Raw genomic sequence first — 71,655 nt, forward strand, 5'->3', positions numbered from 1 at the left:
GAATTGGATGTTCATATTCAGTTGTCATCTTACGAGTGCATTATACCATTTCAGGGCACTTTTAACGCCAGATGACTGACTTTAGCACCCTTCCAATGATCTACCTTTGATTCTACACCTTAACTCTGGTTCTCTTATTTGCATCATAGATGAAACACATCCCCAACACAAGTTTTCTGGAGTCCAAGCTGGTAGGGACATTATGGAGCCTTTTTGCTGCAGGTACAGAGACCAGCTCCACCACCCTAAACTGGGCCTTGCTCTTCATGGTGCTCCATCCTGATGTACAGTGTAAGTGTAACAATGTCTCTGCCACATTATCAGGGATGCTCTTGTGTTGATGCAAGATATGGAGGAGAAGTGCAAAGGTTTTTAAAGAGGAAGAAGGGACTTCCGGTGGCGCCATGTTGGACTAGACAATCTAAAAAGTTAGCTCTCAAAGAAACCAATTAAAACTAGCTCTTTTAAACATTAGTAACAACAGGAAGCGGGCCAATCGCAAGTTATATCGACAACGAAAGTTAACGATAAATAAAAATATGGAGACAAGGTTAAACAAAAAGGATAATGCGGATACTAAAGCTACGGACTCGGCAAAGAGAGCCACGCCAGATAAGGGAACCAGCTGTGGGGAACAAGACTCCGTAATATTGGCGGAGCTACGCAAGTTAAGACAAGAGCACACAGAAGCGGTAAATGACAACAAAAAAGCTCTGGTGAGACTAGAAACTAATTTAAAGGAGCTTTTGGAGAGAACCGCTTCACTGGAGCGACGAACAGTGAACATAGAAGAAAGGTTGGGGGAGACGGAAGACAGGGCAGCGCGGCTGGAAAGATCAGTCGCCTTTCTTCTTCAAAGAGAGGCGGCGTTAGCCGCAAAATGTGATGACTTGGAAGCAAGAGCGAGACGTAATAACATACGGATACATGGGATCCCGGAGGGCGCTGAGAAAGGCGACACCATAGGATTTGTGACTGATTTCATCCGAACAACATTACAAATCTCGGCGGCCGTCGATATCCGCATCGAAAGAGCGCACCGCTCGCTGACTACCAAACCGAAAGAGAGTGCGGCTCCCCCGCGAGCCATCATCGCCCGCTTCATTGACCACCAGGTGAAAGACCGCATCATACAACAAGCATGGAAACAAAAAATAACATATGAGGAACGGACCATTTACTTCAACCATGACTACACTACCGAGATACAGAAGAAGAGGAAACAAGTGCGGGATGTAATAAAAAAAGTTGAAGGAGAAAAACATAAAGGCACAGTCCCCATATCCTGCAAGACTGAAGGTGTTTCTGGGAACAGAGACGAAGACATTCAATACACTGATGGAGGCTGCCCCCATGCTGAAGGACATGGGGATCCATGTGGAGGAGGACGAGTGGGAGAAACTACAGAGAGTGAGGATGGAGGGCAGCTGGACTACGGGGACAGGACAGAAGGGAAAGAGGAGACAGCCACCCATCACAGAGGCGGACATACAAGCCCTCGGTCTGTGAACTCTGAGGTTCACAGTGGTAAGGACTAAAAAAAAAAAAAAAACAGCCTGGAACTAAGGGTAAAAAAATAATGACAATCCTGAAGTATATATAATGCGGACAATCTGAATTTATGTTTAATGTTCAAAGAATTGAAAAGGAGCTAGTTATGGGATTTAAGTAACACGTATACTGAATAATGTCAAAATTGGTTGAAGGAGCAAAGCTGGATCTCAATTTGAGCAAGGAGCAACTTAATTCTGAGAAGTTGCAGGTGCACATTGTGCTATTTCCCCAGAGAGATTGCCACACTCTCTGATGACGGGACTTTTGGGAGTCACATGTTATTTTTGTATAGTAGTTCAGAGGGAGATGTGTATTGTTTGTTTGTTTTTTCGCTGTGTATCGTTTTGCACAGTTGTTTTGATTTATAGGAGGAACCGAGTTTATGGCCTACATCTTAAAATGTCATGAATAAGTTGAACCTTGTTTCTTATAATGTGCACGGTCTAAATCACCCTATTAAGAGAAAGAAAATATTGAGTCAGTTGAAGAAACTACAATGTGCCATTGCACTAATCCAAGAAACTCACTTGAGTGAAAATGAACATAAAAAACTGAAAAGGGAATGGGTAAACCAAGTATTCCATGCTTCATATGGCAAGAAAAGGGGGGTGGCCATACTAATTAATAAATCCCTACCATTTTCTGTAGAGAAAGTGATTAAAGGTGATATGGGAAGATATATCATGGTGGTTGGCACAATAGGAGATACGAGTATTTCAATATTAAACATCTATGCCCCAAATGAAGAAAATGAAACATTCTTTAAAAACATAGCCAATATACTTACCAGTAACGGACGAGGGATGATAATTTTGGGAGGGGATTTTAATACCATACAGAATGGTAACTTAGACAGGTTGCCATCTGAGAGGGGACCAAAAACAAAAAAATCCAGAGTCCTAAATAATGTTATAAAAGAATTAGGTCTGGTTGATCCATGGAGACATAATAATCCTAAAGGAAGAGATTTTACCTTTTATTCTAACCCACATGGGAGTTATTCGAGAATAGACTTTTTTTGTGTGTCAAAACAACAGATACATACAGTCAGGGACTGCAGTATAGAATCCATAACTATAAGTGACCACGCCCCTGTCATACTATCCATTGAGCTGGGCAGGGAATCCTTCTTTAAGTACTGGAGACTTAATGTGTCAATCCTATCAGATGAAAAGGTTGTCAAAGAACTAAAACTAAACTTAAAGGAATATTTTCAAATAAATGACAATGGCGAGGTCTCACCATCGACATTATGGGAGGGAGGAAAAGCAGTCATGAGAGGGAAAATAATAGAGATAACTTCCAGATTGAAAAAAACCCAAATGGAAAGGCAAGGAAAGCTAGAAAGTAAAATCAGAGAGTTGGAGTTAGAACATAAAAGAACAAGAAACAACTCTATTCTCGTCGAATTAAAAAAAATGAGACAAGAGTTAGACGAACTTTTAACATATAAAGCAGAAGGAGCTCTTCGTTTTATAAATCAAAGATATTATGAGATGGGTAACAGAGCAAGCCGGTTACTGGCATTCCAACTGCGAAAAGCTCAAACAAATAGAATAGTTACAAAAATAAGACATCCCACTTCCAATTTTATTATGGCTAAGCCAAAAGAGATAGCAAAGGCCTTTGCAGAATATTATAAAAACTTATACAGTGACTCAGAATCTAATCTCACTGAGACCAAAACACAAGAATTTTTCAAAAAACTACATTTACCAGCATTAAAGGTAGAAGAAGCATCTGAAATGATAAAACCAATTTCGTCACAAGAAATAGCCGATACTATAAAAACCCTTAAAAGTAACAAATCCCCAGGTACAGATGGCTTCTCAGGGGAGTATTATAAATGTTTTGCAGAAGACATAACACCAGAATTATGTAAAGTTTTTAATTATGCGCTATCAACAGGAAACCGCCCAGATACTTGGTCAGAAGCCATAATTTCCGTATTACATAAGGAGGGCAAAGATCCGACTTCATGTGAGGGATATAGACCGGTCAGCTTGCTCTGTAATGATTTAAAAATATTAACAAGCATACTAGCACAGAGAATGCAACAACATATAACTAAATTAATCAAGCCAGATCAAACGGGGTTTATCCCGGGGAGACAGGGGGCTAACAATATCAGGAGAACACTAAATCTTATATCATGTGCTAAAAATAATCCCAGACCTACCATGCTGCTTAGCCTAGATGCACAAAAAGCGTTTGACCGTGTGAAATGGAACTTTTTATATCAAACATTGAAGGTTTTTGGGTTTCACTCAACGTTTATAGACTGGGTAAGAATTGTTTATAAAAATCCCAAATCACGGATCAGAATTAATGGCTGCTGCTCAGACTTCTTCTACCTCAAAAGAGGAGTCAGGCAAGGAGATTGCCTGAGCCCGCTACTGTTTGCTGCAAGTATTGAACCGTTAGCAGAGTCAATAAGACAAAATAAAAACATTAAAGGAATAAAAGATGAAGGGGGCATAGAACACAAGACGTCATTATTTGCGGACGATTTATTAACATACATAGTGGAGCCCTCCACGTCTATACCAGCTCTACTAGATAACCTAAAAGAATATGGTGAAATATCAGGATATTTGACAAATGAAGCCAAATCAATAGCAATGATGCTCTCAGGAGAGTGTCCAGTGGAACTTAAAGAAAAAGTCCATTTTAAATGGACCAAAAAAGGGTTTAGATACCTTGGTATAAGTATCACTTCGAATACAGCACAGCTATTTGAAGCTAATTATGGGAAACTGATATCTGAGATAAAGGATGATTTGGCTGGATGGGAGATTTTACCGTTGACTCTGGTGGGAAGAGTAGAAACAGTCAGAATGAATATATTGCCAAGACTGTTGTTTTTGTTCCAATCGTTGCCTATTATGATCTCGGGAGCTTTTCTAAAAAAACTGGATAAGATTATATCGAAATTCTTATGGCAAAGTAAAAAAGCAAGAATTAAATACAAGACGCTTCTTAGCAAAAAAGAAAAGGGAGGGTTGAACTTGCCTAATTTAAGAAATTATTATTGGGCAACGCAACTCAGAGCCTTAATCATGTGGACCACTAAAGAGAAAGATTCAATGTGGGTGGAGATGGAGCAAAACGCTTGTAAAAATTTGCCTTTAGAATCACTCCCATTTTTAAACGAGAAGGCCCTGAAGAGGCTCAGGATGGGCAACGAGTGGATTAGGGTAACAATGAAAATCTGGTCAGCAGTAAGAAAGAAGCTGAAGCTGTCAAATTCGGTAAGCAGGGCTACTAGAATAGCAAAAAACCCAGACTTTGTACCATCTACCATGGACTCAGGATTTGACAGATGGGCTGACAAAGGGCTAATATACATAGATCAAATGTTTCAGGGACAAACAATGAAAATATTCACACAACTTCAAAAAGAATTCACTTTACCTGCTCATGACTTTTACAAATTCTTACAGCTAAGAGATTACCTACAGAAACATCAGGAATGGGAGAACATCTGCAAGACTCCATCTAAATTAGAGGAAGTGTTGTGGGGGTTCTCGGAAGACAAGTCAAAAAAAGGGATTATATCAAAAATTTATGAAGCACTACAACATGAATCCAAAGAGAACAACTTACATATCAAAGAAAAATGGGAACTGGAAGCGAATATCATAATATCAGAAGAAGGGTGGGAGGAATCATTTAAAGAGGGACATAAACTAACTAAGAGCCCAACATGGAGGGAATTTGACTGGAAAGTTAAAATGCGTTACTTTTATACTCCATTCATTACATCGAAATATAGTAATACAACTGATTTATGTTGGAGGGAGTGTGGAGAAGTTGGGGACTCCACTCATATATTCTGGGATTGCCCAAAAATACAGGATTTCTGGAAGAATATTCAAAAGGAAATTAAACAGATTATGGGCATTAACTTCCCTCTGGAACCAGCACTTTACATTTTGGGTATAATTCCTGACAGTATGACAGATAAGAGTTCGAAACATTTACTGACAATCCTGCTGCTGATAGCAAAGAAGACGATAACAACTTCGTGGTTGAAACCACAGCCTCCAAGCATAATGCAATGGAGAGATAGGGTAAAAAATGTGTATATAATGGAAAAAATCACAGCAAGGTTACAGTTGACAACAGACATGTTTGATAAAAGATGGTCATTATTAATACAGGCAATGCCGGGACTCGAGTCTCTTCCGTTTTTGGGAACTTAAAGTAAGGGTATTTACATTCAATATGCATCTCCTATGTTTGTTTAGTTTGTGTTTGTATGTATGTAAAAAAAAAAAAAAATAATAAAAATAAAGTAAAAAAAAAAAAAAAGAGGAAGAAGGAGGGTATTAGGAAAGGTATCTGCAAGTAGCCTAGAGATAACAGGCCCTTCAGTCCACCGAGTCTCCACTGACCATCGATCACGTTTTCACACAAGTTACATGTCATCCCACTTTCGCATCCTATACACTTCGGACAATTTTACAGAAGCCAATCAAACCTGCACATCTTTGAAATGTGGGAGGAAACCGAAGCACCCAGAGAAAACCCACACGGTCACAGGGAGAAGATACAAACTCCGGAGAGACAGCACCCACAGTCAGGATCAAACCTGGATCGCTGGCGGTGTGAGGCAGCAGCTCTTCCATTGCGTTACTGTGCTGCCTCCAGTATTGCAGTTCATTTTGTGCCTAAATCACTGATTGCAATGATTCAATTATCAACACCAGGTCTTGAAACCTTAAGTCCATGAAAACCTATTATTTCAATTTGCATCCCAATGACATTTGTTTGATCTTATTCTGCATAAATTGGCTGCTGTAGGTCATAGGTTAAGATAGTCACTATAATACCAGAATTTATTGGATTGGAGGAGGGTTGTGGATGGAAGGAGGGGTGGGGGAGTGGGGGAAGAGGAAGTGGTGGAGGAGAGGCATCCCTATGGGGGAGAGGTGGTGAGGGGGAGAGGTGGGGAGGGGGGATAGGGTGGAGGGGAGTGGGGGAGGAGAGGGTGCTGCACCAATACAGGAGTGGTTTGGTCCCAACGGGTCCACTTGGTCTAGTTAACATCTAAATTTTAGTCAAATGCTAAAATACTTGATGGTCAGCCCAGTGCTGAAAGAGCACATTTTATGTTGACTTAAAGTGAGCAGAATGAGCATTTGCTTAACATTGATAAAGGCTGGGGGTTTCTGTGAGAGATTAGGCAGGGTAGGTTAAGGCAGGATAACATTGGGACTCTAGACTGTGGTGGTACTCATTTCCGTTCAGTCAGTGTGACTCTGCCAGTGCCTCTCCCGGGTCACTAACCACTCTTGCCCTCACCCCACAGGTCACCGTGTGTGTTTGGGGGAGCGGCTGGCAAAGACGGAGCTCTTCATCTTCTTCACATCCTTGCTCCAACACTTCGCCTTCTTTCTCCCGGAAAACGAGCCTCTCGGGAGTCTTCGTCTGTACCCTACTATATCGGAGTTCGTTACATGAAAGTGTGTTGCTGAACCTGTTGCCGATGCATTTGTATTCTCCGAATCAGGACGTATTCCAGTTGAAATTTTCATTCAACACTTTTGAAAGCTTGTACCTGCAAAATGACGATCCTTCTAATTACCGGAGCACTAAACAAGCTGTAAAATGTTTGGTCACTCGTTTGCATTAGGAGAGAAGTACACTTGGATCAGATCATTATGGTCACTGTTGGTGTTGGTTCAGTGGCCGGTGGGGGCCACAATGTTTATTTCAGATTAAATGTGGACTTTGCACATCCTCCAGGCAGTGTAGACAAGGCCAGGAACACATTCTTCACCTCTGTTTGAAATGAGATTAATTCTGGCTGGAGGTGCCATCTGACCACATCATCAATTGCACGACGGTTGCACATTCTTTATTTTATATTTTTATTTAAAAAATACAAGATTACAACCAGCCATTGTGCCATTAGGCTAACACACACCTGAATAACACGACGTGCAAATTAACATGACATTGAGAATAATTGGTCAAATTTAACGATTTAATTCTAGACACTGTGATAGGTTTGGTATCAGGGTGTGTTTGGGGTCAGGGTGACAGGGGAGGTGGAAGAAGGTTCTCAATTTAGGTGGGGAAGTGGGTCACATCAAGAGTGCACTGGAACCTAAAGTGGGCACTGTACACAGTGTCCCTAATGGCGATATCTGAGTTGGTGGTGCTGCACCAATCTGAGATGTCCCCACATCTTATCTGGTTTTAACACAGAGACGATAGGGGGGTGGACAGAGGGTAATTCCGTATTTAGCTTCCCTGAAGTTTGGCCGTGGCTCGTTTTCCGGGAGAAAGAAGGTGAAGTGTTGGAGCAAGGATGTGAAGAAGATGAAGAGTTCCGTCTTTGCCAGCTGCTCCCCCAAACACACACGGTGACCTGTGGGGTGAGGGCAAGAGTGGTTAGTGACCCGGGAGAGGCACTGGCAGAGTCACACTGACTGAACGGAAATGAGTACCATCACAGTCTAGAGTCCCAATGTTATCCTGCCTTAACCTACCCTGCCTAATCTCTCACAGAAGCACTGCACTCCCAACCTTTATCAATGTTAAGCAAATGCTCATTCTGCTCACTTTATGTCAACATAAAATGTGCTCTTTCAGCACTGGGCTGACCATCAAGTATTTTAGCATTTGACTAAAATTTAGATGTTAACTAGACCAAGTGGACCCGTTGGGACCAAACCACTCCTGTATTGGTGCAGCACCCTCTCCTCCCCCACTCCCCTCCACCCTATCTCCCCTCCAACCTATCCCCCCTCCACACCTCTGCCCCTCACCACCTTTCCCCCCCTAGGGATGCCTCTCCTCCACCACTTCCTCTTCCCCCACCCCTCCTTCCATCCACAACCCTCCTCCAATCCTCCCCCTCCCTTCCCCCCCCCCCCTCCACCCCCGGGAGCAACCCATGGTTGTCGTACCAACCCACCTCCCGGCCCGGGCGGCTGCCATTGGTGGAGTGGGGATGGGGGAGGGGAGGAGAGTCCTGTCCTGTCCCGTCCCGGTGCGGGGATATTCAGTGGTAGACGGCGGTGGCTCTCCCACTGTTGCTCACCTGCTGGACTTGGCGGCATGGGTAGGGGCTGAGCCGGCCGGGGAGAAAAGGGGAGACGGGTACGCCGAGGGCAGGCCCAGCACCAGGCCCAGGTGGCCAGGCCCTGATCAACGGGCCCCAACTGCGCAGGCGCGTACGTGTTTGTTCTGCGCATGCGCGGATGCGGTGGCCATCTTACGTGAGTACCAGATCAACGGAGCCCCGACTGCGCGTGCGCGTTTTTTTAAACCTTAAAATGTGAATAACTTAAAAAATATAACACCGATTTCAATGAAATTTCTTCCATAGGACCACGGGTCAACGGGAGCCTAGAATTGTTGGACTATCTTGTACCGTTTTGGCTGTAGTTCAGGAACAAGTGAACAAACGAGAGTATTAGTTTATAGATGAACTAAACTTTATAAATCCAGGAGGAAGCCCCCCCACTCCCATCACACAGTGCAGAAGATGGAGCTGGATATCCATGATCACAGTTACCTCTTTTAATACATTCAATAATCTATAAATTCTACATTACCTGCAGAGAATGGGATGAAAGCTTCCGGCTTCACAAACATCCTGTCCGAATTCAGGAAATGTCCCGGATTAAATTCACGTGGAGTCAACCAAACATCTTCATCATACAAGGCAGAGGTAATGTTTGGAAAGATTGTTGTCCCCTAAAAGTCATTGAAGGAGAGACAAATTAGTCAGCAACAGGACCTGAGAACAATTGGAGTTGTTGGTCTGTGCCTCTACTGCACAGAGGGAGTCGAACATTCAAGATTAGCTCTAGATCGTACCTTGGGAATGGTGTAACCCATGACCTCGGTGTCTCTGTATGTTTCATGAGGCAGTGAAATTGGAACAATATTCCCTAAGCGTTGGGTTTCGTGGATAACTGCGTTAGTGAATGGCATTTCCTCACGGTCTTCCAACTTCGGCTTCCTCCCATTCCCAATGACTCTGTCAATCTCCTCATGGACTTGGGCTGCAGGAACAAAGCAAGAACTCATTTTGAGTTTCAGTTCACCAAAGATACTGGTGTTTTCATTGTCACTCCCTCAAAATGTCCCCAAAAGCATTCCTGGTAAAATAAATTCTGGTATTATAGTGACTACCTCAACCTATGACCTACAGCAGCCAATTTATGCAGAATAAGATCAAACAAATGTCATTGGGATGCAAATTTAAATAATGGGTTTTCATGGACTTAAGGTTTCAAGACCTGGTGTTGATAATTGAATCATTGCAATCAGTGATTTCGGCACAAAATGAACTGCAATACTGGAGGCAGCACAGTAACGCAATGGAAGAGCTGCTGCCTCACACCGCCAGCGATCCAGGTTTGATCCTGACTGTGGGTGCTGTCTCTCCGGTGTTTGTATCTTCTCCCTGTGACCGTGTGCGTTTTCTCTGGGTGCTTCGGTTTCTTGCCACATTTCAAAGATGTGCAGCTTTGATTGGCTTCTGTAAAATTGTCCCAAAATTTAAAGGATGCGAAAGTGGGATGACATGTAACTTGTGTGAACAGGTGATCAATGGTCAGTGGAGACTCTGTGGACTGAAGGGCCTGTTATCTTTAAACTCTAGGCTATTTGCAGATACCTTCCGTAATACCCTTCTGCTTCCTCTTTTAATACTTTTGCACTGCTCCTCCATATCTTGCATCAACACAAGAGCATTCCTGATAATGTGGCAGAGAAATTGTTACACTTACACTGTACATCAGGTTGGAGCACCATGAAGAGCAAGGCCCAGTTTAGGGTGGTGGAGGTGGTCTCTGTACCTGCAGCAAAAAGGCTCAATAATGTTCCTACCATCTTGGACTCCAGAAAACTTGTGTTGGGGATGTGTTTCGTCTATGATGCAAATAAGAGAATCATTGTTAAGATTTTAAATCAAAGGTAGATCATCGGAAGGGTGCTAAAGTCAGTCATCTTGCGTTAAAAGTGCCCTGAAATGGTAAAATGCACTGGTGAGATGACAACTGAAGATGAACATCCAATTCTGGCCAGAACACTCAGGGAAGTGGTGAAGGTCCTGGGAAAAAAATCCTATGGGGCTTCAGCCACAAGATTAGACAGCTCACATCTTGAGGAAATTTGAGAGGAGACTTGAAGAAGGTCCTTGGGATCAGGATTAGTTAACACTGGGTACTGGGAGGGAAGAGAATCAGGCCACAGCAGAGAGAAATTGATGCATTATGGTCCAAATGCATGGAAATTGGACCAGAAGAGATTGTACAATGGTCAACGTGGACTGTTTCTCTGCTATAAACTCCATGATGAATCTCTGAAAGTGAACATGCAAATGGACAAAGTATTTCAGAAGGTAAAGACATAGCAAGAGGATTTGAGTACAACGAGAGATGTTTTGCTCCATTATATAGGGCCCAGGTGAGACTGCACCTGGGATATTGTTTCTGGCCTCACAATCTAAGGAAGTACAGGTAAACACTACCTAGTGTAGGGCACTGCAATTACCGTCCCTTCCCCACCATGGAGGCACCAACATGGGAAAGGATGGGAAACACGACCGCATAAAGCACTGTGCCTAGAATACCCCAGTAATCCTCACCTACCTTCTCCTGTTGTGTAAAGAAAGCATCAATGAAGTCCCTGGGATCATCTGGATCCCATGATTCTTTGTGCCTTGTGACTATTGTTTGTAAAAATTGAGTGAGTTTATTTTGATTTTCGAATATTTTCTGCTGTGGGCCCGGGAGGTGTCGAATAAAGGGCAAGGCATTCGTCATCTGAAACAAAGACAGGATTTGAAATTAAATACATTTTTCTCAATCCTTTGAGATTTCCTAAAATAATGAACAAAAAGTTAGTTTTCACTGTCATGCAGTGAGGGAGGATGTAACGGAACGTGTGGGTTTATTATAGTCAGTTCTGCCGCATGGGACAGGCCGTGCCCTGTGGTGTCCTCTCTGCCCGGCCGTCACTGGTGGCTGTGGGATGTCCCGGTGAGTCGCTGCCTTTCTTTAACCAAAAATAATTTAATCAATAATTTACAATAATATTTACAGTAATGAAATAAATCAAAACAAAACCCACGACAAATCTTTGGAATAAACTACTATACAACTATATCGCCATCCTTATTGAGGATACATTCCACCCCTCGCAGTGCCCAGCGGGCCCGGAAATCCCCCAGCGTGCCCGTGGACGGCATGTAGTCCCTTTCTAAAACCACTGGGGTGCGGACGTAACCCAGGACAAGGGGCAGGCAGCCGGCTCGGGCAGAGCCCTCTTCCGCCTGGCGCCGTGACTGCCTTGGACTGTCTCGTCCGGGTGGTAACAACGGATCAAATCGGTTTCTATACCCTGCTGGGAACGTTGAACAAGGGAAGTTGGGAGCAGTGTCCAGTATCAAGAGGTTTCACCAAAACTGTTCGAGACACCAGGGAGAATCGAGTGGCCGTTGGGTTGGATGTGCAGCGATGTCTCAATGTGGGACGGGTTGTCCGGTAGCAGGGCCGGTCCAGTCATGATCCATGGCAGAGCCTACGTTGGCAGCTGCCATTGCCAGTGACTGAGCCCCTGGCTCCAGCAGAGGTGCTACTGAACTAAGGTAACCGAGTCACCAAATATTGAGATAGTTGGTGCGCCATTAAAATCAAACACAACTTGAGACCCTGCATCAGGACTCGGTCAAAGAGCCCTCCTTCGCTCTCTATAGCTCAGACGTCCAGTTGTCCCACTCCAATTACTGGGGTGAATGTCTAATTGATCTGTTGTATTTCAGATCCCAATATCATGATATCATTGCTTGTCACAGGGTTGTCAGAATGACTACAATGCATTTCCGACCATCTTAACATTTTTGGACACGAGCAGATCACTGGATGGCAATCAGTCTTTAAGGTCTTATTAAGAGTCAGGCACTGGTCAGAACTCATTTGGAATATTGTGTGCAGTTTTGGGCCCCATATCTGAAGAAGGACCTGCTGGCTTCCATAGATTTCGACTTCCTTTCAAACATATTCCAAACTTCTGGACTCCCCCGACATATAAGATAATTATACATTAGAGGCAGGAAACATGTTCCCAATGTCGGGGGAGTCCAGAACAAGGGGCCACAGTTTAAGAATAAGGGGTAGGCCATTTAGAACGGAGATGAGGAAGAACTTTTTCAGTCAGAGAGTGGTGAAGGTGTGGAATTCTCTGCCTCAGAAGGCAGTGGAGGCCAGTTCGTTGGATGCTTTCAAGAGAGAGCTGGATAGAGCTCTTAAGGATAGCAGAGTGAGGGGGTATGGGGAGAAGGTAGGAACGGGGTACTGATTGAGAGTGATCAGCCATGATCGCATTGAATGGCGGTGCTGGCTCGAAGGGCTGAATGGCCTACTCCTGCACCTATTGTCTATTGTCTATAATATCAATCTCAACAGCTTCACGTAACTTGCATCCTCTGTTTATATCAGAACTGTCCAGTTCTGCCGCAAGTTACCTATCTACAATATTTACTCAGTTATTTTCTCTCTACTACCACCAGCTGGAATACATTTGAGACTGATCTATCGGCAGAGCACTACATTGCCCACAAGTGGTACATCGTCAAATGAACAACTTGCCTTACCTGGCCCCAAAATCCACCTTCCAATACAAAGCTTTCTTCAAGTATGTGCAAAAATCCAAGGAACCATTCGTCATGATACTCAAAACGATCTCCGAAGATAATCGAACAGATAATATTTGAGTTTGCATATGTTAACGGGATGCGAGGATCAAAAGGGCTACCTGAACGGATGTGTGGAGCAAAAGGGTGGTAATAAATTAGACTTTTTTCCAAAGTTAAGATCATACAAACACCAGCTCTCACCAGCCCTCTTTAATGTGTACATGAATGATTTATCTGAACAGCTTAGAGGCTGTAAAACTGGATGTATGATTGGTAACACCCTGGTAAACCATCTTATGTATGCCGATGATCTGGCGGTTTTTTCTCCTAGCAGTGCTGGGTTTCAGCAGATGTTGAATATATGCTCTGAGTATGGTGTCCAATTTGACGTGAAATACAATGCTAAAAAGAGCGTTGTCATGATTTGTAAAGTAAAAGGGGACAAAGATCTAGTCTTCCCATCATTTTACCTGTCAGGGCAGGTTCTATCTGTCTGCTGTAAAGCTAAGTATCTGGGACATGTCATCACAGATCAAATGTCTGATGATGAGGACATGTATAGACAGCGCCGCATGTTGTATGCACAAGCTAACATGTTGGTTAGGAAATTCCACTGGTGCTCAGGAAATGTCAAGATAAACCTGTTTAGAGCGTACTGTACTCCTCTTTACACTGCTCCTTTGTGGATAAAGTTTAATAAGTCAAGCATCCATAAACTTAAGGTTGCCTATAATGACTGCATGTGCATATTGCTTAGAAAGCCAAGGTGGTGCAGTGCAAGTGAACTGTTTTGTAGTGCAGGAGTCAATACGTTTCATGCCCTGTTGAGGAATCTCATGTTTAAATTTATATGCCGATTGAATGGTTCTCAGAATTCCATCATTGTGCTGCTGGTAAATCCTGGTTTCAGTGCCGTGAGATACCTGTCACCTATGTGGAAACATTGGGATTGTTGCCTTGTCTAATTTAATTTAATTTTATATGTATATACTGTGTACTGTATGTGTATTCTAATGGACCATGAGTCTGCTTAATAAAATTTAATAATAATAATAATAATAGAAATTGTGAAGAAATAGACTGCAGTGAATTGTGAAATTAACTGCAGGAAAGAAATCTAATGGGATGTTGACTTTCATTGCGAGAGGATTTGAGTTTAGGAGCAAGCAGGTCCCACTGCCTTGGTGAGGGCTCTGGTGAGACCACACCTGGTGTATTGTGTGTACTTACCAGGTCTCCTAATTTGAGGAAGGACATTTTTACTATTGAGGGAGTGCAGCATAGGTTCACCAGGTTAATTCCAGGGATGGCGGGACTGACATATGATGAAAGAATGGGTCGACTGGGCTTGTATTCACTGGAATTTAGAAGGATGAGAGAGGATCGTGTAGAAACATAACATTCTTAAGTGATTGGACAGGCTAGATGCAGGGGAAAATGGCTCCTGTGTTGGGGGAGTCCAGAACCAGGGGTCACAGTTTAAGAATAAAGGGTAGGCCATTTAGGACTGAGATGAGGAAAATCTTTTTCACCCAGAGTTGTGAATCTGTGGAATTTTCTCCCACAATATGCCAATTCACTGGATGTTTTCAAGAGAGCGTTAGATTTAGCTCTGAGGGCTAACAGAATCAAGGGATATGGGGGGAAAGCAGGAACGGGGTACTGATTTTGGATGATCAGGCATGGTCATATTGATGATGATAGCTCAAAGGGCCAAATGGCTTACTCCTGCACCTATTTTCTACGTTACTAAGTAGTGCAACAATAAAAATAAGGCAATGGCTTCCACAGGATTAACTCACCTTGTTCACCTTCAAATGCCTGGTTTAAAAATCCAGCCTCTTCCACAATTCAAGAGACTTCTTTCCAAGCCCAAAATTTTTCAGCGTCAAAAGTGCAAATTTTCTCTGCGCTTTCCACCAGTCACCATACTTTGCTAGAACAATACCTGCATGGAGGTAGCAGGAATATAGTTACATTCATAGACAGACACACAATGCTGGAGCATCTCAGTGGGTCAGGCAGCATCCCTACAGAACATGAGAATGTTGTTTCATTCATGTTGGTTTCAGCCCGTCCCTAGAATTGAGCCTGTGGAAATTGGAGTAATAATGCCTGCCCTCTTTGTGGTGGGGGTTAGTCACAGTATTCCTACAATCCTCTTTCTCATAGCATATAATTGTGTTAATATTCTGCTCCATGAGACAGGATTAAGCAATCTATAGGATTTTCAGTGACAAAAAGATTTGAGAAAATGTGGATAGGAATGTGGCACTGATCGACCTGTTGGGTCCCAAAGGGTGTGCATTGGCAATTCCACCTCAAAATCCCCCCTGGACCTGAGATGTAGCCCAGGCTGATCTGTAAGGTAGGGGAGATAATTGTTGGCCCCCTGACAAAGATTTTTAAATCTTTACAGTCCATACGAGAGGTGCCATATGACTGGGTGACAGCAAATGTGGTTTCTTTATTCCAAAGTATTAAGCCAAGTAATTACAGCCAGTGAGTCTCACAGCGGTGGTAGAGAAGTTATTGGGGGGAAAACTATGATGGACAAGATTAGTTTAGTTTAGTTTAGTTTATTGTCACGTCTCACAAGATACAGTGAAAAACTTTTGTTGCGTGCTAACCAGTCAGCGGAAAGACAATACATCGGCAATTGACTAATGTTGTAACCTATTATTGGGAGCTCTGGCTATAAGATGTCCCAGGACTTAGTTGACCTGGGAGATGGAGTCAGAACGACAATAGGGAAATTTAGGCCGGATCTCCAGGGGCTGCACCTCATCCATTCACCAGAATTTAGAAGAATGAGAGGGGATCTTATAGAAACATATAAATTTCTTAAGTGGTTGGACATGCTAGATGCAAGAAAAATGTTCCTAATGGTGGGGGAGTACAGAACCAGGGGTCACAATTTAAAAATAAGGGGTAGGCCATTTATGACTGAGATGAGGAAAAACCTTTTTTACCCAGAGAGTTGTGAATCGGTGGAATTATCTGCCACAGAAAGCAATGGATGTTTTCAAGAGTGAGTTAGATTTAGCTCTTAGGGCCAACGGAATCATGGGATATGGGGAAAAAGCGGGAACGGGGTACTGATTTTGGATGATATGATTTTCAGTGATCATATTGAATGACGGTGCTGGCTCGAAGGGCCTAATGGCCTACTCCTGCACCTATTTTACATGTTTCTATCCAGTGGACCTGCATTCCAAGTATCAGGCTTATCCAGGATTCCCCATCAGCATTCCCCATCCACCACCATGTAAGTAATGTTTCCCCTTCCCATGGAGGCTGCACCTGTCCTTTCAAGGTGCTCTGGCAGGCGTGTATCCCGGGGCACTCAGATGGCCAGGTTGAGAGGATGCATTCATCATGCCGACAGTTGAATCTGACAATTCCTGGTCCCTCTGAGCCTGGTGCCCAGCACTGTCTCTGGAGCGCACTTCACACTCACCTTCTCCAATCTGCTTAAAGATCTTTTCATATATTGGGAGAACTGGCCGGTCTGCAAAATCTTCAGATTTCTTCACCAGCGCCTCTTTCAGGGCCTTGTAGCCACTCAACACCACCACGTTTGTCCACCCAAAGTCTAAGCTCATCACATCGCCGTACTGCTTCCGCAGCTTAAAGTGGAGGAGACGGGAGAAAGCACGAGGCTGTCGTTGTAACTCGCTCACGGAGGCCAAATGCAACATTGAACAAAGACAGAACAGTCGCAAAGTTCTCACTAGTGCACTAGTTTATTCTGTGCCCATGCTGCCATTAGCGCTGGGATGCCGGGAGCAATGAGGTGAATTACTCGTGCTATTGTTTCCCCGGCTGTTATACTTACTTATCCAGTCACGGATGGACAGATGCCGAGCCGCCCCACAAAAGCCTGGCTACACAGCTGAAACACGGGGAGCATACAAGGGATAAACGCAAATGCAGGCCACAATGCGACCTCATTGCCGATAGATACCCTTCTGTATTAATCCTCGTTTCGACACTGATTTCATCTGGGGACTTCTCCACTCCCTCATCTGAGACAGAGTAACACACTTTTTGTGCAGAATCCAACGTGGTGGAATAACTCAGTGGGGCGGGCAGCATCTGTGGAGAGAGTGGACAGGTGATGTTTCGTGTCGGGACCCTTCTTCAGACTGATTGTAGTGGGGGGGGGGGGGGGGGGGGGGGAGGAAAGCTGGATAAGAGGTGAAAGGGTGTCAAAGCCAGGCAAGTGATAGGTGGATACAGGTGAATGGGGTTGATTTGCTGATGAATAGTAAGTGACAAAAGTTAGCAATGGAAAGGGTCTATTCCACTTTCTCACCAACCCACACACCCAAATCCCTCCATCTGCCTTTACTCCTCTTGACACTCTTTTGTTTCTTTCTCATATCTAGCTTTGTCATTTACTCCACCCATCAGACCCGCTGAGTTACTCCAGCACTTTGTGCTTTGCTCCAGTTTCCAACATCTACAGTTCCTTGTGTTTCCGTGTCATACAGTACAGGCTGGGTATTTCGCGTTCCCTTTAATTGTCTCCCGTCCCGAGCAGCGGACTAGATTAAATCTATGCACCACCCCAAGAATGCTGAAACTGCCAAAAGACAATTTCTTGAAATTAATCTGGAGTCAGGTAGAGGTTTATACCAGACCTAGATATTAAAGCTCGGTGAGTAACGGGATGTTACCATCCGTGCAGTAAGATGGTCCAGATTAAAATGAAGAGCTTCAGAAAGTGTAAATACAATTTCGTTTAGTTTAGAGACACAGCATGGAAACGTGCCCTCCTATTCATGCCGACCGTTCACACTAATTCTATGTGATTCCACTTTCTCTGAACCACACCCGATACACTAGGGGCAATTTACAGAGTCCAATTATCCTGCAAAACTGCAAGTCATCGGAGAGTGGGAGGAAACTGGAACACCCGGAGGAAACCAATGCCGTGGTTGGGAGTCTGCGCCACCTCAAACTTGTTATGTTTAACATGCAAGCGAATAATGCAACAACATGATTGTCACAGTTTCACAGCCCACCGTTCATTTATCAGGAGTTTTGCAATTGGATCATCTCCATGGCACTATCAAAGCTACTTTTGAGGAACTCTATCAATGCCCGAATTTACTGATTTAAGTTTACTTTTGTTGGCGATATTACAGGGCTTAAACACTGGTTAAACGGGGTAGCACACCATTTCACTGAACAGTTGTAATTTTCTTTAATTAATAGACAGTAGACCATAGGTGCAGGAGGAGGCCATTCGACCCTTCGAGCCAGCACCGCCATTCAATGTGATTATGGCTGATCATTCTCAATCAGTACCCCGTTCCTGCCTCCGCTGTCCTTAACAGCTCTATCTAGCTCTCTCTTGAATGCATTCAGAGAATTGGCCTCCACTGCCTTCTGAGGCAGAGAATTCCACAGATTGACAACTCTCGGACTGAAAAAGCTTTTCCTCATCTCTGTTCTAAATGACCTACCCCTTATTCTTAAACTGTGGCCCTTTGTTCTGGACCCCCCCACCACCACTCAGAATGTTCATGAAAGAAACCTCATGTACATTTTATAATCACCACAATTATCTCCTTATGCCATTTAACCTCAGTACAATGACAAAGTAATGTTAACAGCCAAGGTTTGGAATTCTAAGTGAAGCCTTTGTATTGCACAACAAATCCTGTTATCTTAAACCAAAAACACTAGAGGAACAAGATGGACCACTCCGTTGAAATCGTCTATACTGAAGTGTAGTTAGTACACAAAGGGGCGGAACGGCCGCCATTTTAGTAAGCAAACCTCGCAGTTGGCTGTGCCTCTCGCAGTGTAATCAGTGTTGTGGGGATCAGTATGTGTGATGAAAACAATAAAATGCAGAATATATCTCATCTATCAACTCACATTTTGTTGTTATTTTTACTTTTAAATGTTTCCCCATTGCTTAATTTCTCTGAATTTATTATTTCTAACTGTTTCTGCCCATTTCCCTCCCATCCTTCCTCCCCAGCCCCCTCTGTTGTGCAGTTTTCATTGTATTGTTCGAACACACACTCTGCAGAAATTTAACTTCATATATATATATATATATATATGTATATGAGACCTTTGGGTCTCGACCCGAAACGTCACCCATTCCCTCTCTCCAAGATGCGGCCTGACCTGCTGAGTTACTCCAGCATTTTGTCATACCTTCGATTTGTACCAGCATCTGCGGTTGTTTTCCTACACTGTATATACAGTTTAAGAATAAGGGGTAGGCTATTTAGGACTAAGATGAGGAAAAACCTTTCCACCCAGAGAGTTGTGAATCTGTGGAATTCTCTGCTTAAGAAGGCAGTGGGCGCCAATTCACTGGATGTTTTCAAGAGAGTGTTCGATGTCGCTCTTACGGTATCAAGGGATATGGGGAAAAAGCAGGAACGGAATACTGATTTTTTATGATCAGCGATGATCATATTGAACGGCGGTGCCGGCTCGAAGGGCAGAATGACCTATTCCTGCACCTATCTTTCTATGACGGGGGGGGGGGGGGGGGGGCAGTTGGAGAGCAGGAGCGGCTCGGGTTGTACTGTTGGACAACCATAATCCTAGCTCGGACACGGAACTCGCCTCTTGCTTTACCACCCACTTGTCTTCTTGTTATTCTGTTTTCCACTAATGATTTTTTTCCCGCAGTTTTCTTTCTTTTAGAATTGGTATATGTATCTTGTGTATGTTTTTTTTATTTTATGTTTGTCTGAGTCTATGTGTCTGTGAGGCTACTACACACTAGAGTTATCGTTGTACCTGTGATGCTGCTACACACGAGACTTATCGTTGTACCTGTGATGCTGCTACACACTAGACTTATCGTTGTACCTGTGATGCTGCTACACACTACACTTATCGTTGTACCTGTGATGCTGCTACACACTAGACTTATCGTTGTACCTGCGCCTCACCACAATGACAAAAACCCCGACCCGACTGGAAACAAACTGCGATACGCAGTCTCAATCTTAGTCGATTTAATGACCGGCCGCTGAACTTTCAGTCCTTTCCCCTCAGCGATCCAAACACTCAAAGTTTTTTTTAATATTCACTACATTTCGAAACATTTAGAAGCTATTAAATTGTTCAAGGTTTTTAAAAAAAACAGATGTTAGGAACCAAAACACTTAAACGTACATGAAAACACAGAAATATTTTTTAATTAAAAAAAAAAATTAACTCCAGATTATTTACGTGCCACACACAATTGTTCTCCTTTGAAATGTGAGGCAGTTCATGGTGTTTAAAATGATTTCACCGCTGCGGGTCACTATGTGGAGTTTAGCCACAGAGCAGAGGCTGGGAAGCGGTGTTAAACTGATACACGGGGGGAACTGCAGGTGCTGGAATCTCGAGTAAATAACAAAGTGCTGGAGTAACTCAGAGGTCAGACAACATCCGTGGAGGGGAGAGATGGGGACTTTCCTTCCAGTGTTGGTCAATGCCCAGCGCTGGATGTTGGGGCAGCGGTAGAATTGCTGCCTTGCAGCGCCAGAGACCCGGGTTCGATCCCGACGATGGGTGCCCTTCTGTTCATAGTTTATACATTCTCCCCGTGACCTGCGTGGGTTTTCTCTTCGGTTTCCTCCCACACTCCAAAGACGGACAGGTTTGTAAGCTTGGTATGTGTAAATTGTCCGTAGTGAGTGTAGGATAGTGTTAATGTGCAGGGATCGCTCCAGACCGAGTCGGCCACTTCCTCCCCTCCCTCTCTCCCTCTCTCCCTCTCTCCCTCTCTCCCTCTCTCCCTCCCTCCCCCCTCCCTCCCTCTCCCTCCCTCTCCCTCCCTCCCTCCCTCCCTCCCTCCCTCCCTCTCCCTCCCTCTCCCTCCCTCCCTCCCTCTCCCTCCCTCTCCCTCTCCCTCTCCCTCCCTCTCCCTCTCCCTCTCTCTCCACTCGCCGTCTTTACCTTTGCGAATGAGAGGTGCGGGTTGTTCAGATCCACTTGCAGCAGGTTGCCGAGGAAAGGCAGAGCCCGGGGCCCGGGAGGGTAGTTGCCACACTTCTTCCTCCTCTTCATCAAGTCAAAGACCAGGGCAAAGACGGTGCCGAACACGGCCAGCACCGGGAACACGCCAAACACCCTGAGCACCACCTCGGGGAGAGCCCACAACTCCATGTTCCCCGGAGACAACGAGCGGTAAACTAACTGTGCGCGGAGGGAGGCGAGGGGACTTCACTGGGAGACGCCCACTGACCCCTTAGCTCTCACGCACAACCATTCGTGGTCCTTACTCTTAACAATTCCTCCTTCGACTCCTCCCACTTCCAAGGCGTAACCATGGGCAGTCATATTGGCCCCAGCTATGTCTGCCTCTTTGGAGGGCACTTGAACAATCCCTGTTCCAGACGTACACTGGCCCCATCCCCGAACTCTATCTCCGTTACTTTGACAACTGCATCGGTGCTATCTCCTGCACCCATGCAGAACGCATGGACTTCATCAACTTCACTACTAATTTCCATCCTGCACTCAAATTCACTCTGACCATCTCCAAAGCCTCCCTTCTCTTTCTTGATCTCACCGTCTCCATCAGAGATCGACTATTGATTGATATCCATTTCTTAACCTACTGACTCCAACTATCTAGACTACACTTCTTCCCTCCCTGCCTCCAGCAAAGACTCTATCCCCTACTAGTTCATCCGTCTATGTCCTACCTGTGCTCAAAGTGAGGTGTCCCATACCAGGACATCTGAGATATCCTCATTTTCAGGGACCGGGGGTTTCCCTCTTCCATTATAGATGAGGCCCTCACATGGGTCACCTCGTTATTCTGCAGTTCCGTTCTTGCCCCCCTTCCCCCAATCGCAACAGGGACAGAGTCCCCCTAGTCCTCACCTTTCACCCCTTCAGCTGTCTCATACGTCACATAATCCTCCGACATTATCGCCATCTCCAACGGGATTAAACCACTAGCCACATCTTCCCATCTCAACCTCTTTCCGCTTTCCGCAGAGACCGTTCCCTCCACAAATCCCTGAGATGCTGCAGATCATTCCTAGACATTCAATGCTTTAAAAAAAATATTGAGATACAGCGCGGAAACAGGCCCTTCGTCCCACCGAGTCCACACCCACCAGCAATGCTCGCACATTAACACCATCCAACACACATTAGGAACAATTTACTTAAATCAAGCCAATTAACCTACAAACCTGTAGGTCTTTTGACTGTGGGGGGGAACTGAAGATCTCAGGCAAAACCGTTGTGGTCACGGGTAGAATATACAAACACTGCACAAGCTGCACCCATAGTTAGGGTCGAGCCTGGGTCTCTGCTGCTGCAACGCTGTGAGGCAGCAACTACCGCTTCACCACCCTGCCAGCCTTTTAAGTCCATTACGCGGCTGATGTTTGTGGTCAGTGTTCGAGCAGATATTAAATCAACCACAACTTGCTCCATCCCTACAGAGCCCGTGGTCTGGTTGCCTGGGTCTGGTGTCCCAAGGGCACGGGTGGGTCTGACCAGGGTCTGGTAATCTTTTGTAGTCACAGCAAGAAAATTGGCTCTTCTGCCCAAGTCGTCCATGGCGACTGTTGTTTACCTGAGCGAGTCCCATTACTTGCACCTGCCCCATATCCCTCTAAACTGTTCCTATCTACAAACCCATCCAAATGACTTTTAGACTTTAGTGATACATCGCAGAAACAGGCCCTTTGGACCATCGAGTCTGCGCTGACCAACAAACTGTGCACCATGTACTAATGTATACCATACACTAGCATTTCCCTACACACAATTTACAGTTGTACCAAAGCCAATTAACCTACAAACATGTGCGCCTTTGGAGTGTGGGAGGAAACCAGAGCATCTGGAGAAAGCCCAGGTCTCTGGTGCTGTAAAGCAGCAATTCTACCGCTGCGCCACCATGTCGCCCTAGTATTAGTGTAAGTGAGTGGATAGGGTGGAGTGGTGTGCTGAAGAGCCTATTTTTGTTTATATGTCTCAATGATCATCTCCAAAGCCTACATCACTAATTATATTTTATATTTTCATACGGCACAAATGGAGGGCTTTGGCCCATTGACTATGTGGAAGGCTCCAAATCAATCCCATTCCATTCCACCACATTATTCTGTAAACAACTCTCCCACTACCCCTTCTGCGTGGAATTTGCACGTTGGCCCTGTGACCGCGTGTTATATAAGCATTGCATTTTGGGGAATTGCCAAAAGCCAATTTTTCTCTAAGTCAGAAAAGTTATTTTGCTATCGTAACCAATATCGTATTGCTCTACATACATAGAAGCATAGAACAGTCCCTTCAGCCCACATTATCCATGCTGAACATGATGCCAAGATGAACGAAGCTGAGGGCCTTATAGAGGTTTATGAAAACATGAGGGTCACAGGTAATGAATGGTCTTTATCCCAGGGAAGGAAAGCCGAAAACTAAAAGGGTTTTCATTGGGGGGCGAGATTGAAAGGGGACCTAGAGGGCACGCTTTTCACACAGAGGGTGGTGGCCATGTGGAACAAGCTGCCAGAGGAAGCTGTGGAAGTGGATACACTTTCAATGTTTAAAATACACAGGGCGGCACAGTGGCACAGAGATTGCGCAGCGGTAGTGTTGCTGCTTTGTAACGCCAGAGACCCGTGTTGTCTGTATGGAGTTTGTACATTCTCCCCGTGGCCACGAGGGGTTTCCCCGGCTGCTCTGGTGGGCCAGGCAACATCTCTGGAGAACATGGATAGTTGCTGTTTCAGGTCGAGACTGAAGAAGGGTCTCGTCCCTTGGAGATCACGTGGTGGGCGTCAGGTGCAGTGCATTGAACTGGTAGAAGAGCAAGAATACCACTGCTTCATGTGGAAGCACTGTTTGGACTCTTGGCTGGCGGGGCAGGGGTGAGGTAGTGCAGACCACAAGCTATGGAGTGGGAGTCAGTGGAGAGTAAACCAGAGCATCACAGAGGTAAGTGTGCCTATGGAATGCTGAAAGCGGAGGGGAAAGGAAGGGAGGAATTGTGAGCGGATTGTGTTGAAATAAGATTAATGTGGAAAATGTCAGAAAAGTTGAAGAATTGTTCAAGGTGAAAGCTGGAAGCAGAAGCAAAACAGTCACATGTAGGGACATACGGATTAGCGGGGGGGTCTCGAACCCTCAGTTGGGCTAACGAGTCACGAGATGCGGGAGCGCGAGGTATAGTTGTGTCTGGCGCCCAGCTGGAGAGATGAGATTAGATTGTATTGGCTAGTTAAGTAGTGTGTGTCCAAAGTAAGCAGTTGCAGTTTGTTACGGTTACCTACGAATAGAGACCTTTGAACAATAACGCTCGTTTTGGACTCACTACATTGGTGACCCGAACGCGAAAAACACGCAGAATGTCGCAAGTGGGAGCGAGCGCGGGTGAGGTTCACCTACTGCCGTTCTGGGCCCATCAGCCGCACCTGTGGTTTGTACAGGCGGAGTCGCAGTTCCATATTAAAAAGGTGGATAGTGAACTGGAGAAGTTCCACCACCTCGTGAGCTGTCTGCAGGCGGAGGTGGCGGCGAGGGTCAGTCAATATCTGACCAGTCCACCCCAAACGGAGCAGTACGTGGGGCTCAAGAGGCTCCTACTGAAGAAATTCGGCTGGAGCCAGAACCAGCGGGCTCTGAGGCTGCTCCATCTACCAGCGCTGGGGCAGCGGCTGCCGTCCGAGTTGATGACGGAAATGCTGACCTTGGTGGGCGACCATCAGCCGTGCATGATGTTCGAGGCGGCATTTCGAGAGAAGCTACCCCAGGACGTCAGGCTGGTGTTGGCCGACGTCTCGTTTGACGACCCGGAAACGTTTGCCGAGAAAGCCGACGTGCTCGTCAGGGAGCGGCACACCCGGGACGACTCGGTCAATCGTGTCTCGAGGCCCAGCGGCAGTCGGGGGAGCGGCCGGGAGAGCGACGGCTCGGCCGCTATTTCACAGTCTGCCAGGCAAGAGGGGGCTGCAGAACATGTTTATTGGTCGCGGGCACAACCAGCACGGCAGAATAAAAGCGGCTGGTGTTTCTTCCATCGGCGGCGGGGCAGTGACGCCCGAAGTTGCAGAGCCCCGTGTACGTTTCCGGGAAATGCCTGGGCCAATCGAACGTAGAGGCAGTTTCGATTGGCCGTAATTGCCGCCTCTACGTGACGGACCAAGAGACCGGGATCGTGTTTCTGGTGGATACGGGAGCGGTTGTGAGTATTGTGCCTCCCTACGGCTGTGAAGTTCAAGCGGGGGGGGGGGAAGGGGCCGCCCCTTATTGCAGTGAACGGTAGCGCCATCCGCACTTACGGTAAGAGGACTATGTCCCTGTCCTTTGGGTCTAGGACCTACCGTTGGAATTTCATCGTGGCGGATGTGGGCCAGGCCATTTTGGGTGCAGACTTCCTATGGGCGTTTTCGTTGGTCGTAGACGTCCACGGTAGCGGCCTGCAGCCCTCGGCCGACGTAAGGCCCCGAAGTACGGGGCCTGCGGCCCCTCCAAGCGCCGCCCCACCCAGTTCAGCGATCCAGGCCATCACGGCCCCCGGTCAGTTCGATGCGGTCCTAGCGGAGTTCCCGCAGCTCCTCGTTCAGCGGTTCGATGCACCTTCCGAGAAGCATGGGGTGGTGCATTTCATTCCGACGGAGGGCCCGCCGGTTTTTGCCCGGGCACGGTGCCTCCCACCCGAAAAGCTGGCCATGGCTCGAGAGGAGTTCTTGAGCTTGGAGAGGCTGGGAATTGTGCGGCCTTCAAGTAGTCCGTGGGCCTCACCCTTGCACATGGTTTCCAAAGCATCTGGGGGGTGGAGACCATGTGGGGATTTCCGACGACTTAACGCGGCAACACGGCCGGACCGCTACCCGATTCCGCACATACAGGACTTCTCAGCTAGCCTGGAGGGGGCTACAATTTTTTCGAAGATCGATCTGGTGCGGGGGTATCATCAGATCCCGGTCCATCCACCGGACATCCCAAAGACGGCTACCATTACTCCGTTCGGATTGTTTGAGTGGTTGCGCATGCCTTTCGGCCTTAAAAACGCAGCTCAGGCATCTCAGCGTCTCATGGACCGGGTGGGTCGAGGTTTGCCGTTCGTGTTTATTTACCTCGATGACATTTTGATTGCCAGCCGTTCGGTCCAGGAGCACTTAGTCCACCTCCGCACTATATTCCAGAGGCTGCAGGACCACGGCCTGATTCTGCACCCGGACAAATGCCAATTCGGCCTGTCGGTGGTAGATTTTTTGGGTCACCGGGTTACATCTGCCGGAGCCACCCCTTTGCCAGCTAAGGTGGAGGCGGTCCGCTCTTTTCCACGTCCTACTACCATCAAGGGATTGCAGGAATTCGTGGGCATGGTGAACTTTTATCACCGGTTCGTGCCTGCAGCAGCTCGGGTCATGCGCCCCCTTTTTCTATGCCTCGCGGGTAACCCCGCCGAGTTGGTATGGTCCGCATCTGCAGAGACGGCTTTTGTCGCGGTCAAACAGGCCCTCGCCAACGCCACCATGCTGGTGCACCCGCGCTCCTCCGCCCCCACGGCGCTGATGGTGGACGCCTCAGACGTGGCGGTGGGTTGGTTTTGGAGCAGCAGGTCGAAGGTCAATGGCAGCCCCTGGCGTTTTTCAGCCGGCAGCTCTCGCGAGCCGAGCTCAAATATAGTGCGTTTGATAGGGAGCTCCTGGCCCTCTATTTAGCAGTCCGCCACTTCCGCTATTTTTTGGAAGGCCGTTCTTTCGTGGCCTACACGGATCACAAACCTCTGACATTCGCTTTTGGTAAGGTTTCTGATCCGTGGTCAGCTCGCCAGCAGCGGCACCTCACCCTAATTTCGGAGTTTACCACCGATGTCCGTCATATTGCGGGTAGGCTCAATACGGTTGCTGATGCCCTGTCCCGGCTGGCTATTCCCTCCGTTGCCGTGGTAGGCGGACAGGTGGATTTCCAGGAGCTAGCGGAGGCTCAGCGCTTGGAAAAAACGGCTGAGGTGTACGCCTCCACAGCCTCGGGACTGCGTTTGGAGCAGGTGACGTATGGCCCCACAGGTACCAAGTTGTGGTGTGACGTTTCCCTTCCACGCCCTCACCCGGTGGTGCCTGCCGCCCTGCGGCGTAAGGTATTTGAGGCCATTCACGGCCTGGCACATCCGTCCATCAGGGCGACTTCGGCCATGGTGGCCGCCCAGTTTGTCTGACACGGCCTGTGGAAGCAGGTGGCGGCCTGGGCACGGGCCTGTATTCCGTGCCAAACCTCCAAAGTTCATCGCCATGTCCAGCCCCCATACCAGAGATTCGAGGTTCCCCCAGTCCGTTTTTTCCACATCCACGTGGATTTGGTGGGTCCATTGCCTTATTCCAGGGGTTATACTCATCTCCTGACGGTGGTGGATCGGTTTACACGTTGGCCGGAGGCGCTCCTATTGTCGGACACCTCGGCGGCCTCCTGTGCACGGGCCCTGGCGTTGCATTGGGTGGCCCATTTCGGCGTACCGGCTATCATCACCACAGATCGGGGAGCCCAGTTCACCTCGTCCCACTGGGCTGCGCTGGCACAGTTGTATGGGTCTCGTTTACAGCAGACCACCGCCTACCATCCCCAATCCAACGGGATAGTTGAGCGCTTCCATCGGCAGCTGAAAGCTTCCCTCTGTGCCAGACTGACCGGCCACGATTGGGCTGACCAGCTGCCTTGGGTCCTCCTCGGCATTCGTACGGCCCCAAAGGCCGAGCTAGGCAAGTCCTCGGCCGAGCTCGTCTACGGTTCGCCCCTGCGGGTACCAGGTGACATCCTCCCTTCCGCCCCCGCCTTGCCGCCGCCCGTTACGCCCGTTGGGTTCCCTCCGGTCACGGGTGGGTTCTCTGGCTCCAGACCCGACCTCCTGGCACGGAAGCACGGTGGTCCACGTCCCGTTGGACTTGCGGGACTGTGATTTCGTGTTCCTGCGGAAAGATTCCCACCACCCCCCTCTTCAGCCGGTTTATCAGGGCCCGTTTCAGGTTCTTAAGAGAGGGGCTGTCACTTTTACTTTACAGGTGGGTAATCGCCAGGAGCTCGTTTCAGTATCCCGGCTCAAGCCGGCCCATTTGGACCAGGACCTCCCTGTGTCGGTGGCCCAGCCGCCGCGCAGGGGCTGGCCAATGGCCACCCCCCTGGTGCCGCCAGCGTCGCCTTGTTTGCCACCTCTCAGCCCCCCGCCGCCTATGGTTGGGCCCGGGCCCCCGTTCCCGATCAAGCGCTCTCCATCGCCTACGCCCTCTGCTTCCGTGGCCCCTCCATCGCCTCCGGCAGCGGCGGCCTCCCCACCTCCCGTCACTTTGGCGGTATTGGTTTCCCCCCTCCGTACGCGTTCCGGGAGGGAGGTCCGGGCACCCGCGAGGTATGGTTTCGAGGGTTCTGGGGGGGGTCATGTAGGGACATACGGATTAGCGGGGGGGTCTCGAACCCTCGGTTGGGCTAACGAGTCACGGGATGCGGGAGCGCGAGGTATAGTTGTGTCTGGCGCCAAACTCAAGAGATTAGATTAGATTATGTAAGCAGTTAAGTAGTGGTGTCCAAAGTAGGTGCGCAGTTTTGTTACGGTTTTGCTACGAATAAAGACCTTTGAATAATAACGCTCGTTTTGGACTCACTACAATGCTTTCTTTACACAACAGGAGAAGGTAGGTGAGGATTACTGGGGTATTCTAGGCACAGTGCTTTATGTGGTTGTGTTTCCCATCCTTTCCCATGTCGCTGCCTCCTTGGTGGGGAAGGGACGGTAATTGCAGTGCCCTACACTAGGTAGTGTTTACCTGTACCTCCTTAGGTTGTGAGGCCAGAAACAATATCCCAGTTGCAGTCTCACCTGGGCCCTATATAATGGAGCAAAACATCTCTCATTGTATTCAAATCCTCTTGCTATGTCTTTACCTTCTGAACTACTTTGTCTATTTGCATGTTCACTTTCAGAGATTCATCATGGAGATTATAGCCGAGAAACAGTCCACGTTGACCATTGTACAATCTCTTCTGGTCCAATTTCCATGCATTTGGTCCATTATGCATCCATTTCTCTCTGCTTTTGCCTGATTCTCTTCCCTCCCAGTACACAGTGTTAAGTAATCCTAATCCCAAGGACCTTCCTCAAGTCTCCTCTCAAATTTCCTCAAGATCTGAGTTGTCTAATCTTGTGGCTGAAGCCCCATAGGATTTTTTTCCCAGGACCTTCACATCTTCCCTGAGTGTTCTGGCCAGAATTGGATGTTCATATTCAGTTGTCATCTTACGAGTGCATTATACCATTTCAAGGCACTTTTAACGCCAGATGACTGACTTTAGCACCCTTCCAATGATCTACCTTTGATTCTACTCCTTAACTCTTCTCTTATTTGCATCATAGATGAAACACATCCCCAACACAAGTTTTCTGGAGTCCAAGCTGGTAGGGACATTATGGAGCCTTTTTGCTGCAGGTACAGAGACCAGCTCCACCACCCTAAACTGGGCCTTGCTCTTCATGGAGCTCCATCCTGATGTACAGTGTAAGTGTAACAATGTCTCTGCCACATTATCAGGGATGCTCTTGTGTTGATGCAAGATATGGAGGAGAAGTGCAAAGGTTTTTAAAGAGGAAGAAGGAGGGTATTAGGAAAGGTATCTGCAAGTAGCCTAGAGATAACAGGCCCTTCAGTCCACCGGGTCTCCACTGACCATCGATCACGTTTTCACACAAGTTACATGTCATCCCACTTTCGCATCCTATACACTTCGGACAATTTTACAGAAGCCAATCAAAGCTGCACATCTTTGAAATGTGGGAGGAAACCGAAGCACCCAGAGAAAACCCACACGGTCACAGGGAGAAGATACAAACTCCAGAGAGACAGCACCCACAGTCAGGATCAAACCTGGATCGCTGGCGGTGTGAGGCAGCAGCTCTTCCATTGCGCTACTGTGCTGCCTCCAGTATTGCAGTTCATTTTGTGCCTAAATCACTGATTGCAATGATTCAATTATCAACACCAGGTCTTGAAACCTTAAGTCCATGAAAACCTATTATTTCAATTTGCATCCCAATGACATTTGTTTGATCTTATTCTGCATAAATTGGCTGCTGTAGGTCATAGGTTAAGATAGTCACTATAATACCAGAATTTATTTTACCAGGAATGCTTTTGGGGACATTTTGAGGGAGTGACAATGAAAACACCAGTGTCTTTGGTGAACTGAAACTCAAAATGAGTTCTTGCTTTGTTCCTGCAGCCCAGGTCCATGAGGAGATTGACAGAGTCATTGGGAATGGGAGGACGCCGAAGTTGGAAGACCGTGAGGAAATGCCATTCACTAACACAGTTATCCACGAAACCCAACGCTTAGGAAATATTGTTCCAATTTCCCTGCCTCATGAAACATACAGAGACACCGAGGTCATGGGTTACACCATTCCCAAGGTACGATCTAGAGCTAGCCTTGAATGTTCGACTCCCTCTGTGCAGTAGAGGCACAGACCAACAACTCCCCATTGTTCTCCGGTCCTGTTGCTGACTAATTTCTCTCTCCTTAAATGACTTTTAGGGAACAACAATCTTTCCAAACATTACCTCAGCCTTGTATGATGAAGATGTTTGGTTGACTCCACGTGAATTTAATCCGGGACACTTCCTGAATTCGGACAGGATGTTTGTGAAGCCGGAAGCTTTCATCCCATTCTCTGCAGGTAATGTAGGATTTATAGATTATTGAATGTATTAAAAGAGGTAACTGTGATCATGGATATCCAGCTCCATCTTCTGCACTGTGTGATGGGAGTGGGGGAGCTTCCTCCTGGATTTATAAAGTTCAGTTCATCTATAAACTAAAACTCTCGTTTGTTCACTTGTTCCTGAACTACAGCCAAAACGGTACAAGACAGTCCGACAATTCTAGGCTCCCGTTGACCCGTGGTCCTATGGAAGAAATTTCATTGAAATCGGTGTTATATTTTAAAAGTTATTCACATTTTAAGGTTTAAAAAGCCGCGCATGCGCTGTCGGGGCTCCGTTGATCTGGTACTCACGTAAGATGGCCACCGCATCCGCGCATGCGCAGAACAAACACGTACGCGCCTGCGCAGTTGGGGCCCGTTGATCAGGGCCTGGCCACCTGGGCCTGGCGCTGGGCCTGGCGCTGGGCCTGCCCTCGGCGCACCCGGGGGTGGATGGTTGCTCCCGGGGGTGGAGGGGGGGAGGATTGGAGGAGGGTTGTGGATGGAAGGAGGGGTGGGGGAGTGGGGGAAGAGGAAGTGGTGGAGGAGAGGGATCCCTATGGGGGAGAGGTGGTGAGGGGGAGAGGTGGGGAGGGGGGATAGGGTGGAGGGGAGTGGGGGAGGAGAGGGTGCTGCACCAATACAGGAGTGGTTTGGTCCCAATGGGTCCACTTAGTCTAGTTAACATCTAAATTTTAGTCAAATGCTAAAATACTTGATGGTCAGCCCAGTGCTGAAAGAGCACATTTTATGTTGACTTAAAGTGAGCAGAATGAGCATTTGCTTAACATTGATAAAGGCTGGGAGTGCAGTGTTTCTGTGAGAGATTAGGCAGGGTAGGTTAAGGCAGGATAACATTGGGACTCTAGACTGTGATGGTACTCATTTCCGTTCAGTCAGTGTGACTCTGCCAGTGCCTCTCCCAGGTCACTAACCACTCTTGCCCTCACCCCACAGGTCACCGTGTGTGTTTGGGGGAGCAGCTGGCAAAGACGGAGCTCTTCAACTTCTTCACATCCTTGCTCCAACACTTCACCTTCTTTCTCCCGGAAAACGAGCCACGGCCGAACTTCAGGGAAGCTAAATACGGAATTACCCTCTGTCCACCCCCCTATCGTCTCTGTGTTAAAACCAGATGAGAAGTTGATGACATCTCAGTTTGGTGCTGCACCACCAACTCAGATATCGCCATTAGGGACACTGTGTACAGTGCCCACTTTAGGTTCCAGTGCACTCATGATGTGACCCATTTCCCCACCTAAATTGAGAACCTTCTTCCACCTCCCCTGTCACCCTGACCTCAAACACACCCTGATACCAAACCTATCACAGTGTCTAGAATTAAATCGTTAAATTTGACCAATTATTCTCAATGTCATGTTAATTTGCACGTCATGTTATTCAGGTGTGTGTTAGCCTAATGGCACAATGGGAGTTGTAATCTTGTATTTTTTTTAAATAAAAATATAAAATAAAGAATGTGCAACCGTCGTGCAATTGATGATGTGGTCAGATGGCACCTCCAGCCAGAATTAATCTGGTTTCAAACAGAGGTGAAGAATGTGTTCCTGGCCTTGTCTACACTGCCTGGAGGATGTGCAAAGTCCACATTTAATCTGAAATAAACATTGTGGCCCCCACCGGTCACTGAACCAACACCAAGTGCACTGCTCTCCTAATGCAAACGAGTGACCAAACATTTTACTGCTTGTTTAGTGCTCCGGTAATTAGAAGGATCGTCATTTTGCAGGAACAAGCTTTCAAAAACGTTGAATGGAAATTTCAACTGGAATACTTAGAAACAGTTAGAAATAATAAATTCAGAGAAATTAAGCAAGGGGAAAACATTTAAAAGTAAAAATAACAACAAAATGTGAGTTGATAGATGAGATATATTCTGCATTTTATTGTTTTCATCACACATACTGATCCCCACAACACTGATTACACTGCGAGAGGCACAGCCAACTGCGGGGTTTGCTTACTAAAATGGCGGCCGTTCCGCCCCTTTGTGTACTAACTACACTTCAGTATAGACGATTTCAACGGAGTGGTCCATCTTGTTAGTCTAGTAGTTTTGGTTTAAGATAACAGGATTTGTTGTGCAATACAAAGGCTTCACTTAGAATTCCAAACCTTGGCTGTTAACATTACTTTGTTATTGTACTGAGATTAAATGGCATAAGGAAATAATTGTGGTGATTATAAAATTTACATGAGGTTTCTTTCATGAACATTCTGGGTGGGGGGGAGGAGGAGGAGGAGGTGGGGAGAAGGGGAGAGAGGGAGAGAGAGAGAGAGAGAGAGAGAGAGGGAAAAGGGGAGAGAGAGAGAGAGAGAGAGAGAGAGAGAGAGAGAGAGAGAGAGAGAGAGAGAGAGAGAGAGAGAGAGAGAACACACCTATTTCTACCATTATTCTGGCCCCTTCCACACCCCGCCCCCAATTGGCCCCATCCTCTCTGGCTTTGTATTTCTCTTCTCCCCATTATTTGATGCTTTTGTGTCTCCTTTTCATCCCTGCCCTATATCACTTACTCCACCCATTCACCAATCAATCCTTCCTCATCTGTATCCACCTATCACTCCCAGAGTTAGTCCTGAGTTTCCTCCCTCACCCACTACAATCAGTATGAAGAAGGATCCGACCCGAAGTGTCCCCTATCCATTACATACACAGGTGATGCTGATTTACTCCAGCACTTTGTGTTTTACTCAAGATTTCAGCATCTGCATTCCTTGTGTTTGCTGCCATCTTCTGTCTATTCCCACAGATTCACAACTCTCTGGGTGAAAAAGTTTTACCTCATCTCAGTCCTTAATGGTCTACACCTTATTCTTAAATGGCCTACCTCAATGTTTCGTGTCACAAACACAGAACATGGAAACATAGAAAAATAGGTGCAGGATTATGCCATTCAGACCTTTGAGCCAGCACCGCCATTCAATATGATCATAGCTGATCATCTAAAATCAGTACCCCTTTCTTGCTTTTCCCCCCATATCCCTTGATTCCTTTAGCCGCCTAGAGCTAAATCTAACTCTTGAAAACATCCAGTGAATTGGCCTCCACTGCCTTCTGTGGCAAAGAATTCCACAGATTCTCAACTCTCTGCATGAAGAATTTTTTTCTCATCTCAGTTCTAAATGGCCTACCCCTTATTCTTAAAATGTGGCCTCTGGTTCCGGACTCCCCCAACATCAGGAACATTTTTCCTGCATCTAGCCTGTCTTATCCTTTAAGAATTTTAAATGTTTCTACAGGATCCCCTCTCATCCTTCTAAATTCCAGTGAATACAAGCCCAGTCGACCCACTCTTTCATCATATGTCAGTCCCGCCATCCGAGAATTAACCTGTTGAACCTACGCTGCACTCCCTCAATAGCATTAATGTCCTTCCTCAAATTAGGAGACCAAAATTGCACACAATATTCCAGGTGCGGTCTCTCCAGGGCCTTTTACAACTGCAGTAGGACCTCCTTGCTCCTAAACCCAAATCCTCCTGCAATGAAGGCCTCCAAGCCATTAGCTTTCTTCACTGCCTGCAGTTCCTGCATGATTCCTGTCAGTGACTGATGTACAAGCACCCAGGTCTCGTTGCCCCTCCCCTTTTCCTAATCTGACATAATTCCGATAATAATCTGCCTTCCTGTTCTTGCTACCAAAGTGGATAATCTCACATTTATCCACATTATACTGCATCTGCCATGAATCTGCCCACTCACCCAAAGTACCCTAGTCACCCTGCAGCCTCATATCATCCTCCTCACAGCTCACACTGCCACCGAGCTTAGTGTCATCTGCAAACTTGGAGATGTCACATTTAATTCCCTCGTCTAAATCATTAATATATATAATACATAACTGGGGGCCCAGCACCGAGCCTTGCGGCACCCCACTAGTCACTGCCTGCCATTCTGAAAAGGACCCGTTAATTCCTACTCTTTGCTTCTTCTCTGCCAACTAGTTTTCTATCCATGTCAATACCGTACCCTCAATACCATGTGCTCTAAATTTGCACACTAATCTCTTGTGTGGGACCTTGTCAAAGGCTTTTTGGAAGTCCAGATACACCACATCCACTGGCTCTCCCTTATCCATTCTACTAGTTACATCCTCAAAAATTTAGTCATGCATGACTTCCCCTTCAGAAATCCATGCTGACTTTGACAGATCCTGTCACTGCTTTCTAAATGTGTTGCTATAACATCTTTAATAATCGACTCAAGCATCTTCCCCACTACCGATGTAAGGCTAACTGGTCTATAATTCCCCGTTTTCTTTCTCCCTCACTTTCTTAAAAAGTAGAGTTACATTGGATCAGTTCCTGTGGACTGGAGAGTAGCCAGAGTCGAGAGAACATTTGAAAATGATCAACAATGCGTCCGCGATTTCTAGGGCCACCTCCTTGAGTACTCTGGGATGCAGACCATCTGGCCCTGGGAATTTATCTGCCTTCAGTCCCAACAGTTTACCTCACACCATTTCCTGACTAATGTGGTTTCCCTTCAGTTCCTCCCTCCCACTAGATCCTCGGTCTCCTAGTATTTCTAGGAGATTGTTTGTGTCTTCCTTTGTGAAGACAGAACCAAAGTACTCATCTAACTGATCTGCCATTTCTTGTTTCCCATTATAAATTCACCTGTCCCTGATTATAATGGACCTACATTTGCCTTCACTAATACTTTCCTTTTTACATATCTAAAGAAGCTTATAGTTAGTTTCTATATACCTCACAAGCTTTCTTTCATGCTCCCCCCCCCCTCTTAATTAACCCCTTTGTCCTCCTCTGTTGAGTTTTAAATTTCTCCCATTCCTCTGGTTTGCTGCTTCCTCTGGCCAATTTACATGCCTCTTCCTTAGATTGAGCTATTCTTGATTTCCCTCGTTACTTCACGATTGAGCCGCCTTCCCCATTTTATTTTTTGCCAGACAGGGATGAACTATTTTTGGAGTTCATCCATGCGGTCTTTAATTCTGTGCCATTGCATCTCCATCGTCAACCTTTTAAGTATAAATTGCCAGCCTTTCCGAGCTAATTCCCGTGTCCTACCTTCAAAGTCTCTTTTCTTTAAGTTCAGGACCCTTGTCTCGGAATTAACCATGTCACTCTCCATCCTAATGCAGAATTCCACCATATTCTGGTCACTGTTGCCCAAGGGGCTTTGCACCATGGGTATAAGAAAATAACTGCAGATGCTGGTACAAATCGATTTATTCACAAAATGCTGGAGTAACTCAGCAGGTCAGGCAGCATCTTGGGAGAGAAGGAATGGGTGACGTTTCGGGTCGAGACCCTTCTTCAGTTGTTAGTTAGCACCATGATCGCTAACTAATCCTTCCTCATTACACAATACCCAGTCTCGGATGGCCTTTCCTCTAGTCGGTTCTTCTACATATTGGTTTAAAAAACCATCCCACATCCATTTCAGGAATTGCCCTCCTCAGCGCTGCTACTAATTTGGTTGGCCCAATCTATATGTAGATTAAAGTCACCCATGATAACTGCTGTACCTTTGCTACACGCATCCCTAATTTCCCGCTGGACGCTATCCCCAACCTCCCTATTGCTGTTTGGTGGTCTGTATACAACTCCAACAAGCGTTTTCTGCCCTTCGCTATTTCGCAGTTGTACCCATACAGATTCTGCAGCATCCAAGCTAATGTCTCTCCTTACTATTGCATTAATCTCCTCTTTAACCACCAATGTCATCCCACCTCCTCTTCCTCTGTCTATCGTTCCTGAATATTGAATACCCCTGCATGTTTAGCTCCCAGCCTCGGTCACCATGGAGCCACGTCTCCGTAATTCCAACTATATCATATTCCTTAGCGGCGGCTTCCTTCCCCCGGTCTCTCTCCTTCTCTCTCTCTCTCGCCTTCTCTCTCCACTCGCTGTCTTTACCTTTGCGAATGACGTGCACAGGTTGTTCAGATCCACTTGAATGAATGAATGAATGAATGAATAAATGAATGAATGAGTTTATTGGCCAAGTATGTGCATATACAAGGAATGTGCCTTGGTGCTCCGCTCACAAATGACAACACAAACATACAGTTAACAATTAAGAATAAAGCATAACCACATCAAAACAATAAGGATACAACATTACGGTCTAAACGTGTGGGTGAAAATAAACCAGGGCAAAAAAGCCTTGCAGCAGGTTGCCGAGGAAAGGCAGAGCCCGGGGCCCGGGAGGGTAGTTGCCACACTTCTTCCATCAAGTCAAAGGCCAGGGCAAAGACGGTGCAGAACACGGCCAGCACCGGGAACCCGCCAAACACCCTGAGCACCACCTCGGGGAGAGCCCACAACTCCATGTTCCCCGGAGACAACGAGCGGCAAACTAACTGGAGGGAGGGAGGGAGGGAGGCGAGGGGACGCCAGGAAACTTCACTGGGAGACGCCCCCACTGACCCGTTCGCTCTCACGCACAGTGACGCCCTGTTGTGTGCGGTGGGTGTTGGAGCAGATACAACCACTACATGGTCCTTCCCTTCACAGCCCGTGGTCTCTGGTCCCGGGGGCGCGGGCGGGTCTGACCCGGGTCCGGTAACCCCACGTCTTGAACCCAACACTTTCCATGTATCTTTGTCCTCTCGGGAGTCTTCGTCTGTACCCTACTATATCGGAGTTCGTTACATGAAAGTGTGTTGCTGAACCTGTTGCCGATGCATTTGTATTCTCCGAATCAGGAAGTATTCCAGTTGAAATTTCCATTCAACGTTTTTGAAAACTTGTACCTGCAAAATGACGATCCTTCTAATTACCGGAGCACTAAACAAGCTGTAAAATGTTTGGTCACTCGTTTGCATTAGGAGAGCAGTGCACTTGGGTCAGATCATTATGGTCACTGTTGGTGTTGGTTCAGTGGCCGGTGGGGGCCACAATGTTTATTTCAGATTAAATGTGGACTTTGCACATCCTCCAGGCAGTGTAGACAAGGCAAGGAACACATTCTTCACCTCTGTTTGAAATGAGATTAATTCTGGCTGGAGGTGCCATCTGACCACATCATCAATTGCACGACGGTTGCACATTCTTTATTTTATATTTTTATTTTAAAAAAAATACAAGATTACAACTCCCATTGTGCCATTAGGCTAACACACACCTGAATAACACGACGTGCAAATTAACATGACATTGAGAATAATTGGTCAAATTTAACGATTTAATTCTAGACACTGTGGTAGGTTTGGTATCAGGGTGTGTTTGGGGTCAGGGTGACAGGGGAGGTGGAAGAAGGTTCTCAATTTAGGTGGGGAAGTGGGTCACATCAAGAGTGCACTGGAACCTAAAGTGGGCACTGTACACAATGTCCCTAATGGCGATATCTGAGTTGGTGGTGCTGCACCAATCTGAGATGTCCCCACATCTTATCTGGTTTTAGCACAGAGACGATAGGGGGGTGGACAGAGGGTAATTCCGTATTTAGCTTCCCTGAAGTTTGGCCGTGGCTCGTTTTCCGGGAGAAAGAAGGTGAAGTGTTGGAGCAAGGATGTGAAGAAGATGAAGAGCTCCGTCTTTGCCAGCTGCTCCCCCAAACACACACGGTGACCTGTGGGGTGAGGGCAAGAGTGGTTAGTGACCCGGGAGAGGCACTGGCAGAGTCACACTGACTGAACGGAAATGAGTACCACCACAGTCTAGAGTCCCAATGTCATCGTGCCTTAACCTACCCTGCCTAATCTCTCACAGAAGCACTGCACTCCCAACCTTTATCAATGTTAAGCAAATGCTCATTCTGCTCACTTTATGTCAACATAAAATGTGCTCTTTCAGCACTGGGCTGACCATCAAGTATTTTAGCATTTGACTAAAATTTAGATGTTAACTAGACCAAGTGGACCCGTTGGGACCAAACCACTCCTGTATTGGTGCAGCACCCTCTCCTCCCCCACTCCCCTCCACCCTATCTCCCCTCCAACCTATCCCCCCTCCACACCTCTGCCCCTCACCACCTCTCCCCCCCTAGGGATGCCTCTCCTCCACCACTTCCTCTTCCCCCACCCCTCCTTCCATCCAAAACCCTCCTCCAATCCTCCCCCTCCCTCCCCCCCCCCCCTCCACCCCCGGGAGCAACCCATGGTTGTCGTACCAACCCACCTCCCGGCCCGGGCGGCTGCCATTGGTGGAGTGGGGATGGGGGAGGGGAGGAGAGTCCTGTCCTGTCCCGTCCCGGTGCGGGGATATTCAGTGGTAGACGGCGGTGGCTCTCCCACTGTTGCTCACCTGCTGGACTTGGCGGCATGAGGAAGGTGCTGAGCCGGCCGGGGAGAAAAGGGGAGACGGGTACGCCGAGGGCAGGCCCAGCACCAGGCCCAGGTGGCCAGGCCCTGATCAACGGGCCCCAACTGCGCAGGCGCGTACGTGTTTGTTCTGCGCATGCGCGGATGCGGTGGCCATCTTACGTGAGTACCAGATCAATGGAGCCCCGACTGCGCGTGCGCGTTTTTTTAAACCTTAAAATGTGAATAACTTAAAAAATATAACACCGATTTCAATTAAATTTCTTCCATAGGACCACGGGTCAACGGGAGCCTAGAATTGTCGGACTATCTTGTACCGTTTTGGCTGTAGTTCAGGAACAAGTGAACAAACGAGAGTATTAGTTTATAGATGAACTAAACTTTATAAATCCAGGAGGAAGCCCCCCCACTCCCATCACACAGTGCAGAAGATGGAGCTGGATATCCATGATCACAGTTACCTCTTTTAATACATTCAATAATCTATAAATTCTACATTACCTGCAGAGAATGGGATGAAAGCTTCCGGCTTCACAAACATCCTGTCCGAATTCAGGAAATGTCCCGGATTAAATTCACGTGGAGTCAACCAAACATCTTCATCATACAAGGCAGAGGTAATGTTTGGAAAGATTGTTGTCCCCTAAAAGTCATTGAAGGAGAGACAAATTAGTCAGCAACAGGACCTGAGAACAATTGGAGTTGTTGGTCTGTGCCTCTACTGCACAGAGGGAGTCGAACATTCAAGATTAGCTCTAGATCGTACCTTGGGAATGGTGTAACCCATGACCTCGGTGTCTCTGTATGTTTCATGAGGCAGTGAAATTGGAACAATATTCCCTAAGCGTTGGGTTTCGTGGATAACTGCGTTAGTGAATGGCATTTCCTCACGGTCTTCCAACTTCGGCTTCCTCCCATTCCCAATGACTCTGTCAATCTCCTCATGGACTTGGGCTGCAGGAACAAAGCAAGAACTCATTTTGAGTTTCAGTTCACCAAAGATACTGGTGTTTTCATTGTCACTCCCTCAAAATGTCCCCAAAAGCATTCCTGGTAAAATAAATTCTGGTATTATAGTGACTACCTCAACCTATGACCTACAGCAGCCAATTTATGCAGAATAAGATCAAACAAATGTCATTGGGATGCAAATTTAAATAATGGGTTTTCATGGACTTAAGGTTTCAAGACCTGGTGTTGATAATTGAATCATTGCAATCAGTGATTTCGGCACAAAATGAACTGCAATACTAGAGGGCAACACAGTAGCGCAATGGAAGAGCTGCTGCCTCACACCGCCAGCGATCCAGGTTTGATCCTGACTGTGGGTGCTGTCTCTCCGGAGTTTGTATCTTCCACCTGTGACCGTGTGGGTTTTCTCTGGGTGCTTCGGTTTCTTGCCACATTTCAAAGATGTGCAGCTTTGATTGGCTTCTGTAAAATTGTCCCAAAATTTAAAGGATGCGAAAGTGGGATGACATGTAACTTGTGTGAACAGGTGATCAATGGTCAGTGGAGACTCTGTGGACTGAAGGGCCTGTTATCTTTAAACTCTAGGCTATTTGCAGATACCTTCCGTAATACCCTTCTGCTTCCTCTTTTAATACTTTTGCACTGCTCCTCCATATCTTGCATCAACACAAGAGCATTCCTGATAATGTGGCAGAGAAATTGTTACACTTACACTGTACATCAGGTTGGAGCACCATGAAGAGCAAGGCCCAGTTTAGGGTGGTGGAGGTGGTCTCTGTACCTGCAGCAAAAAGGCTCAATAATGTTCCTACCATCTTGGACTCCAGAAAACTTGTGTTGGGGATGTGTTTCGTCTATGATGCAAATAAGAGAATCATTGTTAAGATTTTAAATCAAAGGTAGATCATCGGAAGGGTGCTAAAGTCAGTCATCTTGCGTTAAAAGTGCCCTGAAATGGTAAAATGCACTGGTGAGATGACAACTGAAGATGAACATCCAATTCTGGCCAGAACACTCAGGGAAGTGGTGAAGGTCCTGGGAAAAAAATCCTATGGGGCTTCAGCCACAAGATTAGACAGCTCACATCTTGAGGAAATTTGAGAGGAGACTTGAAGAAGGTCCTTGGGATCAGGATTAGTTAAAACTGGGTACTGGGAGGGAAGAGAATCAGGCCACAGCAGAGAGAAATGGATGCATTATGGTCCAAATGCATGGAAATTGGACCAGAAGAGATTGTACAATGGTCAACGTGGACTGTTTCTCTGCTATAAACTCCATGATGAATCTCTGAAAGTGAACATGCAAATGGACAAAGTATTTCAGAAGGTAAAGACATAGCAAGAGGATTTGAGTACAATGAGAGATGTTTCGCTCCATTATATAGGGCCCAGGTGAGACTGCACCTGGGATATTGTTTCTGGCCTCACAATCTAAGGAAGTACAGGTAAACACTACCTAGTGTAGGGCACTGCAATTACCGTCACTTCACCACCAAGGAGGCACCAACATGGGAAAGGATGGGAAACACGACCGCATAAAGCACTGTGCCTAGAATACCCCAGTAATCCTCACCTACCTTCTCCTGTTGTGTAAAGAAAGCATCAATGAAGTCCCTGGGATCATCTGGATCCCATGATTCTTTGTGCCTTGTGACTATTGTTTGTAAAAATTGAGTGAGTTTATTTTGATTTTCGAATATTTTCTGCTGTGGGCCCGGGAGGTGTCGAATAAAGGGCAAGGCATTCGTCATCTGAAACAAAGACAGGATTTGAAATTAAATACATTTTTCTCAATCCTTTGAGATTTCCTAAAATAATGAACAAAAAGTTAGTTTTCACTGTCATGCAGTGAGGGAGGATGTAACGGAAGGTGTGGGTTTATTATAGTCAGTTCTGCCGCATGGGACAGGCCGTGCCCTGTGGTGTCCTCTCTGCCCGGCCGTCACTGGTGGCTGTGGGATGTCCCGGTGAGTCGCTGCCTTTCTTTAACCAAAAATAATTTAATCAATAATTTACAATAATATTTACAGTAATGAAATAAATCAAAACAAAACCCACGACAAATCTTTGGAATAAACTACTATACAACTATATCGCCATCCTTATTGAGGATACATTCCACCCCTCGCAGTGCCCAGCGGGCCCGGAAATCCCCCAGCGTGCCCGTGGACGGCATGTAGTCCCTTTCTAAAACCACCGGGGTGCGGACGTAACCCAGGACAAGGGGCAGGCAGCCGGCTCGGGCAGAGCCCTCTTCCGCCTGGCGCCGTGACTGCCTTGGACTGTCTCGTCCGGGTGGTAACAACGGATCAAATCGGTTTCTATACCCTGCTGGGAACGTTGAACAAGGGAAGTTGGGAGCAGTGTCCAGTATCAAGAGGTTTCACCAAAACTGTTCGAGACACCAGGGAGAATCGAGTGGCCGTTGGGTTGGATGTGCAGCGATGTCTCAATGTGGGACGGGTTGTCCGGTAGCAGGGCTGATCCAGTCATGATCCATGGCAGAGCCTACGTTGGCAGCTGCCATTGCCAGTGACCGAGCCCCTGGCTCCAGCAGAGGTGCTACTGAACTAAGGTAACCGAGTCACCAAATATTGAGATAGTTGGTGCGCCATTAAAATCAAACACAACTTGAGACTCTGCATCAGGACTCGGTCAAAGAGCCCTCCTTCGCTCTCTATAGCTCAGACGTCCAGTTGTCCCACTCCAATTACTGGGGTGAATGTCTAATTGATCTGTTGTATTTCAGATCCCAATATCATTATATCATTGCTTGTCACAGGGTTGTCAGAATGACTACAATGCATTTCCGACCATCTTAACATTTTTGGACACGAGCAGATCACTGGATGGCAATCAGTCTTTAAGGTCTTATTAAGAGTCAGGCACTGGTCAGAACTCATTTGGAATATTGTGTGCAGTTTTGGGCCCCATATCTGAAGAAGGACCTGCTGGCTTCCATAGATTTCGACTTCCTTTCAAACATATTCCAAACTTCTGGACTCCCCCGACATATAAGATAATTATACATTAGAGGCAGGAAACATGTTCCCAATGTCGGGGGAGTCCAGAACAAGGGGCCACAGTTTAAGAATAAGGGGTAGGCCATTTAGAACGGAGATGAGGAAGAACTTTTTCAGTCAGAGAGTGGTGAAGGTGTGGAATTCTCTGCCTCAGAAGGCAGTGGAGGCCAGTTCGTTGGATGCTTTCAAGAGAGAGCTGGATAGAGCTCTTAAGGATAGCAGAGTGAGGGGGTGTGGGGAGAAGGTAGGAACGGGGTACTGATTGAGAGTGATCAGCCATGATCGCATTGAATGGCGGTGCTGGCTCGAAGGGCTGAATGGCCTACTCCTGCACCTATTGTCTATTGTCTATAATATCAATCTCAACAGCTTCACGTAACTTGCATCCTCTGTTTATATCAGAACTGTCCAGTTCTGCCGCAAGTTACCTATCTACAATATTTACTCAGTTATTTTCTCCCTACTACCACCAGCTGGAATACATTTGAGACTGATCTATCGGCAGAGCACTACATTGCCCACAAGTGGTACATCGTCAAATGAACAACTTGCCTTACCTGGCCCCAAAATCCACCTTCCAATACAAAGCTTTCTTCAAGTATGTGCAAAAATCCAAGGAACCATTCGTCATGATACTCAAAACGATCTCCGAAGATAATCGAACAGATAATATTTGAGTTTGCATAAGTTAACGGGATGCGAGGATCAAAAGGGCTACCTGAACGGATGTGTGGAGCAAAAGGGTGGTAATAAATTAGACTTTTTTCCAAAGTTAAAATCATACAAACACCAGCTCTCACCAGCCCTCTTTAATGTGTACATGAATGATTTATCTGAACAGCTTAGAGGCTGTAAAACAGGATGTATGATTGGTAACACCCTGGTAAACCATCTTATGTATGCCGATGATCTGGCGGTTTTTTCTCCTAGCAGTGCTGGGTTTCAGCAGATGTTGAATATATGCTCTGAGTATGGTGTCCAATTTGACGTGAAATACAATGCTAAAAAGAGCGTTGTCATGATTTGTAAAGTAAAAGGGGACAAAGATCTAGTCTTCCCATCATTTTACCTGTCAGGGCAGGTTCTATCTGTCTGCTGTAAAGCTAAGTATCTGGGACATGTCATCACAGATCAAATGTCTGATGATGAGGACATGTATAGACAGCGCCGCATGTTGTATGCACAAGCTAACATGTTGGTTAGGAAATTCCACTGGTGCTCAGGAAATGTCAAGATAAACCTGTTTAGAGCGTACTGTACTCCTCTTTACACTGCTCCTTTGTGTTAATAAGTCAAGCATCCATAAACTTAAGGTTGCCTATAATGACTGCATGCGCATATTGCTTAGAAAGCCAAGGTGGTGCAGTGCAAGTGAACTGTTTTGTAGTGCAGGAGTCAATACGTTTCATGCCCTGTTGAGGAATCTCATGTTTAAATTTATATGCCGATTGAATGGTTCTCAGAATTCCATCATTGTGCTGATGGTAAATCCCGGTTTCAGTGCCGTGAGATACCTGTCACCTATGTGGAAACATTGGTATTGTTGCCTTGTCTAATTTAATTTAATTTTATATGTATATACTGTGTACTGTATGTGTATTCTAATGGACCATGAGTCTGCTTAATAAAATTTAATAATAATAATAATAATAGAAATTGTGAAGAAATAGACTGCAGTGAATTGTGAAATTAACTGCAGGATAGAAATCTAATGGGATGTTGACTTTCATTGCGAGAAGATTTAAGTTTAGGACAAAGCAGGTCCCACTGCAGTTGTACTCTGGTGAGACCACACCTGGTGTATTGTGTGCAGTTTTGGTCTCCTAATTTGAGGAAGGACATTCTTACTATTGAGGGAGTGCAGCGTAGGTTCACCAGGTTAATTCCAGGGATGGCGGGACTGACGTATGATGAAAGAATGGGTCGACTGGGCTTGTATTCACTGGAATTTAGAAGGATGAGAGAGGATCGTGTAGAAACATAACATTCTTAAGTGATTGGACAGGCTAGATGCAGGGAAAAATGGCTCCTGTGTTGGGGGAGTCCAGAACCAGGGGTCACAGTTTAAGAATAAAGGGTAGGCCATTTAGGACTGAGATGAGGAAAATCTTTTTCACCCAGAGTTGTGAATCTGTGGAATTTTCTGCCACAATATGCCAATTCACTGGATGTTTTCAAGAGAGCGTTAGATTTAGCTCTGAGGGCTAACAGAATCAAGGGATATGGGGGGAAAGCAGGAACGGGGTACTGATTTTGGATGATCAGGCATGGTCATATTGATGATGATAGCTCAAAGGGCCAAATGGCTTACTCCTGCACCTATTTTCTACGTTACTAAGTAGTGCAACAATAAAAATAAGGCAATGGCTTCCACAGGATTAACTCACCTTGTTCACCTTCAAATGCCTGGTTTAAAAATCCAGCCTCTTCCACAATTCGCAATTCAAGAGACTTCTTTCCGAGCCCAAAATTTTTCAGCGTCAAAAGTGCAAATTTTCTCTGCGCTTTCCACCAGTCACCATACTTTGCTAGAACAATACCTGCATGGAGGTAGCAGGAATATAGTTACATTCATAGACAGACACACAATGCTGGAGCATCTCAGTGGGTCAGGCAGCATCCCTACAGAACATGAGAATGTTGTTTCATTCATGTTGGTTTCAACCCGTCCCTAGAATTGAGCCTGTGGAAATTGGAGTAATAATGCCTGCCCTCTTTGTGGCGGGGGTTCGTCACAGTATTCCTACAATCCTCTTTCTCATAGCATATAATTGTGTTAATATTCTGCTCCATGAGGCAGGATTAAGCAATCTATAGGATTTTCAGTGACAAAAAGATTTGAGAAAATGTGGATAGGAATGTGGCACTGATCGACCTGTTGGGTCCCAAAGGGTGTGCATTGGCAATTCCACCTCAAAATCCCCCCTGGACCTGAGATGTAGCCTAGGCTGATCTGTAAGGTAGGGGAGATAATTGCTGGCCCCCTGAGAAAGATTTTTAAATCTTTACAGTCCATACAAGAGGTGCCATATGACTGGGTGACAGCAAATGTGGTTTCTTTATTCCAAAGTATTAAGCCAAGTAATTACAGCCAGTGAGTCTCACAGCAGTGGTAGAGAAGTTATTGGGGGGAAAACTATGAGGGACAAGATTAGTTTAGTTTAGTTTATTGTCACGTCTCACAAGATACAGTGAAAAACTTTTGTTGCGTGCTAACCAGTCAGCGGAAAGACAATACATCGGCAACAGACTAATGTTGTAACCTACTATTGGGAGCTCTGGCTATAAGATGTCCCAGGACTTAGTTGACCTGGGAGATGGAGTCAGAACGACAATAGGGAAATTTAGGCCGGATCTCCAGGGGCTGCACCTCATCCATTCACCAGAATTTAGAAGAATGAGAGGGGATCTTATAGAAACATATAAATTTCTTAAGTGGTTGGACATGCTAGATGCAAGAAAAATGTTCCCAATGGTGGGGGAGTACAGAACCAGGGGTCACAATTTAAAAATAAGGGGTAGGCCATTTATGACTGAGATGAGGAAAAACTTTTTTTACCCAGAGAGTTGTGAATCGGTGGAATTATCTGCCACAGAAAGCAATGGATGTTTTCAAGAGTGAGTTAGATTTAGCTCTTCGGGCTAAAGGAATCATGGGATATGGGGAAAAAGCGGGAACGGGGTACTGATTTTGGATGATATGATTTTCAGTGATCATATTGAATGACGGTGCTGGCTCGAAGGGCCTAATGGCCTACTCCTGCACCTATTTTACATGTTTCTATCCAGTGGACCTGCATTCCAAGTATCAGGCTTATCCAGGATTCCCTATCAGCATTCCCCATCCACCACCATGTAAGTAATGTTTCCCCTTCCCATGGAGGCTGCACCTGTCCTTTCAAGGTGCTCTGGCAGGCGTGTATCCCGGGGCACTCAGATGGCCTGGTTGAGAGGATGCATTCATCATGCCGACAGTTGAATCTGACAATTCCTGGTCCCTCTGAGCCTGGTGCCCAGCACTGTCTCTGGAGCCCACTTCACACTCACCTTCTCCAATCTGCTTAAAGATCTTTTCATATATTGGGAGAACCGGCCGGTCTGCAAAATCTTCAGATTTCTTCACCAGCGCCTCTTTCAGGGCCTTGTAGCCACTCAACACCACCACGTTTGTCCACCCAAAGTCTAAGCTCATCACATCGCCGTACTGCTTCCGCAGCTTAAAGTGGGGGAGACGGGAGAAAGCACGAGGCTGTCATTGTAACTCGCTCACGGAGGCCAAATGCAACATTGAACAAAGACAGAACAGTCGCAAAGTTCTCACTAGTGCACTAGTTTATTCTGTGCCCATGCTGCCATTAGCTTTGGGATGCCGGGAGCAATGAGGTGAATTATTCGTGCTATTGTTTCCCCGGCTGTTATACTTACTTATCCAGTCACGGATGGACAGATGCCGAGGCGCCCCACAAAAGACTGGCTACACAGCTGAAACACGGGGAGCATACAAGGGATAAACGCAAATGCAGGCCACAATGCGACCTCATTGCCGATAGATACCCTTCTGTATTAATCATCGTTTCGACACTGATTTCATCTGGGGACTTCTCCACTCCCTCATCTGAGACAGAGTAACAAACATTTTGTGCAGAATCCAACTTGGGGGAATAACTCAGTGGGGCGGGCAGCATCTGTGGAGGGAGTGGACAGGTGACGTTTCGTGTCGGGACCCTTCTTCAGACTGATTGTAGTGGGGGGGGGGGGAGGAAAGCTGGATAAGAGGTGAAAGGGTGTCAAAGCCAGGCAAGTGATAGGTGGATACAGGTGAATGGGGTTGATTTGCTGATGAATAGTAAGTGACAAAAGTTAGCAATGGAAAGGATCTATTCCACTTTCTCACCAACCCACACACCCAAATCCCTCCATCTGCCTTTACTCCTCTTGACACTCTTTTGTTTCTTTCTCATATCTAGCTTTGTCATTTACTCCACCCATCAGACCCGCTGAGTTACTCCAGCACTTTGTGCTTTGCTCCAGTTTCCAACATCTACAGTTCCTTGTGTTTCCGTGTCATACAGTACAGGCTGTGTATTTCGCGTTCCCTTTAATTGTCCCCCCTCCCGAGCAGTGGACTAGATTAAATCTATGGACCATCTCAAGAAAGCTGAAACTGCCAAAAGACAATTTCTTGAAATTAATCTGGAGTCAGGTAGAGGTTTATACCAGACCTAGAGATTAAAGCTCGGTGAGTAACGGGATGTTACCATCCATGCCGTAAGATGGTCCAGATTAAAGTGAAGAGCTTCAGAAAGTGTAAATACAATTTCGTTTAGTTTAGAGACACAGCATGGAAACGTGCCCTCCTATTCATGCCGACCGTTCACACTAATTCTATGTGATTCCACTTTCTCTCAACCACACCCGATACACTAGGGGCAATTTACAGAGTCCAATTATCCTGCAAAACTGCAAGTCATCGGAGAGTGGGAGGAAACTGGAACACCCGGAGGAAACCAATGCCGTGGTTGGGAGTCTGCGCCACCTCAAACTTGTTATGTTTAACATGCAAGCGAATAATGCAACAACATGATTGTCACAGTTTCACAGCCCACCGTTCATTTATCAGGAGTTTTGCAATTGGATCATCTCCATGGCACTATCAAGGCTACTTTTGAGGAACTCTATCAATGCCCGAATTTACTGATTTAAGTTTACTTTTGTTGGCGATATTACAGGGCTTAAACACTGGTTAAACGGGGTAGCACACCATTTCACTGAACAGTTGTAATTTTCTTTAATTAATAGACAGTAGACCATAGGTGCAGGAGGAGGCCATTCGACCCTTCGAGCCAGCACCGCCATTCAATGTGATTATGGCTGATCATTCTCAATCAGTACCCCGTTCCTGCCTCCGCTGTCCTTAACAGCTCTATCTAGCTCTCTCTTGAATGCATTCAGAGAATTGGCCTCCACTGCCTTCTGAGGCAGAGAATTCCACAGATTGACAACTCTCTGACTGAAAAAGCTTTTCCTCATCTCTGTTCTAAATGACCTACCCCTTATTCTTAAACTGTGGCCCTTTGTTCTGGACACCCCCCCCCCCCCCCCCCCACCACCCAGAATGTTCATGAAAGAAACCTCATGTACATTTTATAATCACCACAATTATCTCCTTATGCCATTTAACCTCAGTACAATGACAAAGTAATGTTAACAGCCAAGGTTTGGAATTCTAAGTGAAGCCTTTGTATTGCACAACAAATCCTGTTATCTTAAACCAAAAACACTAGAGGAACAAGATGGACCACTCCGTTGAAATCGTCTATACTGAAGTGTAGTTAGTACACAAAGGGGCGGAACGGCCGCCATTTTAGTATGCAAACCTCGCAGTTGGCTGTGCCTCTCGCAGTGTGATCAGTGTTGTGGGGATCAGTATGTGTGATGAAAACAATAAAATGCAGAATATATCTCATCTATCAACTCACATTTTGTTGTTATTTTTACTTTTAAATGTTTCCCCATTGCTTAATTTCTCTGAATTTATTATTTCTAACTGTTTCTACCCATTTCCCTCCCATCCTTCCTCCCCAGCCCCCTCTGTTGTGCAGTTTCCATTGTATTGTTCGAACACACACTCTGCACAAATTTAACTTGTTATATATATATATATATATATATATATATATATATGAGAGAGAGGGAATGGGTGACGTTTCGGGTCGAGACCTTTCTTCAGTCTGAAGAAGGGTCTCGACCCGAAACGTCACCCATTCCCTCTCTCCAAGATGTTGCCTGACCTGCTGAGTTACTCCAGCATTTTGTCATACCTTCGATTTGTACCAGCATCTACGGTTGTTTTCCTACACTGTATATACAGTTTAAGAATAAGGGGTAGGCTATTTAGGACTAAGATGAGGAAAAACCTTTCCACCCAGAGAGTTGTGAATCAGTGGAATTCTCTGCTTAAGAAGGCAGTGGACGCCAATTCACTGGATGTTTTCAAGAGAGTGTTCGATGTCGCTTTTACGGAATCATGGGATATGGGGAAAAAGCAGGAACGGAATACTGATTTTTTTATGATCAGCCATGATCATATTGAACGGCGGTGCTGGCTGGAAGGGCAGAATGACCTACTCCTGCACCTATCTTTCTATGACGGGGGGGGGGGGGGGGCAGTTGGAGAGCAGGAGCGGCTCGGGTTGTACTGTTGGACAACCATAATCCTAGCTCGGACACGGAACGCCGCGCCTCGCCTCTTGCTTTACCACCCACTTGTCTTCTTGTTATTCTGTTTTCCACTAATGATTTTTTTCCCGCAGTTTTCTTTCTTTTAGAATTTGTACATGTATCTTGTGTATGGTTTTATTATTTTCTGTTTGTCTGAGTCTATCTGTCTGTGATGCTGCTACACACTAGACTTATCGTTGTACCTGGGATGCTGCTACACACTAGACTTATCGTTGTACCTGTGATGCTGCTACACACTAGACTTAGCGTTGTACCTGTGATGCTGCCACACACTAGACTTATCGTTGTACCTGTGATGCTACTACACACTAGACTTATCGTTGTACATGTGATGCTGCCACACACTAGACTTATCGTTGTACCTGTGATGCTGCTACACACTACACTTATCGTTGTACCTGTGATGCTGCTACACACTAGACTTATCGTTGTACCTCCGCCTCACCACAATGACAAAAACCCCGACCCGACTGGAAACAAACTGCGATACGCAGTCTCAATCGGAGTCGATTTAATGACCGGCCGCTGAACTTTCAGTCCTTTCCCCTCAGCAATCGAAACACTCAAAGTTTTTTTTTATATTCACTACATTTCGAAACATTTAGAAGCTATTAAATTGTTCAGGGTTTTTAGAAAAAACAGATGTTAGGAACCAAAACACTTAAACGTACATGAAAACACAGAAATATTTTTTAATTTCTTTTAAAAATTAACTCCAGATTATTTACGTGCCACACACAATTGTTCTCCTTTGAAATGCGAGGCTGTTCATGGTGTTTAAAATGATTTCCCCGCTGCCGGTCACTATGTGGAGTTTAGCCACAGAGCAGAGGCTGGGAAGCGGTGTTAAACTGATACACGGGGGGAACTACAGGTGCTGGAATCTCGAGTAAATAACAAAGTCCTGGAGTAACTCAGAGGTCAGACAACATCCGTGCAGGGGAGAGATGGGGACTTTCCTTCCAGTGTTGGTCAATGCCCAGCGCTGGATGTTGGGGCGGCGGTAGAATTGCTGCCTTGCAGCGCCAGAGACCCGGGTTCGATCCCGACGATGGGTGCCCTTCTGTTCATAGTTTATACATTCTCCCCGTGACCTGCGTGGGTTTTCTCTTCGGTTTCCTCCCACACTCCAAAGACGTACAGGTTTGTAAGCTTGGTATGTGTAAATTGTCCGTAGTGAGTGTAGGATAGTGTTAATGTGCAGGGATCGCTCCAGACCGAGTCGGCCACTTCCTCCCCTCCCTCCCTCTCTCCCTCCCTCTCTCCCTCCCCCTCTCCCTCTCCCTCTCTCCCTCCCCCTCTCTCCCTCCCCCTTGCAGCAGGTTGCCGAGGAAAGGCAGAGCCCGGGGCCCAGGAGGGTAGTTGCCACACTTCTTCCTCGACTTCATCAAGTCAAAGACCAGGGCAAAGACGGTGCAGAACACGGCCAGCACCGGGAACCCGCCAAACACCCTGAGCATCACCTCGGGGAGAGCCCACAACTCCATGTTCCCCGGAGACAACGAGCGGCAAACTAACTGTGCGCGGAGAGAGGCGAGGGGACTTCACTGGGAGACGCCCACTGACCCCTTAGCTCTCACGCACAACCATTCGTGGTCCTTACTCTTAACAATTCCTCCTTCGACTCCTCCCACTTCCAAGGCGTAACCACGGGCAGTCATATTGGCCCGTCCCGAAACGTCACCCATTCCTTCTCTCCCGAGATGCTGCCTGACCTGCTGAGTTACTCCAGCATTTGTGAATACATCGATTTGTACTAGCATCTGCAGTTATTTTCTTATACCACCCTTTATTAACCATGGTTGATCTCAATTTAATTTCAACTCTGCCTTCCCTATGCCCACAGTAACCTATCTCTCCTTTGCTTATCAAGAATCTATTTACTCATACCGCAAAAGTGTTCAAATGCTATCTGCGTGGAATTTGCACGTTGGCCCTGTGACCGCGTGTTATATAAGCATTGCATTTTGGGGAATTGCCAAAAGCCAATTTGTCTCTAAGTCAGAAAAGTTATTTTGCTATCGTAACCAATATCGTATTGCTCTACATACATAGAAGCATAGAACAGTCCCTTCAACCCACATTATCCATGCTGAACTCTCTCCCTCTCTCCCTCCCTCCCCCTCCCTCCCTCTCCCTCCCTCCCTCTCTCCCTCTCCCTCCCTTCCTCCCTCTCCCTCCCCCTCCCTCCCCCTCCCTCTCCCTCTCTCTCCACTCGATGTCTTTACCTTTGCGAATGAGAGGTGCGGGTTGTTCAGATCCACTTGCAGCAGGTTGCCGAGGAAAGGCAGAGCCCGGGGCCCGGGAGGGTAGTTGCCACACTTCTTCCTCCTCTTCATCAAGTCAAAGACCAGGGCAAAGACGGTGCAGAACACGGCCAGCACCGGGAACACGCCAAACACCCTGAGCACCACCTCGGGGAGAGCCCACAACTCCATGTTCCCCGGAGACAACGAGCGGTAAACTAACTGCGCGGAGGGAGGCGAGGGGACTTCACTGGGAGACGCCCACTGACCCCTTAGCTCTCACGCACAACCATTCGTGGTCCTTACTCTTAACAATTCCTCCTTCGACTCCTCCCACTTCCAAGGCGTAACCATGGGCAGTCATATTGGCCCCAGCTATGTCTGCCTCTTTGTAGGGCACTTGAACAATCCCTGTTCCAGACGTACACTGGCCCCATCCCCGAACTCTATCTCCGTTACTTTGACAACTGCATCGGTGCTATCTCCTGCACCCATGCAGAACTCATGGACTTCATCAACTTCACTACTAATTTCCATCCTGCACTCAAATTCACTCTGACCATCTCCAAAGCCTCCCTTCTCTTTCTTGATCTCACCGTCTCCATCAGAGGAGATCGACTATTGATTGATATCCATTTCTTAACCTACTGACTCCAACTATCTAGACTACACTTCTTCCCTCCCTGCCTCCAGCAAAGACTCTATCCCCTACTAGTTCATCCGTCTATGTCCTACCTGTGCTCAAAGTGAGGTGTCCCATACCAGGACATCTGAGATATCCTCATTTTCAGGGACCGGAGGTTTCCCTCTTCCATCATAGATGAGGCCCTCACATGGGTCACCTCATTATTCTGCAGTTCCGTTCTTGCCCCCCCTTCCCCCAATCGCAACAGGGACAGAGTCCCCCTAGTCCTCACCTTTCACCCCTTCAGCTGTCTCATACGTCACATAATCCTCCGACATTATCGCCATCTCCAACGGGATTAAACCACTAGCCACATCTTCCCATCTCAACCTCTTTCCGCTTTCCGCAGAGACCGTTCCCTCCACAAATCCCTGAGATGCTGCAGATCATTCCTAGACATTCAATGCTTTAAAAAAAATATTGAGATACAGCGCGGAAACAGGCCCTTCGTCCCACCGAGTCCACACCCACCAGCAATGCTCGCACATTAACACCATCCAACACACATTAGGAACAATTTACTTAAATCAAGCCAATTAACCTACAAACCTGTAGGTCTTTGGACTGTGGGGGGGAACTGAAGATCTCATGCAAAACCGTTGTGGTCACGGGTAGAATATACAAACACTGCACAAGCTGCACCCATAGTTAGGGTCGAGCCTGGATCTCTGCTGCTGCAACGCTATGAGGCAGCAACTACCGCTTCACCACCCTGCCAGCCTTTTAAGTCCATTACGCGGCTGATATGAAATCAACCACAACTTGCTCCATCCCTACAGAGCCCGTGGTCTGGTTGCCTGGGTCTGGTGTCCCAAGGGCACGGGTGGGTCTGACCAGGGTCTGGTAATCTTTTGTAGTCACAGCAAGAAAATGGGCTCTTCTGCCCAAGTCGTCCATGGCGACTGTTGTTTACCTGAGCGAGTCCCATTACTTGCACCTGCCCCATATCCCTCTAAACTGTTCCTATCTACAAACCCATCCAAATGACTTTTAGACTTTAGTGATACATCGCAGAAACAGGCCCTTTGGACCATCGAGTCCGCGATGACCAACAAACTGTGCACCATGTACTAATGTATACCATACACTAGCATTTCCCTCCACTCAATTTACAGTTGTACCAAAGCCAATTAACCTACAAACATGTACGCCTTTGGAGTGTGGGAGGAAACCAGAGCATCTGGAGAAAGCCCAGGTCTCTGGTGCTGCAAAGCAGCAACTCTACCGCTGCGCCACCATGTCGCCCTAGTATTAGTGTAAGTGAGTGGATAGGGTGGAGTGGTGTGCTGAAGAGCCTATTTTTGTCTATATGTCCCAATGATTATCTCAAAAGCCTACATCACTAATTATATTTTATATTTTCTTACGGCGCAAATGGAGGGCTTTGGCCCATTGACTCTGTGGAAGGCTCCAAATCAATCCCATTCCATTCCACCACATTATTCTGTAAACAACTCTCTCACTACCCCTTCAGCATCCTCCAGTTGCACTTAGCGCAGCCTACACACGGAGTAATTTACAGTTGCTAATTAACCTACCCACCATCATGTCTTTGGGAATTAAACTTCCTACTGTACACTGCCTCTCACATAATCCTCTAGTGCCCCTGGATTTGCTCGCACTGGATTTCAAAAGTGGTTTTACAAACGTACAAACCAAAAGCCACTCATCCTTTGAGCCTGCACCACCCTTTATTAATTTATTCACAAAATGCTGGAGTAACTCAGCAGGTCAGGCAGCATCTCGGAAGAGAATGAATGGGTGACGTTTCGGGTCGAGGCCCTTCTTCAGTCTCGACCCGAAACGTCACCCATTCCTTCTCTCCCGAGATGCTGCCTGACCTGCTGAGTTACTCCAGCATTTGTGAATACATCGATTTGTACCAGCATCTGCAGTTATTTTCTTGTACCACCCTTTATTAACCATGGTTGATCTCAATTTAATTTCAACTCTGCCTTCCCCATGCCCACAGTAACCTATCGCTCCTTTGCTTATCAAGAATCTATTTACTCATACCGCAAAAGTGTTCAAATGCTATCTGCGTGGAATTTGCACGTTGGCCCTGTGACCGCGTGTTATATAAGCATTGCATTCTTGGGAACTGCCCGAAAGCCAATTTGTCTCTAAGTCAGAAAAGTCATTTTGCTATAATAACCAATATCATATTGCTCTACATACATAGAAGCATAGAACAGTCCCTTCAGCCTACAATATCCATGCTGAACATGATGCCAAGATGAACGAAGCTGAGGGCCTTATAGAGGTTTATGAAAACATAAGGGTCACAGGTAGTGAATGGTCTTTATCCCAGGGAAGGAAAGCCAAAAACTAAAAGGGTTTTCATTGAGGGGCGAGATTGAAAGGGGACCTAAAGGACACGTTTTTTACACAGAGGGTGGTGGCCATGTGGAACAAGCTGCCAGAGGAAGCTGTGGACGTGGATACACTTTCAATGTTTAAAAGACACAGGGCGGCACAGTGGCACAGAGGTTGCGCAGCGGTAGAGTTGCTGCTTTGCAGCGCCAGAGACCCGTGTTGTCTTTACGGAGTTTGTACATTCTCCCCGTGGCCACGAGGGGTTTCCCCAGCTGCTCTGGTTTCCTCCCACACTACAAAGATTACAGGTTTGTAGGTTAATTGGCTTTGGTAAAATTGTGAATTGTCCCTTGTATGTAGGATAGTTATGTGCAGATAGTTATTAATGAATATGATATAGTTGGGATTACGGAGACATGGCTCCAGGGTGACCAAGGCTGGGAGCTGAACATCCAGGGATATTCAATATTCAGGAGGGATAGACAGAAAGGAAAAGGAGGTGGGGTAGCGTTGCTGGTTAGAGAGGAGATTAACGGAATAGAAAGGACGGACATTAGCTTGGAGGATGTGGAATCGATATGGGTAGAGCTGCGAAACACTAAGGGGCAGAAAACGCTAGTGGGAGTTGTGTACAGGCCACCTAACAGTAGTAGTAGAGTTGGGGATGGCATCAAACAGGAAAATAGAAATGCATGCAACAAAGGTAAACCAGTTATAATGGGTGACTTCAATCTACATATAGATTGGGTGAATCAAATTGGCAGAGGTGCTGAGGAAAAGGATTTCTTGGAATGTATACGGGATAGTTTTCTAAACCAACATGTAGAGGAACCAACGAGAGAGCAGGCTATTCTAGAATGGGTATTGAGTAATGAGGAAGGGTTAGTTAGCAGTCTTGATGTGCGTGGCCCCTTGGGCAAGAGTGACCATAATATGGTTGAGTTCTTCATTAGGATGGAGAGTGACTTAGTTAATTCAGAAACAATGGTTCTGAACTTAAAGAAAGGTAACTTTGAGGGCATGAGACGTGAATTGGCCAAGATAGACTGGCAATTGATTCTTAAAGGGTTGACGGTGGATATGCAATGGAAGGCATTTAAAGACCGCATGGATGAACTACAACAATTGTTCATCCCAGTTTGGCAAAAGAATAAATCAGGGAAGGTAGTGCAACCGTGGCTAACAAGGGAGATTAGGGATAGTATCAAAACAAAAGATGAAGCGTACAAATTAGCAAGAAAAAGCAGCCTACCAGAGGACTGGAAATTCAGAGTCCAGCAGAGGAGGACAAAGGGGTTAATTAGGAAAGGGAAATAGATTATGAAAGAAAACTGGCAGGGAACATAAAAACTGACTGCAAAAGCTTTTATAGATATGTGAATAGAAAAAGATTAGTTAAAACAAATGTAGGTCCCTTGCAGTCAGAAACAGGTGAATTGATCATGGGGAACAAGGACATGGCAGACCAATTGAATAACTATTTTGGTTCTGTCTTCACTAAGGAAGACATAAATAATCTGCCGGAAATAGCAGGGGACCGGGGGTCAAATGAGATGGAGGAACTGAGTGAAATCCAGGTTAATCGGGAAGTGGTGTTAGGTAAATTGAATGGATTAAAGGCTGATAAATCCCCAGGGCCAGATAGGCTGCATCCCATAGTGCTTAAGGAGGTAGCCCCAGAAATAGTGGATGCATTAGTGATAATTTTTCAAAACTCTTTAGATTCTGGAGAAGTCCCTGAGGATTGGAGGGCAGCTAATGTAACCCGACTTTTCAAAAAGGGAGGGAGAGAGAAAATGGGGAATTACAGACCAGTTAGTCTAACATCGGTAGTGGGGAAAATGCTAGAGTCAGTTATTAAAGATGGGATATCAGCACAATTGGATAGTGGTGAAATCATTGGACAAAGTCAGTATGGATTTATGAAAAGTAAATCATGTCTGACGAATCTTATAGAATTTTTCGAGGACGTAACTAGTAGAGTGGATAAGGGAGAACCAGTGGATGTGTTAAATCTGGACTTCCAGAAGGCTTTCGACAAGGTCCCACATAAGAGATTAGTATGCAAACTTAAAGCACACGGTATTGTGGGTTCAGTATTGATGTGGATAGAGAACTGGCTGGCAGGCAGGAAGCAAAGAGTAGGAATAAATGGGTCCTTTTCAGAATGGCAGGCAGTGACTAGTGGGGTACCGCAAGGCTCAGTGCTGGGACCCCAGCTATTTACAATATATATTAATGATTTGGACGAGGGAATTGAATGCAACATCTCCAAGTTTGTGGATGACACGAAGCTGGGGGGGGGGGGCAGTGTTAGCTGTGAGGAGGATGCTAGGAGGCTGCAACGTGACTTGGATAGATTAGGTGAGTGGGCAAATGCATGGCAGATGCAGTATAATGTGGATAAATGTGAGGTTATCCACTTTGGTGGCAAGAACAGGAAAGCAGACTATTACCTGAATGGTGGCCGATTAGGAGAAGGGGAGATGCAACGAGACCTTGGTGTCGTGGTACACCAGTCATTGAAAGTAGGCATGCAGGTGCAGCAGACAGTGAAGAAAGCGAATGTTATGTTGGCATTCATAGCGAGGGGATTTGAGTATAGGAGCAGGGAGGTTCTGCTGCAGTTGTACAGGGCATTGGTGAGACGACACCTGGAGTATTGCGTACAGTTTTGGTCTCCTAATCTGAGGAAAGACATTCTTGCCATAGAGGGAGTACAGAGAAGGTTCACCAGATTGATTCCTGGGATGGCAGGACTTTCATATGAAGAAAGACTGAATAGACTCGGCTTGTACTCGCTGGAATTTAGAAGATTGAGGGGGGATCTTATAGAAACTTACAAAATTCTTAAGCGGTTGGACAGGCTAGATGCAGGAAAATTGTTCCCGATGTTGGGGAAGTCCAGAACAAGGGGTCACAGTTTAAGGATAAGGGGGAGAGTGGTGAATCTGTGGAATTCTCTGCCACAGAAGGTAGTTGAGGCCAGTTCATTGGCTATATTTAAGAGGGAGTTAGATGTGGCCCTTGTGGCTAAAGGGATCAGGGGGTATGGAGAGAAGGCAGGTACGGGATACTGAGTTGGATGATCAGCTATGATCATATTGATTGGCGGTGCAGGCTCGAAGGGCCGAATGGCCTACTCCTGCACCTATTTTCTATGTGGTCATCATCGAAACATGTTTCTATGATGACCACATTGACTTGAAGAAAATGAGAGGTGTTAAAAGAAAGGTTGTGGAGGGTGAGTGCAGGTTCCTCCAGGCGAAGTAGAGTGGAACTGATTGGGTCTCTGTTCAAGGCAGAACCGGTGGGCCCTGAGACATTCCTGATGCAGAATGGAAGTGAAGTGGGACTGGATGTCTATGGTAAAGTTGAAGCAATGGGAACGTCGGCATTGAAAGTTATTGCAGTATTAAAGAGCATGTGAAGTGCCTTGGATGTATGGTGGAAGGGACTGAACAAGGGGAGACACGAGAGAATCAAGGTACTTGAAGATGAGTACGGTGGGACCTGTGAAACAATGGGTCTGAGACGGCAACCCTGCTTGTGGATTTTGGGGAGGAGATAGAAATGTTGGGGAACTATAAGGTTGGATGCTGGAGGTAGAGGGGATATCTTTAGAGGCATTGAGATTGGTGACAGTCTGGGAGATTGGTGACCTGGTTTTTGTCAATGGTGTCATGGTCAATGGGGAGGCCTCACAGAGAAGATGCCTGGCTTCAGCGTGGTAGCCTACAATAGCACCTCCTTTGCTAGCGGGTTTGATGATAAGAATTTGCATGGTATGCGGGAGCAAGGGAACTATCAAGTGTAGAAAATTGGAGAAATTAATGATCATATCATTGGGTATACGTTACCTGAGCAGAATCTGAGGTCCTGTTCCTCCAGTGTGTGTGTGGCCTCATTCAGGCAATGGAGAAGGCCAAGGACAGAAAGGTCAATATGGAAATGGAAAGGGGAGTTGAAATGGTTAGCAACTGGAAGAGTATAATGTTTCAAGTCAGAGAGTAGATCAGAACTGATAGAGACAAAATAACCTTGTAAAGCTACAGGGAGGATGTCCCTGATAGCGTAAAATCACGGGGACAAGCTGCACACAAGGTTATTTGATCAATGTTATATCAAAGCTGTTGTTAAACCTGAAAGGATGCAGAGAAGATTTACTATGATGTTGCCATAACTCGAGGGCCTGAGCTATAGGGAGATATTGAGCAAGCTAGGACTTTATTCCTTGGAGAGCTGGAGGATGAACGGTGATCTTACAGAGGTGTATAAGATCATGAGAGGAATAGATAGGGTAAATGCACAGAGTTTTGCATTTGTACAGAGATAAATGCACAGAGAAATCAAGCAGTCACTAATCATTGATTGCAGCTGTGTTGCTTGGGAAGTATTGTGTGGAGATAGTAAGGAGTAAGACCTGTGTGATCTCCTGGACAAGTTTCGATCGCCTAGCTTGGGGTCGGAGAGGAATTTCCCAGATATTTTTCCCCAAATTGGCCTGGGTTTTTATTCGGTTTTTCGCCTCTCCCAGGAGATCACTCAGTTCTTTTGGGTGGGCGGTTGGAGCGGTTGGAGCAGCGGCCGTGCGGTAGGTTTGGAAACCGAGCATGGGGCTTTGTTTTCTCAGAGGCCCAGGAGCGGTAGGAGCGGTTGGAGTAGCGTCGGGGCGGTAGTTTTTGGAAACTGAGCACGGGGCTTTGTTCTTACAGAGGCCCAGGAGCGGTTGGAGCGGTTGGAGCAGACCACTCTGCAACGTTCCCAGTTAAGGGGGAGTATGAGTGCCAGGGCAGTTTATTGTTCTGGGTGTCGGATGTGGGGAATCTGGGAGTCTGATAGTCTTCCAGACATCCACATCTGCGCCAGGTGCGACGAGATGGGGCTCCTAAGGGACCGTATTAGGAACCTTGAGCGGCAGATTGATGACCTCCGTCTGGTCAGGGAGAGTGAGGAGGTTATAGAGAGGAGTTATAGAGAGGTGGTCACTCCAAGACCACGGAAGGTAGACAAGTGGGTCATGGTTAGGGGGGGGGCAAGGAGCAGAGGCAGGGACTAGAGAGTACCCCAGTGGATGTACCCCTTGGCAATAAATACTCCTGTTTAGGTACTGTTGGGGAGTACCTGAGGGCAGCGATGGCGCCTGGGCCTCTGGCACGGAGTCCGGCCCTGTTGCTCAGAAGGGTAGGGAAAGGAAGAAGAGAGCGATAGTGATAGGGGACTCTATAGTGAGGGGGTTAGATAGGCGAGTCTGTGGACGCAGTCGGGAGACCCGGATGGTAGTTGGCCTCCCTGGTGCCAGTGTCCGGGATGTATCTGAACGTGTCCAAGATATCCTGAAAAGGGAGGGAGAGGAGCCAGAGGTCATGGTACATATAGGTACCAACAATATAGGTAGGATAAGGGAAGAGGTCCTGAAAGGAAAATTTAGGGGTCTGGGAAGAGAGCATGATCAGCCCAAACTTCGCCTTCTGCCTGCCTGAACAGGTTCTCACGTTGAACAACCTCCCTCATCTTCTCCAAGTTATGTCAGTGCCTCTGTAGGATGTGCCCCCTCCCACCAAAGTGCCCTCTGTCAACTCGTTTCTGCAGATGGGTGACTGTTTTGCTTCTGCTTCCAGCTTTCACCTTGAACAATTCTTCAACTTTTAAGACATTTTCCACATTAATCTTATGTCAACACAATCCGCTCACAATTCCTCCCTTCCTTTCCCCTCCTCTTTCAGCATTCCATAGGCACACTTACCTCTGTGATGCTCTGGTTTACTCTCCACTGACTCCCACTCCATAGCTTGTGGTCTCCACTACCTCACCCCTGCCCCACCAGCCAAGAGTCCAAACAGTGCTTCCACATGAAGCAATGGTATTCTTGCTCTTCTACCAGTTCAATGCACTGCACCTGACGTCCACCACGTGATTTCCAAGGGACGAGATCCTTCTTCAGTCTCGACCTGAAACACCACCTATCCATGTTCTCCAGAGGTGCTGCCTGGCCCACTAAGTTACTCCAGCACTTTGTGTACCTTTGTGTACTTGTTTTAAGTTCTGGTCTGTTTTATTCACTGAACTGTCTTGGGTACAGAACTGCTTCTACAACTGGCAGTGTGCTGCTTAATATAAAATTTCCTCTTCATTCAAAATCCAGTGGCAAGCTGAGGAGAGAGCAGAGACTGACAAAGCACATTTAGGTTTAGGTTTACATTTGTTATTGTCACATGCATCAAGTTAAAGGCGTTTACTGATAACTTAGCAGGCGTTGCCAAGCAGAAAGACTCCTGGATAGACACAAAATGCTGGAGTAACTCAACGGGACAGGCAGCATCTCGGGTGAGAAGGAATGGGTGACGTTTCGGGTCGAGAAGTCTTCAGTCTGAAGAAGGGTCTCGACCCTAAACGTCACCCATTCCTTCTCTCCCGAGATGCTGCCTGTCCCGCTGAGTTACTCCAGCATTTTGTGTCGACCTTCGATTTAAACCAACATCTGCAGTTGTTTTCCTACAAAAAGACTCCTGGACAGGCAAAGCCAGAGCAACATCCTTCTGCACCTCCCGACAAAACCAAATCATTGCAGATGGGGAGACATGCAGAGTTAATGATTCAGATCGAAGGCTGAATATCAGATCGAAGGCTGAATGTCTGTGTGGAGTTTGCGCATTCTCCCCGTGTGTTTCTGCCCAGCGCTTCATTTTCTTTCCCCATCCCAAACGTATACGGGTTTGAAGTTTAGTTGGCCTCTGTAACTCTGTAATTAGCACACTCTATTCGGCCCCAATGCGTTGGTAAAAGGTAGAACCTGGGGTAGACTGATGAGTATGTGGGGAGTATAAAATGGGATTACGATAGAGTTTTGAGTTTAGCCATACAGTGTGGAAACAGGCCCATCGGCCCACTGAGTCCGCGCTGGGCAGCGATCACCCTGTACACAAACACTATCCTACATACTAGGGACAATTCACAATTTTACCAAAGCCAATTAACCTACAAACCTGTAATATTTGGAGTGTGGGCGGAAACCAGAACAGCCGGGGAAACCCCTCGTGGTCACGGGGAGAATGTACAAACTCCGTACAGACAACACGGGTCTCTGGCGCTGCAAAGCAGCAACTCTACCGCTGCGCAACCACTGTGCCACTGTGCCGCCCTTTGTCTTTTAAACATTGAAAGTGTATCCACTTCCACAGCTTCCTCTGGCAGCTTTTTCCACATGGCCACCACCCTCTGTGTGAAAAAAAGTGCCCTCCATGTCCCCTTTCAATCTCGCCCCTCGATGAAAACCCTTTTAGTTTTCGACTTTCCTTCCCTGGGATAAAGACCATTCACTACCTGTGACCCTCATGTTTTCATAAACCGCTATAAGGCCCTCAGCTTCCTTCATCTTGGCATCATGTTCAGCATGGACATATTCTATGTATGTAGAGCAATATGATATTGGTTACTATAGCCAAATGACTTTTCTGACTTCCAGACAAATTGGCTTTTGGGCTGTTCCCAAGAATGCAATGCTTACACAGGGCCAACGTGCAAATTCCACGCAGATAGCATTTGAATACTTTAGCGGTATGAGTAAATAGATTATTGATAAGCAAAGGAGCGATAGGTTACTGTGGGCAAAGGGAAGGCAGAGTTGAAATTAAAATGAGATCAACCATGGTTAATAAAGGGCGGTGCAGGCTCAAAGGGTTGAGTGGCCTTTGGTTTGTACGTTTGTAAAACCACTTTTGAAATCCAGTGCTAGCAAATCCTGGGGCACTAGAGGATTATGTGAGAGGCAGTGTACAGTAGGAAGTTTAATTCCCAAAGACATGATGGTGGGTAGACAATAGACAATAGACAATAGACAATAGGTGCAGGAGTAGGCCATTCAGCCCTTCGAGCCAGCACCGCCATTCAATGCGATCATGGCTGATCACTATCAATCAGTACCCCGTTCCTGCCTTCTCCCCATACCCCCTCACTCCGCTATCCTTAAGAGCTCTATCCAGCTCTCTCTTGAAAGCATCCAACGAACTGGCCTCCACTGCCTTCTGAGGCAGAGAATTCCACACCTTCACCACCCTCTGACTGAAAAAGTTCTTCCTCATCTCCGTTCTAAATGGCCTACCCCTTATTCTCAAACTGTGGCCCCTTGTTCTGGACTCCCCCAACATTGGGAACATGTTATCTGCCTCTAATGTGTCCAATCCCCTAATTATCTTATATGTTTCAATAAGATCCCCCCTCATCCTTCTAAATTCCAGTGTATACAAGCCCAATCGCTCCAGCCTTTCAATATACGACAGTCCCGCCATTCCGGGAATTAATCTAGTGAACCTACGCTGCACGCCCTCCATAGCAAGAATATCCTTCCTCAAATTTGGAGACCAAAACTGCACACAGTACTCCAGGTGCGGTCTCACCAGGGCCCGGTACAACTGTAGAAGGACCTCTTTGCTCCTATACTCAACTCCTCTTGTTACGAAGGCCAACATTCCATTGGCTTTCTTCACTGCCTGCTGAACCTGCATGCTTCCTTTCATTGACTGATGCACTAGGACACCCAGATCTCGTTGAACTCCCCCTCCTCCTAACTTGACACCATTCAGATAATAATCTGCCTTTCTATTCTTACTTCCAAAGTGAATAACCTCACACTTATCTACATTAAACTGCATCTGCCATGTATCCGCCCACTCACACAACCTGTCCAGGTCACCCTGCAGCCTTATTGCATCTTCCTCACAATTCACACTACCCCCCAACTTAGTATCATCTGCGAATTTGCTAATGGTACTTTTAATCCCTTCGTCTAAGTCATTAGGTTAATTAGCAACTGTAAATTACTCCGTGTGTAGGCTGCGCTAAGTGCAATTGGAGGATGCTGAAGGGGTAGTGAGAGAGTTGTTTACAGAATAATGTGGTGGAATGGAATGGGATTGACTTGGAGCCTTCCACAGAGTCAATGGGCCAAAGCCCTCCATTTGTGCCGTAAGAAAATATAAAATATAATTAGTGATGTAGGCTTTGGAGATAATCATTGAGACATATAGACAAAAATAGGCTCTTCAGCACACCACTCCACCCTATCCACTCACTTACACTAATACTAGGGCGACATGGTGGCGCAGCGGTAGAGTTGCTGCTTTACAGCACCAGAGACCTGGGCTTTCTCCAGATGCTCTGGTTTCCTCCCAAACTCCAAAGGCGTACATGTTTGTAGGTTAATTGGCTTTGGTACAACTGTAACTTGTGTGTAGGGAAATGCTAGTGTATGGTATACATTAGTACATGGTGCACAGTTTGTTGGTCAGCGCGGAATCGATGATCCAAAGGGCCTGTTTCTGCGATGTATCACTAAAGTCTAAAAGTCATTTGGATGGGTTTGTAGATAGGAACGGTTTAGAGCAGGGGTGTCAAACTCATTTTCACCCCGGGCCACATCAGCATTATAGTTGCCCTCAAAGGGCCGGTTGTAACTGTAAGACTGTATAAATGTAACTAATCCTTAACATATTGTTAAATAACTGTCTGCATTTGATTATTATTTATTGAAATGAACAAATATTGTACATGCATTGACATAAATGTAAAAATATATGTAAGCACATTGACAAATCGGGCCCGTTCCTCATAGGGTTTCCATTGCGACCTGGGGAAATCGCGTTTTTCTTTCAAATAAATTGTCTCTTAAAAATAAAAAAATGAATCTCAATTGGGGGGGGGGGGGGGGGGGGGGGGAGGGGAGGTGGAGAGGGGAGGGGTTGGTGAGGAGGGGAAAGGGGAGAGGGAGCCTCTGACACCGTCCTGCCAGCGGCCATCGTCTTACTCCTTCACTGTGGAGAGGGTGTGACCGAGGAGCCTTGGACCCAAACCCTGTCCTGTATTGGTGTGGCATCTTCAACCCCCTACTCAATCCCCCTTATCCCTCCTCTCCCTACCCCCATTCTCCCGTCTTCCCTGACCCCCACTGTCCCCTTCTCCACCACTCCCACTCTCTCATCCCCCCACCAACACCCCCTCCCCCCCACCCCTACTGTCCCCTTCCCCCACCCATCCTCCCCACCCCCAGTCTTCCCTCCTCCCCACCCCACCCTCCTCAACAGTAGCACTCTACCTCCCAACCCCACTCACACTCTCCTCCACCCCCCCATTCCCCACCCCCCCTTTCCACCACTCTCTCCTCCCCCCACCACCCCATTCTCTCCTCCCCAACACCACTCTCTCCTCCCCCCACCCCCCCCTTTCCCCCACTCTCTCCCCCCCCACCCACCACATTCTCTCCTCCCCCTGCCCCACTCTCCCCCAGCCCCACTCTCTCCTCCACCCCTCCTCACCCACCCCCGCCTCCCCCACTCTCTCCTCCCCTCAGCCCCTCCCACCCCTCCCCTCCACCCACTCGCCCCACCTGCATTCTCACCGTCCCCCTCCCCGCCCACTCTCCGCCACCCCCACTGTCCCCCTTACCCCCTACCCCCACTCTCTTCCCCCACCACCACCCCCTTCCCCCCACACTCCCTCTCTCCTCCCCCCACCCTCCCCCCTTTCACTCTCACTGTCCCCTTCCCCATCACCCACCTTTCCATCCCTCCCCCACTCCTTCCCCCCACTCTCCCCTGACCCTCACAGTCCCCCTTTCCTCCCAACCCCACTCTCTCTTCCCCCCACCACCCCCTCCCCCACACCCCCTCCTCCCCTTCCTCCCTCACCCCTCCTTCCTCCCCACCCCCTCCCTCCTCCCCCACCCCCTCCTCCCCCTCCCCCACCCCCTCCTCCCCCTCCCCGTTTCCCTCTCACTGTCCCCTTCCCCCCACCCACCTTCTCCCCCTTTGCTTCCCCCCACTCTTCCCTGACCACCACTGCCCCCCTTCCCCCACCCCTACTCTCTCTCCCCCCCACCACCATCCCCCTCCCCAGTCCCACTCTCCCTCCCACCCCCTCTCTGCTCCTCCCACCCCCTCCCCATCCCCCCACTCTCCCCTCTTCCCCTCTCTCTCTTCCCCCAACCACCCCTGTTGTCCCCCTCCTCAGTCCCATTCTCCCCCTACTCTCTCCTCACCCACTCTCACTCTCCCCCCCTTTCCCCACCACCCACTTTCCCCTCCCCCCACCCACCCCCATTCTCTCCTCCACCCACCCACGCCCCCCCCCCGCCCCTCCTACCCCCACCCTTCCTACCCCCCCCCCCTTCCCTCCCCTCACTCGGCCCCCACGTTCACCCCTCCCCTCCGTGGAGCCGTTGGCGGCGAAAGGCACTTACCGAGCGTGCAGGGAGGAGGGAGCGCCGGACTACTCGAGTCGGGCGGCGGAGGTGGGACTACTCGAGTCGGGCGGCGGAGGTGGGTCTACTCGAGTCGGGCGGGGCCGGTCTGGGAGTGTGGGAGAAGCGAGAGGAGAGAGGCGCGGTGGGAGGCCGCAGCGCAGCGGGCAGCTTCTTCTCCTCCTCCTTCTGCGGCCGCTTCCACCGATGGCGGCGTCGAGCAGGGCCGCTGCCATCGACGGCCCCGTCGCCACTTCAGAAAGATGGCGGAGCGTGAGGAGGCCGCCATCTTTCTGAAGTGGCGACGCCGCCATCGGTGGAAGCGGCCGCTGAGGGAGGAGGAGAAGAAGCTGCCCGCTGCGCTGCGGCCTGTGTGCGATAACGGTGCTGGGCCCGGGCGGGAGGGGGGACTCGAGGACGTCGTGGCGTGGGTTGAAGGGAAGGATGAGGACCATCAGTCCGACCATCTCCCTCCTGCTCGGGAGTGTCCCCCGGGTGTGGGAGAGTGAGGAGAGGGGAGTGAGGAGAGGGGAGTGAGGAGAGGGGAGCGAGGGGAGGGGAGTGAGGGGAGGGGAGCGAGGAGAGGGGGAGCGAGGAGAGGGGAGCGAGGAGAGGGGGAGCGAGGAGAGGGGGAGCGAGGAGAGGGGGAGCGAGGAGAGGGGGAGCGAGGAGAGGGGAGCGAGGAGAGGGGGAGTGAGGAGAGGGGGAGCGAGGAGAGGGGAGCGAGGAGAGGGGGAGCGAGGAGAGGGGGAGCGAGGAGAGGGGGAGCGAGGAGAGGGGAGTGAGGAGAGGGGAGGCGGTGATTGCGGGCGATCGGCTCCGCTAACGGCGTCCATCTTGTGTGTGCGAGTGAGGAGAGGCCGTGCTGTCAGACACACAGCACGTTGAAAAATGTGTTTAGCAATGATAGTTTGAAAGTTTAAAATGTCTGTAACTTAAAAGATATTCGACCAATGACAATTAAGCTCGCGCGGGCCACATAAAATGACGTGGCGGGCCGGATTCGGCCCGCGGGCCTTGTGTTTGACACATGTGGTTTAGAGGGATATGGGGCAAGTGCAAGCAATGGGACTCGCTCAGGTAAACAACAGTCGCCATGGACGACTTGGGCAGAAGAGCCCATTTTCTTGCTGTCCCATTTTCTGATCAGGCCCACCCGTGCCCTTGGGACACCAGACCCAGGCAACCAGACCACGGGCTCTGTAGGGATGGAGCAAGTTGTGGTTGGTTTGATATCTGCTCCAACACCGACCACAAACATCAGCCGCGTAATGGACTTAAAAGGCTGGCAGGGTGGTGAAGCGGTAGTTGCTGCGTCACAGCGTTGCAGCAGCAGAGACCCAGGCTCGACCCTAACTATGCGTGCAGCTTGTGCAGTGTTTGTATATTCTACCCGTGACCACAACGGTTTTGCCTGAGATCTTCAGTTCCCTCCCACAGTCCAAAGACCTGCAGCTTTGTGGGTTAATTGGCTTGATTTAAGTGTAAATTGTTCCTAATGTGTGTTGGATGGTGTTAATTATTTTCATATTTTTCATATTTCAGATACAGCGCGGAAACAGGCCTTTTCGGCCCACCAAGTCCGCACCGCCCAGTGATCCCCGCACACTAACACTATCCTACACACACTAGGGACAATTTTTTACATATACCCAGTCAATTAACCTACATACCTGTACGTCTTTGGAGTGTGGGAGGAAACCGAAGATCTCGGAGAAAACCCACGCAGGTCACGAGGAGAACGTACAAACTCCTTACGGTACAGCACCCGTAGTCAGGATCGAACCTGAGTCTCCGGCGCTGCATTCACTGTAAAGCAGCAACTCTACCGCTGCGCTGCCGCCCGTGCGAGCATTGCTGGTGGGTGTGGACTCGGTGGGACGAAGGGCCTGTTTCCGCGCTGTATCTCAATATTTTTAAAAAAGCATTGAATGTCTAGGAAGGATCTGCAGCATCTCTGGAGAGAAGAAATTGATTAATTTTCAGGGCGAGACCATTCTTCAGACTGAGAGTTAGGGAAAAGACTGGAGCAACTAGGCTTGTATACACTGGAATTTAGAAGGATGAGAGGGGATCTTATTGAAACATATAAGGTTATTGAGGGGTTGGACACGTTAGAGGCAGGAAACATGTTCCCAATGTTGGGGGCGCCCAGAACCAGGGACGACAGTTTAAGAATAAGGGGTAGGCCATTTAGAACGGAGACGAGGAAAAACCTTTTCAGTCAGAAAGTTGTAAATCTGTGGAATTCACTGCCTCAGAAGGCAGTGGAGGGCAATTCTCTGAACGCATTCAAGAGAGAGCTAGATAGAGCTCTTAAGGATAGCGGAGTCAGGGGGTATGGGGAGAAGGCAGGAACGGGGTACTGATTGAGAATGATCAGCCATGATCACATTGAATGGTGGTGCTGGCTCGAAGGGCCGAATGGCCTACTCCTGCACCTATTGTCTATTGTCTATTGAGAGACAGACATAGAGATATGGGAGGATAAGATGTGGAAACGAAAGATCAAAGGAGACAATGTTCAAGAAAAATGTGGAATGGTTCATTGTTAACTATGGGGAAAGTGACAACGAGACATACAATAAGTAAAATTTAATCAGGGGGACAGTGAAACTAGTCGGAGAACTAGGATGGGGAGGGACGGGGAGAGAGGGAAAGCAAGGGTTACTTGAAGTAAGAGGAGTCAATATTCATACCGTTCGGTTGTAAGATGCCCAAGCAAAATATGAGGTGCTCTTCCTCCAATTTGTGCTGGGCCTCAATCTGTCAGTGGAGGAGGCCCAGGACAGAAAGGTCAGTATAGGAATGGGAGCGGGAGTTAAAGTGTTTAGCAACCGGGAGATCACGTAGGCCTAGGCGGACCTGAGCGGAGGTGTTCAACGAAACGATCGACCAGCCTGCGCTGCGATATATAGGAGTCCACACCTGGAACAGTGGATACAGTAGATGAGGTTGGAGGAGGTTCAAGTGAACCTCTGCATCACATGAAAGCACTGTCGGGATCTTTGGACGGAGTTGAGGGAGGAGGCATAGGGACAGGTGTTGCATCCCAGGAAAGTAACTGGGGAGGGGGTGGTTTGGGTGGGAAGGGATGGGTTAACCAGGGATTTGTGGAGGGAACGGTCTCTGCGGAAAGCGGAAAGGGGTTGAGATGGGAAGATGTGGCTAGTGGTTTAATCCGGTTGGAGATGGCGATAATGTCGGAGGATTATGTGACGTATGAGACAGCTGAAGGGGTGAAAGGTGAGGACTAGGGGGACTCTGACCCTATTGCGATTGGGGGAAGGGGGCAAGAACGGAACTGCAGAATAACGAGGTGACCCATGTGAGGGCCTCATCTATGATGGAAGAGGGAAACCTCCGGCCCCTGAAAATGAGGATATCTCAGATGTCCTGGTATGGAACACCTCACTTTGAGCACAGATGGGACATAGACGGAGGAACTAGTAGGGGATAGCGTCTTTGCTGGAGGCAGGGTGGGGAGAAGTGTAGTCTGGATAGTTGGAGTCAGTAGGTTAAGAAATTGATATCAATCAATAGTCTATCTGCTCTGATGGAGACGGTGAGATCAAGAAAGAGAAGGGATGCTTTGGAGATGGTCCAAGTGAATTTGAGTGCAGGATGGAAATTAGTAGTGAAGCTGATGAAGTCCATGAGATCTGCATGGTGCAGCAGATAGCACCGATGCAGTTGTCAAAGTAACGGAGATAGAGTTCGGGGATGGGGCCAGTGTACGTCTGGAACAGGGATTGTGCAGGTGCCCTACAAAGAGGCAGACATAGCTGGGGCCAATATGACTGCCCATGGTTACGCCTTGGAAGTGGGAGGAGTCGAAGGAGGAATTGTTAAGAGTAAGGGCCACGAATGGTTGTGCGTGAGAGCGAAGGGGCCAGTGACTCCAGTGAAGTCCCTCGCCTCCCTCGCCTCCGCGCACAATTTGCCGCTCGTTGTCTCCGGGGAACATGGAGTTGTGGGCTCTCCCGAGGTGGTGCTCAGGGCGTTTGGCTGGTTCCCGGTGCTGGCCGTGTTCTGCACCGTCTTTGCCTGGCCTTTGACTTGATGAAGACGAGGAAGAAGTGTGGCAACTACCCTCCCGGGCCCCGGTCTCTGCCTTTCCTCGGCAACCTGCTGCAAGTGGATCTGAATAACCCTCACCTGTCATTCACAAAGGGAGAGAGGGAGAGAGAGAGAGAAAGGTGGGAAGGAATTGACCGCACACCCGGGTCTGTCTCTGCCATTCGCAAAGGTAAAGACAGCGAGGAGAGAGAGAGGAGAGAGAGAGGAGACAGCGGAGACAGCGGAGAGACAGCGAGGGAGAGAGCGAGGGAGAGAGCGAGGGAGAGAGAGGGAGAGAGAGAGAGAGAGAGAGAGAGAGAGAGAGAGAGAGAGAGAAGCGGCCGCATACCCGGGCCCATCCACCTTTAACCCTTGGTCTGTCTCTGCCATTGCCCAGTGGCCTGAATACCCCGGTTTCCGTCCTATTAATCGTGTCTCCTTTATTCCCATTCTTTTTTTACCTCCAGTTTCACTCCAAAGATGTACAGGTATGTAGGTTAATTGACTGGTTAAATGTAAAAATTGTCCCCAGTGTGTGTAGGATAGTGTTAATGTGCGGGGATCGCTGGGTGGAAACATTCTCACTCTATTTCTATTCCTTCAGTTACCCTGGCCGTCTATTCCTTCCTCCACCACCCATTTCCACCCAACTTGTTTGTATTTGACACGTTTTCCTTGCTCTGCATTCTTCGGTGTCCGTCGGGTTGTAAGGAGGGTGTGT

General features: G+C 47.4%; 2 protein-coding genes and 1 pseudogene across 3 annotated transcripts; 1 reads left to right on the top strand and 2 right to left on the bottom strand.

The window, feature by feature from the left end:
- Positions 1 to 7,278: 7,278 nt before the first annotated feature.
- On the bottom strand, positions 7,279 to 22,235 carry LOC144606301 (cytochrome P450 2D26-like; annotated as a pseudogene). The gene is made up of 9 exons (XR_013548935.1): positions 21,146 to 22,235; positions 16,677 to 16,845; positions 15,019 to 15,164; positions 13,175 to 13,335; positions 11,172 to 11,345; positions 10,308 to 10,449; positions 9,391 to 9,578; positions 9,126 to 9,267; positions 7,279 to 7,933 (listed from the first exon to the last, which is right to left on the bottom strand). The product of XR_013548935.1 is annotated as a cytochrome P450 2D26-like (transcript).
- Positions 22,236 to 25,474: 3,239 nt separating this feature from the next.
- LOC144606302 (uncharacterized) lies at positions 25,475 to 32,337 on the top strand. The gene is made up of 5 exons (XM_078422267.1): positions 25,475 to 26,259; positions 29,565 to 29,706; positions 30,428 to 30,615; positions 30,740 to 30,881; positions 31,866 to 32,337. Exons 1-5 carry the CDS (start codon positions 25,507 to 25,509, stop codon positions 32,045 to 32,047), a joined length of 1,407 nt encoding a protein of 468 aa, XP_078278393.1. The 5' UTR covers positions 25,475 to 25,506; the 3' UTR covers positions 32,048 to 32,337.
- A 4,572-nt stretch (positions 32,338 to 36,909) lies between these two features.
- On the bottom strand, positions 36,910 to 52,833 carry LOC144606300 (cytochrome P450 2D26-like). The gene is made up of 9 exons (XM_078422266.1): positions 52,624 to 52,833; positions 47,201 to 47,369; positions 45,541 to 45,693; positions 43,711 to 43,871; positions 41,708 to 41,881; positions 40,844 to 40,985; positions 39,926 to 40,113; positions 39,661 to 39,802; positions 36,910 to 38,468 (listed from the first exon to the last, which is right to left on the bottom strand). The coding sequence occupies exons 1-9, from the start codon at positions 52,831 to 52,833 to the stop codon at positions 38,287 to 38,289; spliced, it is 1,521 nt and encodes a 506-aa protein (XP_078278392.1). The 3' UTR covers positions 36,910 to 38,286.
- Between the last annotated feature and the right edge of the window lie 18,822 nt (positions 52,834 to 71,655).

Source organism: Rhinoraja longicauda, chromosome 26 (genome assembly GCF_053455715.1).
Source record: "Rhinoraja longicauda isolate Sanriku21f chromosome 26, sRhiLon1.1, whole genome shotgun sequence".
NCBI classification, from domain to species: Eukaryota; Metazoa; Chordata; class Chondrichthyes; order Rajiformes; family Arhynchobatidae; genus Rhinoraja; species Rhinoraja longicauda.

Coding starts and splice junctions, on each gene's coding strand:
- LOC144606302 (XM_078422267.1), top strand. CDS start 25,507: ATGTCCCTGTCCTTTGGGTCTAGGACCTACCGTTGGAATTTCATCGTG. Junction 30,616..30,739: donor TGGGTTACACCATTCCCAAG/GTACGATCTAGA, acceptor AATGACTTTTAG/GGAACAACAATCTTTCCAAA. Junction 30,882..31,865: donor TTTCATCCCATTCTCTGCAG/GTAATGTAGGAT, acceptor CTCACCCCACAG/GTCACCGTGTGTGTTTGGGG.
- LOC144606300 (XM_078422266.1), bottom strand. CDS start 52,833: ATGGAGTTGTGGGCTCTCCCCGAGGTGGTGCTCAGGGTGTTTGGCGTG. Junction 47,370..52,623: donor CGCACCTCTCATTCGCAAAG/GTAAAGACATCG, acceptor CCCCACTTTAAG/CTGCGGAAGCAGTACGGCGA. Junction 43,872..45,540: donor GGCATTTGAAGGTGAACAAG/GTGAGTTAATCC, acceptor ACATCCGTTCAG/GTAGCCCTTTTGATCCTCGC.